Here is a 54,694-nt window from a genome sequence, read left to right as displayed (position 1 = left end):
AGCCTTAATGTTTTTTGCGATAGCATAGTAGCGCTACCCCTGCAAGGGCTGCTGGATTTTCGGGCCTTCCCTTTACACACAACCAGGCAACAAGGATTTTGCAGCTTTCTCACAGAATTAAGAATCAGTCAGGGGATTTTTGTTTTGATTTTGTTTATTTAGGGGTTAAACTTGGATGGGGAATGGGGAAGTAAGGGATGCCTGGAACTGTAAAACTTAAACTAAATCTTTGAGGATTTGCTAATCTCTCTGGCTGCTAGGTATTAATGTCATAAATGCTGTCCTCCCATAGGATTCATGGCCCAGCTAAACTGACAACAACAAGTTCCAACTGAAGAATGCAGGTGCTGCTCCTTAGAGAAATACTATTGCATCTGTCTGCTTTGAACCATAGCTAGAAGTGTATGAATGGCTTTGATGGATATGAACTAGCATTGAGTGGTCCTAGGCATGAAAAATATTTCACCTTGCTGACACCTTAGGAGTTCCCTTCACTGGAACTAAGGGGCCAAGCCCAACCCCTGAAAAACAACTCCACATCATAATATCTCCTCCACCAAATGATTTGGACCAGTGCACAAAGCAGGGTCCATAAAAACATTAATGAGCGAGTTTGGGGTGGAGTCCTGACCTCAACCCAATAGAACACCTTTGGGATAGATTAGAGCGTAGACTGCGAGCCAGGCCTTCTCACCCAACATCAGTGCCTGACCTCACAAATGTGCTTCAGGAACAATGGTCAAACATTCTTATAGACATGCTTCTAAACCTTGTGGACAGCCTTCCCAGAAGAGTTGAATCTGTTATACCCTGTAGCTACAAAGGGTGGGCCGACTCAATATTGAAGCCTATGGATGAAGACTAGGATGCCATTAATGTGCTTGTAAAGGCAGGTGTCCAAATACTTTTGGCAATATAGTGTACTTTTCAGTAAGCCAACATTTATGGATTAAAAATCCTTTTTTTATTGGTTTTATGTATTATTCTAATTTTCGGAGATACTGAATTTTGGGTTTTAACTAGCTGTAAGCCATAATCATCAAACACAAAAAAAAATATATATATATATATCGATCACTCTGTGTGTGTGTAAAGCATCTATACAAAATATGAGTTTCACTTTTTTTAATTGAATTACTGAAATATATTATCTTTTTCATGATATTCAATTTTTTTTAGATGCACGATGTATGAAATATTCATACTATACATATATATATATATATATATATATATATATATATTAGTACACGTTACAGATCTTATTAGGTGCAGTATCAAAATAACATATAGTATGTATTATACTTCAAGTTCAAATTAGGCATATTACAAATTTTTAATTGTTAAGATGGGTTGTACATTTTTAAGAGGGAAAAATACTTTAGAAATAAATAAGTACCATGTAAAAGACACAACCTGATAATCTTTAACCCCCCTGGCGGTATTCCCAAGTCTGACTCGGGGTGAGATTTTTATACCAAAAGCGGTAACCCCGAGTCAGACTCGGGCCTGCCTCGCTGCAGCCACAGACAAAGTTACTTACCTTGTCCCTGGATCCAGCGATGCCACCGCGCTGTGTGAGCGAGCGGGACCTCGCTCGATTCACACAGTGCCTCTGTGTGCCGCCGATCTCCGTTCCCTGCGACGTTACGACGCACGGGGGTGGAGATCGGTGCCAAATTCAAAAACTTAAACAAACACATTACATACAGTATACTGTTATCTTATAGATTACAGTACTGTATGTAAAAAATACACACCCCCCTCTGTCCCTAGTGGTCTGCCCAGTGCCCTACATGTACTTTTATATAATAAAAACTGTTCTTTCTGCCTGCAAACTGTAGATTGTCCATAGCAACCAAAAGTGGCCTTTTATGTCAAAAATGGTTTTAGAGCAGCTAGAAAACAGCGATAATAAATTATAATCACTTGCAGAATTGTGCGATAGCGATTTGTGGGGAAATTCGTCATAAAAAAATAAAAGTAATGACAGCGACAATTCTGCAACTGAGCTAATTTCAGTGATTTTGAGTTGATTACATTATTGAATAATTTTTATTATAATTATATTATTTGTTATAATTATTTATAATTATTTATTATATTATAATTTATAATTTTGTTTTAAAAAAAATGTCATACCCGGGATGCCTACTAGTCTCTTGTTTGGTCAGATTTAAGTGAGTTATTCCTAAAAATTACAGGCCTACAGTATAAAACGCCAAATTTCCTTGCAAATAATGGTACCGCTTTCAGCACCTTTTTTCTGAAATAATCATACCGCCAGGGAGGTTAATACTGAGCAATCTACGTGATTTGATAAGGCCTCCAGATCGAATATAAGTTTATTGTAGTCCTCAGTGAGGGTGAAAGGGTACAAGGATCTCCACAATTTATGAAAGTGAGATGTGGATTCTTATTTAATTGCAATGAGTTCTTCCATTTCATAGATTGAGAAGTTTCCAACTTCTGCTCCTAGGGTTCCTGGGTTCTTCAACAGACTACAGTGCCTGGACAACCCACAAAAAAAACTGAGTCCTATGTTTCTGCTATCTGATCTGACTAAAAACTGGAATCAGTAGTAGACAGTATCTCAGCAAGCACTAACAATGACTGAGCAAAAATAGTCCTGTTACTATTTATTTGTCCTCCCGTCACACCAGTGGGCTTACTGACCTCTATCAGTCTTGTGGTTAGAACAGAGTAGTCTGGCACTGATAGGATGCATTGCATGCCTCTACCGTAGCGTGAACCCCATGAGTTAATAGCCTTGCCGGTGTCTGAGGTGGCCCCAGTACGCTCTGCGATAGCAGCTGGAGCAGACTTGGTGGTAAAGGTAATGGATGGCAGGTTCAGCAACGGCCATGCTTACAGTCTTGTCACCTCTTAACACCTGCTCCAAGAACAGTTGGTGACAATTAGTCCTGAGCATTGGTTGCAAACTAGCCTGATGGTGTTGTAGCTTCCCATTGTGTACAAGTGCCCATCTTCCTTTTAGTTGCCCTGCACAGCTCAGCTGGTAATGATCCCTGGGCCAGAGATCTTCCAATCACTGGATGAGAAGGTCATAGTGTAGTGTGTAAATCCCGCCATATTTCTCTTTTATCCTAAGTATATTGATTCTACGTTGCTGACTTCTGCTTGTATCCTGACCATTCTCTGCCTGCTGTTTATGTCTGTATGTGACCGTCTGTTGCTGACCTGGCTCATAGTACCTTGCATCCAGTTATCAACCTGTCCTGCTCTGCATGCTACCTGGTCCCTGCTGGTCCTTCAGCTGCTGAGTGCTGCCACTTCCTCTGCACCTGCTACTTGCCAACTGCCTGTCAAGTACCTGCCTCTTGCTGTCTGCCCAATCCTGGGTCTGCTGTCTCTGCTGCCATCTGCTGTTTCAGCGATCTGACCCGTCTCTGGCGATGCACCTTCTACCGCTACCTGCCAATGCCGTGGGTCATGGAACATCTTACAGGCACTCATACCTCACTGTGCACTCTCGCAACCATTGTCGCAACATCAATGGTCTGAGAGGCCTCCCTCTACACGTCAGGCTCTGCCACAAAGTATGTAACAGGAGCTCTCAATTTAAAGTGGTAAAATGGCAGAGTATTAACCACTTGCTGCAAGTGGTTAATGACCCGTACGTCATTCTGCTTCAATCGATTGTACTGGGGTGATTCCTGCAGCTGAAGGAATCACCAGAGTACCATTATTTAGAGCCGACGATCAACTTTCTTGGGATAACAACTGATGCGGCTAAGCAGCCACTTAATCATTATCACAAGCAGCATGAGGTGACGTCCCCCCCTTCCGCCGCTCTGTCCGAGCTCTTCCATCCCACTGGGAGGTCTGTGTGAACAGCGGGCAAATCCGTCGGCTGGCCAGAGATCCGAACAAAGCCAGAATTGGCTTTGAACCGGTCTCAGATCTAGAAACACAACATCACTTCCGGTTTACTGAAGCCTTAAAGTGGAGGTCTGCCTAAAAATAATAATAAAAGCCAGCAGCTACAAATACTGCAGCTGCTGACTTTTAATAAATGGACACTTACCTGTCCAGGGTGCCCGCGATGTCGGCAGCCGAAGCCAAGCAATCGCTTGGCTCTTGGTTGCCCCCGCCGCCATCATCGGTGAGGGAATCAGGAAGTGAAGCGTTGTGGCTTCACTTCCCGGTTCCCTACTGCGCATGCGCGAGTCGCACTGCACATCTTTACTGGTCCCCACTGTCTCCTGGGACCAGTGTGTTTGCCAGAAGACAGCAGGGGGGGGGGTGTCTATGCCCAAAAGTGGGTGCAAATACCTGTATTATACAAGTATCTGCACCCCCCCTAAAGGTGCCAAATGTGACACTGGAGGGGGGGAGGGTTCCGAAAAGCGGAGGTTCACTTTTTGTGTGGACCTCCGCTTTAAAGGCGCCAGATTTTAAACCATTCAGTATTCAAAACAGCCAAACTTGGCATTTTGAATGCTTTTAAGTGCAAAGGAGGGATTTGTAATATTTTTTTTTTTTAAAGGGACAGTATAAAAAGAAAAAATAAGAGAAAAAAAAATGTTCTGTGCTCGTGGGCCAAAGTAAACGCATACAATAGTTGTGCCCGCAAATGTAAACAGTGTTCAAACCACACATGTGAGGTATGACTGTGATCGTTAGAGTTAGAACAATAATTCTAGCACAAGACCTCCTCTGTAACTCTAAACAGGTAACCGTTAAAAATATTTAAAATATCACCTATGGAGATTTTTAAGTACCGTAGTTTGTCGCCATTCCACAAGTGCGTCATTTCAAAGCATGGCATATTAGGTATCTATTTACTTGGTGTAACATCATCTTTTTACATTATACAAAAAGTTGGGCTAACTTTACTGTTTAGTTTTTTTAATTGACTGAAGTTTATTTTATTTTTTAAATTGCATATGAAAGATCGCTGCACAAATACAGTGTGAAATAAAATATTGCAACGACCGCCATTTTATTTTCTATGGTCTCTACAAAAAAAAAATGGTCATGAATATTACCTCAGGCCTCGTACACACGACCGAACTTGCTGTTTTTTTTTTTTTTGCAGAGTAAACCGGTCGTGTGTACACTTTTCGACGAGGAAACTGCCGAGGATCCCGTCGAGCCAAAAAGAGAGCATGTCTTCTTTTTCCTCGACGGGAATGGATAAATTTGGCTCGCCGAGATCCTCGGCAGCCTAACAAGGAACTCGACGAGCAAAACGATGTGTTTCGCCCGTTGAGTTTCTCGGTCGTGTGTACGAGGCCTCACTGTGATTTTTTTATTTCCATTGTTATTAGTAATGTTCCAATTTTTATTTTTACACCGCTGATCTGGATAGCAGTAAATTGCAGCCCTTGGCAGAGTTTGCTGTGTAAACTATTACCTGTGATTTCAGTGACTATTGGCAACAATTGTCCCATCAGCTGCATTACAATAGATGCAGATACCAGGAAATAACTTTGTGTTTGCCTCCATGACACTTTTAAACAGCTCCGTGTGTTCTTATGTGTCGTAGGCAGGATATACACACCAGACTGGACCAATGTAACTGTAAAAATTACCATACCTAGACTTCAGCTTTAAAACTTGCTGACTACTAAAAAGAAAAATGCCAACCCTATCACTTACAAGGCAAAGCATTTTTGTTGTCGCGTTTGTTAATCCTCCCCAGCTTATCCCTAATTGTGCCTTTCCTTTTTTTTTTGCTACTCGGCTCAGAAATCGGTGTGGGAGTCTTGTGATATATGATATAGCACATTGCTAAGTTAGCACTAGCCTAGCATTCACTAATTCTTTGAACCCAAGAAGAATGTTCGGTCACAGCTAACCACTTCCAAGTATGTGTCAAAGGATTTTGTTACCAGGGTAGTTTGTGTAAGGCTGTGTGCTAGTTGGTCATTAACAGAAACATTTTCTACATTGAAAGGATCCGTAACTATACTCCATTTTAAAGAAGGCTTAGGATATCAAACCTTTTTTTTTCACATTTATTATTGAAACGTTGATCCCCAATATTCACCCAATATTTATTGGTACATAAGCCCAGTGAGAAAAAGGGGATTAGTAGGTGGTGGCGCCTGCTGTGTAGATCATACCATAATTGTGCTAATGCTTATAAAGTGAAATATAAAGTGAAATATGTAAATACTTCTTAAAATTAAATTAAGTGAAATAAATAAAAAAATATATATTAATAAATAAATGTGTCACATATAGATCTGGTATTGCTCAATACATGCATAAAGTCCATATAATAATTACATAAAGTCCATATAGCAGTTAACGTGATGAATAATTAATTTTCTAAAGATGTATTGCTGTAATATAAAGTGCTGATTAATCCGTGCAAAAGGTGCTGCATGCCACTCTTAATAGGATTCTGGTGATTCACTCTGTGCACCCTTCCTCTGTGCTCAGGTATTTCCCGCACTCACCAGATTAAAATCCCCTCCTGGGGTAGCAGGCATCCACAGTGTACGCCCTGTGCTGCGCTCTGGCAAATGTCCAGACGACGTCATTACGACGAAACCGGTCGAGCGGACGCACGCTGTTACAACACTTCCACGGATATATACAAACGCCTGATTTGTTTGAATGAAATGTTAAGAAAAGGGGGAGACAGTTTTAATTCCCCCTTTTCTAATGGGAAGGCGGCAGGACAGGCAGTTTCTAGGCCCCCCTTCCCCTGTCTAGTTCTGCTGTGGCAGGCTGTCACGTGTCAGCTGAGGGGGAAAAACGTGACTTTCCCGGGCTTTACTTGAACACCTGGTGTTCACGTGGCCTGGGAGAGGGTTACACGTGATTTTCCCGGGCTTTTTAGGGAAAATCCAGTTTAAACCAGCCTGTTACTGCACTAATTAGGGTATAAAAGCAGGGGTTCCGTGAGTCCGATCAGCCGCTTCAGTGAGCAGGATCTGTGGTGTCCCCCGCCCCCCCTCCCTGTTTGTTATTTTTGTCGCGGCTGCATAATTATGTGGTAAGGTCACCTTGTTTAAAGGTGGACAAATTTGTTTTGAATATATTTATTGATGTCTGGGTGTTTGAATTTTGTAGCTATATACAGCCCGAGCCGTAGTGGTTGGGTTGGTTTTGTTTTAATAAAGAAATTCTGTATTGTTTGAATTATCTTATAAACCAATAATAAAGCAGCCCCGGCCTTATTTTATGCCACACAAGTTGTCTGTCATTTTAATTTTAGGTAATTTATTAATAAGTTTAAAAGGTCCTGCCTGCCTGCCTTCCCATGTGAATACCCAGTGATTTTATTTAATAAACATCGTTTTTTTTAAAACGGTATCACACTATTTGGGCATCCTTTCTTCCTTCTTTTGAGTGGCTTCTGGAATAAAAGGCCAGATACAGGGGAACAAGCAAACATTTGCCAGAGCGCAGCACAGGGCGTACACTGTGGATGCCTGCTACCCCAGGAGGGGATTTTAATCTGGTGAGTGTGGGAAATACCTGAGCACAGAGGAAGGGTGCACAGAGTGAATCACCAGAATATCCTATTAAGAGTGGCATGCAGCACCATTTGCACGGATTAATCAGCACTTTATATTACAGCAATACATCTTTAGAAAATAATTATTCAGCACGTTAACTACTATATGGACTTTATGTAATTATTATATGGACTTTATGCATGTATTGAGCAATACCAGATCTATATGTGACACATTTATTTATTAATATATATATTTTTATTTATTTCACTTAATTTAATTTTAAGAAGTATTTACATATTTCACTTTATATTTCACTTTATAAGCATTAGCACAATTATGGTATGATCTACACAGCAGGCGCCACCACCTACTAATCCCCTTTTTCTCATATTTATATTCCACCTCGGTGGGATACTTTTGTAGGGGCAGCCACTGTAACCGATATTCTTTTATATATATTTGCATTTATTTGCATTCATTCCATTGTCCTCCCTGCAAATCTATATACATATATTTTTTCCGTGGCGCGGATTCATATTACCTTTACATAAGCCCAGTGATCCATACACCTGGGGAACTAAACGCTGCCATAGCTCCTCAAAGCAACCAACCGTGTTTTGTCACTTATGTGACACAGAAACACATGTGATATCACAATAAAACTCATTATAATCTGGCAGATGAACCGCAGTGCCATTCTAAATAACGCCAGTCAACACATGGGTACTAAGTTGTTCCACAATGCATGGCTATTTATAAAGAAAGGTTTGCTCATTGTGTGCAATTGTTGTACATAGGGCAGCTATTTTAAATGAATCAGCTTCCCTAATCACAACACACCTAAATGCGCAAAAACATAGGCACACTGTCGCATAGGTGTGAATAGGGCTTGGATTCGATTCAAACTTTGCATTCTGAAAATGTCTGTGGACGTATTTTTTAATTGTGTAAGGGACAATACCTATATGGATGCAGTATGTTCCCCCTTTGTTTTTCTAGCAGCGCTGCCCACAAATATATTGGTTGGCCAAAGACTGCCTAACCAAATGGACCTAGAATGTGTGTAAAGCCTCATACACACGATCGGTTTCCCTGCCAGCAAAACTGCGGGGAGAGCTTTTGGCTGGGAAAACCGGCTGTGTGTATGCTTCCTCGCAGTTTTCCTGACAGGAAAACTGCCGGGAATCCCGGCGGGAAAATAGAGAACCTGCTCTCTATTTTCCCACTGGGATTCCTGGTGGTTTTAAACCCGGCAGTTTTCCTATGGGGAAACACTGTGAGGGAGCATATACACAGCCTGGATTCCCGGCCAAAGCTCTGCCCGCAGTTTTCCCGACGGGAAAACCTCTCGTGTGTACATGGGGAAAGTTACTGAGCAGGTTCTCGGTTTTCCCCTCGGGATTCCCAGCAGACTTTATCCCGGTTGTGTGTACAGGGCTTATGAGTGTAATCACCATACAGTGCAATAAAATTGCGCATTTACAAACGTTTCTCCTCATTTTCTGTTCTTGTCACAACTATCACATGAACAGATAAAAGAGTAAATTTTTCTAATGGAGTCATAAAAAAAGTGACAGATATTGTATTCTTTTCACTAAAAATGTACATCATTATTGCTGTGTTTGTACATGTTTGTCCCAATGCCCGCTCAAGGGAATAGGACGTAGAAATGTACCCAAAAGGTATACAGTGCATCAATCACTCAGGATATTTGTTAGAGCAGCAATCTCCAAACTCCAGCCCAGGGGCCAAATGCGACCCTTTGCTAGCTTTTATACGGCCCTTGGAGCACTATTTCATCCACTGATACCAATGGGGCATAATCCTCGCTCCTAGATTGTAAGCTCTAACGAGCAGGGCCCTCTGATTCCTCCTGTATTGAATTTTATTGTAACTGTACTGTCTGCCCTCATTTTGTAAAGTGCTGCGCAAACTGTTGGTGCTATATAAATCCTGTATAATAATAATAATTCCCTCCACTGACCCCAAGGAAGTGGCATAATTCTTCCCAATGACTCCAATGATAGGACACAATTTCTCTCAATGACAACACCAATGGCAACTAATGACACCAATGAAGGGCCAAAATTCCTCCCAATGACACAAATGATGAGGCACAACTACTCCCACTGAAACAAACGATGGGGCACTATTCCTCCCACTGGCGTCGGGACCTTTTCTACTCCCAATGAACACAATCCGCCCCCTCTAAAGTCTAAAGGACTGTAAAATTGCCATTTATTTACAAAGCTTGGAGACCCCTGTGTTAGACATTAGTGAACAAAGTCATCTTTATGTAAACTAACGTAAAGTGTTCAATAAAAGGCATAAGCACCCATTTGAAATACATATATATATATATATATATATATATATATATATATATATATATTTATATTTATAAGTATTTGTCATTAAAACGTTTAGAGTAACTATTTGTCCCTGTGGTTTTATTCAGTGCCTTTGTATTTTCACATGTTGGAGTGAATTAAATTAGGATGGTTTGTTTTAGTAACAGCCTCCAAGCCTGGTAACCAGGGACACAGTGTTTAGTGAATGGACTGGGATACAGAGACTGAGGTTTTGTCATACTTTGCTGAATAGGAGGCAGGCAGACCAGTCACCTAAAACACTGCTGATAACTTCTGAATGTGATTTCCACTAATATCCCTTTGCAGAAATCCTGCATTCTAGAGCTCAACTTTCATTTACCCCCTGACAGAACTCGTCCTGGGATTTACCGTGCTGCTATAAAAATCAGCCGCAGGAACTTTCATAAACCTTTAGGCCCGGGTTCACAAAGCACTTACGCCGACGTATCTCGAGATACGCCGCGTAAGTATAACTATGCGCCGTCGTATCTATGTGCCGTGCCCACAATCTGAAATACGCCTAAAAATAGGCTTCCTATGACCGACGTAACTTGCCTACGCCATCGTATCGTGGGCGCATTTTTACGCTGGGCGCATTTGCCGCTCCCATAGATTTTCTATGCACATATGCAAATGAGGGAGATACGCCGATTCACAAACGTACTTGCGCCCGGCGCATTATATACGCGGTTTGCGTAAGTCGTACGTCTGGCGTAAAGTTATTCCCCATATAGAAGGCGCAACCCATGCAAAGGTATGGACCAGGGAACACAGCCGTCGTATTTTACGTCGTTTACGTAGTACGTGAATATGATTAGGTGTAGGTTACGTTCACGTCGTAGGCAGTGATTCGACGTATCTTAGGCAGTTGTTTCTACGTGATTCTGAGCATGCGCACTGGGATGTGGCCACGGGACGGCGCATGCGCCGTTCATTTTAAGTACTTTTATTTTAAGTACTTCTATCACGCTTGGCCCATCATTTGCATGGGGTCACGCCTCATTAGCATGGCTCACGCCCACTTCCACTTACGCCGGCTTACGCCGAGGAAACCCAGCGTATCTTTAAGAGCGAGTGGGAGCAAGTGCTTTGTGAATCCAGTGCTTGCCTCTCTGCGCTGCGTCGGCGTAGCGTATATTAGATACGCTACGCCGGCATAAATAATGTAACGGCCTATGTGTATTTGTGGTTAGTGTAAGTTAATATTATATATTTTTATTATATTACCTTAAAATGACACTAAACTAAAGTGGTTTTAAAAAAAAATCATTTGAGTACCGATATGTATTCTTAACTCAAAAGAGTACTTTCTTTTGCTGTCAGCCTCCCCCAAATGTCCAAATTCGATATATTTTATTTTTTTATTTTTGCTGTTTTGATTTGTCTTCCTGTAAGAAGGTTAGAGGGTGGCTTATATTTGTCCCACTGTATGTAGGAATGTAGCCACCCTCTCTTCCTTCCTCCGGAGATGGACTATGAACTATGGGACTTTATTGCTCTCTGCCTCCTCCAAATCTCCATTTTTGCTGTGATCCAAATTTCGATCGTGTGTAAGCGGCATTAGAAACTATTTAAACAAATTGATTACTGGGCCATTAAATAGTGGACATGTATGGATTATTTCTGGAGAATAAGGATATTGTTTAGTGTCACTTTAAAGCCTGACACAGAAAAATACAAAATTTCAAAAGGTCTTTCTATATGTTTGACCCTACTCCACAGCGTTCCTTTCACTTACCTCTTTGTAGCCCATCCAACAGTGCATCCCATCTAAAGCCTAGTACACAAGGGCCGAATGTCAGATGGCATCAGCCGGTTTAATAGAAACCAGCTGACATCCGGCCCGCGTGTACTGCAGCCCGGTTAGACAGAAGCCAGACATTCGGCTGACTTCTGTTGAAGGGGCATGACCGAAAAATGTCTGCCGATTGGCTCCTGACCAAAATGTTCTGGAGGGCAGGCCGACCCCCTGTCAGAATACAATAGCACAGAGGCGGATATCACTGTACTAGTGAGCTGTCAGTTTTTTATTCAGCACTGCTGGATTGAACAAAATAAAATCTAATAGTGTGTATGAGGCAGTGTCACTCAATGAGGAATAGTGTTGAGCGGAATACGCCATATTCGATTTCGCGATATATCACGAATTTATAGCCGAATATTCGTGAAATATTCGCTAAAATCGAATATTCGTGATATTTTATCAAAAAAAATTTTTTCCGAAATTTCGCGAATGCGAAACTGATTGCGAAATTTCGCTAATGAGAATGCGAAATTGATTGCGAAATTTTGAACCATTCAATTTCACCTGCCCTTTGGAAAAAGTGTGGTTTTACGTAATGGACCCTGCAACTAACAAGGTATTAATAAAATAAATACATTATTATATAGATTTGAGGGTTTACTTTGACCAATTTGTATATTGATTAGTTTAATAAATATTGAATAACCATAGATTTGGAAAATACAAGTAAACCGTTTATGTTGACATCTCTTAAATGTCTTTATGTTAAACAGTTATTATTCTCATTAAAGAGGTGAAATGCAAATGATGACACGGGACAAAAGATGGAAAATTCTTTGAAGATGTGATACACTGAAAAAATGAAACACAGAAACACTCCACTCTCTCCTATGACAACTGTGGTAGGATAACTCTGATTGGCTCTGATGCAAAAGAAGGGCGGAGAAAGTATTTGCGAATATTCGGAAATCGAATATTCGCGATTGCGAATATTCGGCAACATAAAAGGATCGCCTCAGCTTAGCTACTCGGCCCAGGGTCTCTAATCATACCAGCAATGCTTTTAGACGCCGATGGAGATCACTAGGATGTGATCTGTTTTAAAAATAAAATTGAAAAAATATTGGCCGCGAAATTCGAGTTATTCGCGAATATTCGAATATGCCATATTTGTAACGAATATTCGCAATGCGAATATTCGTGAGCAACACTAATGAGGAATGGTAATTTTCTGCCTTAGGATTCAGCCGCTTCCCCAAGCTTGCTGACTCTGCTAGTACTGGTCCCCTCTCTGCTCCCATGTATCTGGAGTGATCCTGCCTCTTGCCAGTGCCTACCAGTAGGAGGTGGCCATGTCCTTCTGGCAGTGCATGGACACCTAAAGAAGGACCCTGCCAGAGAGGAAGAAACGGCTCAGGAGTCAGGACCTGAACATCACTGGCCTTCAGGTAAGTCAAAAGAGAATTTGTATCTTTTTTTATAGCGATCAGTCCGAGGAATGTGGGAGCGAGGGGTGGGATGGGGTTCTGTTTTGCCCAAAATTGCGCTTTAATTTAATATTCTATATGGCTTTCACATTTTGTAAAACTTGTTCTTCTATGTTTTAGTTATTGTATAAAATATTAAGATTTGTAGATAAGTCACTAGGTGAAGCTCACTGAATTTACTCTGGATATGGACAATAATGGTAAAATAATGTCTTTACCAGGGTGTGGGCTCTGGTGTATGAACAAAATGTGCTGGAGACATAAAAATATGGTAAGTCCCTTTGGTGGTAAGGAAACTGGCCTCAACTGTCACCTGACAACAACATGGGTAACACTTGCCATTCATAGAATAAACATATTAAATGTGCCTTTTATTCGCCTTAAAGGTAAGTTCACCTTTTCCAGAAAATAGTCTATGCAGTCAAGGGGCCCCAATAGATATTAAAAAATCTCTACAGCTCTGTAATAGGATCATTCATTTTATTGTTATACCTGTAGTCTGGGTCCCCTCAAAAGCTTGGTAAACAACCTCTAGTTAGCAACTCATGTCCTGCCTTGTTGCTAGGATGCAAAACTCAATAGTTTTCAGTCTTGCGATGCAGTAAGGCCCCTTTCACACCGGGACGGGAGGTGTGATGGCAGTATAGCGCTGCTATTTTTAGCGGCGCTATACTGTTGGAATTGGGGGTGTAATCGGCCGCGAGCGGTGTGGTTTTAATCCACGATATCGGGCGAAAAAGGGTTAATAGCTCTGCAGAAGCACATTGCCGGCGGTATAGCCGCGGTGTCCCATTGTTTTCACTGGGAAGGAGCGATAAACACACTGCTCCTCTCACCGCTCCAAAGATGCTGCTGGCAGGACTTTTGGAGCGGTCCCGCCAGCGCATCGCCTCAGTGTGAAAGCACTCAGGCTTTCACATTGAGACTGCAGGGCAGGAGTTTTTCAGGCGGTATGTAGGCTCTATTTTTAGCGCTTAACTGCCTGAAAAACTCCTCAGTGTGAAAGGGGTCTAAGGCCTCGTACAGACAGATGAACTGTCCGCTGAAAACGGTCAGCGGACATGTCCGCCTGGAGATTTCTGTCTGATGGTTGTACACACCATCAGACAGAAATCCACGCGTACACGATACGCGGTGACGTGGCCGCGACGTGGCCACGGCGCCGTGCGCGGCCCTGGAAGTTCAAAGCTTCCACGCATGCGTCGAATCACTTCGACGCATGCGAGGGATGGCGGCCGATCGGACATGTACGGTGAGTCTGTACAGACGACCGAACATGTCCGACGGACAGGCTTCCAGCGGACATGTTTCTTAGCATGCTAAGAAACATTTGTCCACTGGAAAACGGTCGGCTGGACAAATGTCCGCTGGAAACCTGTCCGGTCAGCCGTACACACGACCGAACATGTCTGCTGAAACTGGTCCGCGGACCAGTTTCAGCAGACATGTTCGGTCGTGTGTACGGGGCCTAAGGGTGCATCCAATGGTTTTCATGTACCAGCAGCAAGTCAGAAAGCGGGGGTTGCTATCTATTTTTTATTTTTTTTTAGCCAGGCTTCTGAGTAGACCTACATGGCCTACAGGTAAAACAATACAGTTAATGATCATTTTACAGACCTTTACAGATTTTTTATATTCACTAGGGACCCCCTGGTTCAGCAACTAAGGTGAACTTAGTCTTTAATAAGCCTATCAATTGAAAAAAAGCACATGTGCGGTCCTGTTCTGTGTATCTTGGAAGTATGTCCTGGGTAATGATGAGCTGACATAAGTGTATTAGGGTGTGCACCCTAAAGCTCAAGCACACATGTGTGTCTACATATATATGACGCAGGCAGGGAGATCAGTCTCCCTGCCAGCACAGTGAAAGAAAAGTGTGTAAGTACTTCTCTTATGGCAGAGCGGGTATCTTTCCCACCTTCCTGCTGAATGTGCATGGGCACACCCAGCGCACACACCTATGTGAGCTGAGCATACCTGGGTTCAGTTCGAGGTGGGTTCAGTGAACATTACTGAAGTTCAGGTGCTGAATCTGAACCCCATTGGGAGCCAAACGTTACAAAACAGTAGTAGACATTTTCTAGGTTGATAGGGAAGAGATTATCAAACAAATGGCACGGTGGACTGGACACTGCCCTGGGTAACATGACCCAAAGCAAAAAAAAATTATATTTCACAGGGAGCAGCAATTTTAGTAATGCTTAAAAGCAGAGCGACACCTAAAAGGGGAATTTGTCAAATTTTGGGGAGGTGGGGGTAGCTGTTAGTTGGTTTTAACAGGTACCCTCTCCCACTTCTGTAGTAAACTGAGTCGCCCCATTCACAAAGCACAGCACACTTTGCGCATGCGCAGAAGGGAGACGGCTGTGAAGGACACGACTGGATTCCTGGACAGGTAAGTGTCCTAATATAAAAAGTTAGTAGCTACAGTATTTTTTTTCTGAAGGAGCCTGGAGCTGCTCTATAAAAGGGAACATTAAAAATGCAAAATTCCTCTAAATTACTTTAAACAACATGTCTAGGAGATGCCCTGACTCTGCCTGTGAAATGGCACATCTGAGAGATGTAAACAACCTACTACAGCAGCATTGGCATTTACATAGATGCATAGATACATAGAAAAAAGTGTGCCTAAAAAGCCGGCAAAATGGTAGTTCCCAGCCACTATGCTGTTTGTAAACATTCATCCATACCAGACCCTTACCCTAGATTAGGGTCTAATATACCAAGCCCTTCAGGTCCCCCCAAAAAGTCTAAAGCAGACCCTTATCCAAGCATGCAGCATGGATAAGGGCATATATGGTCAGGAATATCACCCGGGAGACCCTACCCTTTTGTTTATATCAGCTGTCACCCACCATTCTTTTGTTGGGTCAGCGGGCGTGGGACATCATAATTGTCATAGATCTACATCACTGGACAGTGAAATCAACGGGGCTTTTTTTTTTATTTAAAGACTTTAAAAAAAATTGTGAAGGAGTAGGGGTACTTATTCACTCACATAGGGGAAAGACAGTATCTGGGGGCCATGTCCTCTATAAAGGAAAGTGTGTCAGGAAGTTTATATATATGTAAAAGTGTCACTTTCAGTCATCCTTTTGACATTTTTTACAGTTTCACCACCCTTTCATAAACGTAGATGCATATAGACCACATTCCACCTTTATCAAGGGATGGTGATGGATCAACCATCGACTGCTTCCACACCATGAGTACAAATAGATTTTGAGCTGCACATTGTGGCATCAAAAGGATTAAATGCACCATATGCTTCCTTTAAATGCTAAATTCACCTTTTCCAGAATATGGACTATGTAGTCAAGGAGCTCCAGTAGATATTAAAAAAAAAAAAACAGTGCAGCTTTGTAAAATATCCATTAATTTTATTGTCATGCCTGTAGGCTATTTGCCCCCCTAGATGCCTGGCCTAAAAACTCCCAGTTAGCAACCCCCATGCCTTGACTTGTTGCTAAGATGGGAAAACTGTTGGAAGCCCACAGCAAGCATAACCGATGCAACGACCAACAGTTTTCCTGTCCTAGCAGCAAGTCAGGGCATAGGGGGCATCCATTAGAGTCCCCTGACTGCATCGACTATTTTCTGGAAAAGGTAAGCTTAGCCTTTAATGGCCAGTTCACACCACATGCTGTCCAGTGCGTTTTTTTTCTGCATCAAAAATGCATGGAAAGTAGGTTATATGGTTTCCAATGGCATAGTTCACACCAATGTGGTCAGTTCTGAAGCTTTCCATTGGCAGAAAAAAGCAGAACATGCTGCATTTTTCTTGCACTGGACTGTAAAAAAACATCTGGAATGCATCCAGAAGCACATCAAAAACACACCAGAACGCACCAAAAATGCATTAAAAACGTGCATGCAGAAATGCATCCGGAACGGATCTGGAGTACGTTTTTGTGGTGTGAACCAGCCCTAGGTTTGCCCAGACTTCTGATCTGCATGGGCACATGTTAAATCAGGTTGGTTCTTTCTTATATCACTACATTGATTACTGTTTATAATTTTTTCCTTTTTTAGATTTGTATGTATTTCTGATATTGCCCTTTTTTTTAAATTTTATGTGGGGGATTGATGTCTGAATCTTATTGAGTCCTCTATTATGCCCATCTGACACAGCGGTGGTAGTTGTATTATTCAATGCTTGCTCTATATATGATTTGCTTTATTATGACATACTAATCTTATTTTCGGATATCATTTTTTATAGCAACCAACTTCAGTCTTTATCTTTTATTGATGTCCACTTGTTGGCCCTACATACTATAACAGGATTCGCTGTTTTTTGACAATCAGTGGTTAGGGACTGCACACCATGTTGGATTTATGGTGTGCACTTGGGGCCAGATTCACAAAGGAGATACGATGGAGTATCTCAGATACTCCGTTGTATCTCTTGTTCTATCTATGCGACTGATTCATAGAACCAGTTAGGCATAGATAGCCAGAAGATCCGACAGGTGTAATTGTTTTACACTGTCGGATCTTAGGATGCAGTACCGCTGCCGCCGCTGGGGAGAGTTTGTGTCGTAAACCAGCGTCGGGTATGCAAATTAGGAGTTACGGCGATCCACGAAGATTTTTCCCGTCGTTACGGCGTCGCTAGTGTTAGATTTCCGTCGCAAAGATAGGGCTGCTTTAACATGGTGTAAAAGTACTCCACCATGTTAAAGTATGCCCGTCTTTCCCGCGTCGCTTTTGAATTTTTTTTAAATCTTTTATTTTTCCCGGCGTAAATCTTTTTTCACATCGCGGGTCACAAAACGTCGGCGCGTCGTTATTTCGCGCAAAGCACGTCGGGAAATTTGCGACGAGAGCATGCGCAGTACGTCCGGCGCAGGAGCGCGCCTAATTTAAATGGTACCCGCCCCATTTGAATTGGGCCGCCTTGGGCCGGACCTGTTTACGATACACCGCCGCAAATTTCCAGGTAAGTGCTTTGTGGATCGGGCACTAAATATTAAAAATTGCGGCGGTGTAACGTAAACGGGTTACGTTACGCTGCGCCCGCTCTACGTGAATCTGGCCCTTGGTTACTATGACAGCAGTATTCTCCGGCTATTGTGGGCAGTGAGATGCCAGATTTCTTCTTCCTGTATTGCTGTGACATCACTTCTGGTTTGGCCGGTTGCTATGCCAATGGAGTTAACAATGGTGATGTGCATCAGACTGCTCTAATTGTTGGTGTTTTATTAGGGTGACCAGACATCCCCAGTCCCCTGATTGAGGACACTGTCCCCGGACCAAGTCTGTCCCTGGTTTTGTCCCCAGATTGGATTTAATAGGGGGCAGGGGCAATTTCAAAGACAGTCAGTGCAGAATTAAAATAAAATAAAATTACACACCCCCGCTCCGCCGTGCCTACTAGCATAGGGGGGTTATATTTTTCCCATTATCTGTGCCCCTCTCTGATGATCATGTGCTGGTCAGAGCGGAGGGAATATTTCTTCAGTTTCAGGCGCATGCCCATTAAGCTTTGCTTGCATGTTCTTCTGCCTTGGCTCAAATCCTGGCCAGCCTTCTGCCTATCTCCTTGCCTTCCCTGGCAGAGTGATCTTCCTCAGCTCCCCATCCAGTAGTAGCCAGGGCCCAAAGAGTAAGACTTGAGAGGCTGTGAAGCGGGCGGCGACGGGCAGAGAGTCGCTGATTGCCGCCATTACTAGTAAAGAAAAAATATGTCCCTGGATTTCATTTTAAAAATCTGGTCACCTAAGTTTTATACATCTGCTGATTTCTAATACACTTACTAATATACTGATGTCTGTTTGTACAGTATCATATGCAGTGATGTATTGAGTTGTTATGATCTGATATAATATCATTACAGATTATATTTTCTTTATTGCTTTATCAGGTTGCTGTATTGATGGTATTTCTAATATACCTACTGTGATTTATTATGCTCTAGAGCAGGGGTCTCCAAACTTTTTAAACAAGGGGCCAGTTTACTGTCCTTCAGACTTTAGGTGGGCCGGACTGTGGTCACTGGGAGTGGAAAAGGTCCGAAGGCAGTGGGGAAAAAATGCCCTATCGTTGGTGTCAGCAGGAGGAATTGTGTCATCATTGGTCCCCGTTGTTAATGGTATTGGGAGGAATTGTGCTCCATTATTGGCGTCATTGGGAGGAATTGTGCCCCTTCATTGGTTTCAGTGAGGGGGAATTAAACCCCATTGTTGGTATCAGTGGATGAAAGAGTGTCCCAAGGGCCTGATAAAAGCAAGCAAAGGGCCACATCTGGCCCCCGGGCCGCAGTTTGGAGACCCCTGCTCTAGAGTAACATTATTATTAGGACTGTTGCTATTGGTTACTGCTGTCTAAACTGAAATTGTAACTGCTTTAATGCATTAAAGCTGAACTAAACCCATTTAACTGTTTTTCAATACAGCTACATTCAAGGCATGCCGTGAGTGATAACTGTTGCAGCTGTGCTCTCAACCAAACTATCAAGCTATCAATCAGGTATCATACCTGATGTGCAGCACCATGGCAACTGCAGATCAAAAAGAGGCTAAGATGGCAGCTTCACTGGCTGTAAAGGATAGGGTGGTTTAGTTCCACTTTAGTGTTGGTGATGATATTAAATGACAGAAAAGTAACTGTAAACGCAAACACTTGTGTACATGCAGAGATATAGCAGGCAGTGTATGAACAATATCAGCTCTTAAGTCCATAAAAAGCAACAGTTCTCCAATGATGTTTAAAGAAAGGACCTGACCTAGTCTTATAAAAGTTACTAAGATAAAAATCCTGCAGGTACATGTGTTCAAATCAACCCTTGTAGTCTGCTTAGGAAGTATACAAGGCCTTAAAGCAGCAGTAAACCGCCATGCTTTTTTTTTTAAACCTGCAAGGTAAAGTTAGAATTCGCTAGTATGCATCGCTAGCATACTAGCACATTATGTGAAACAAGCTCTCCAGCGACTCGCTGTCACCGCTGACAGGGCTTCCATCTTCACCCGGTCTTCCTGGTTCACGTCCTCTAGCTGTCTAAGTGGCCGCGCCGCGATGACATCACTGCTATTCACGGCATAGGATTCTGAAGGAACGGCACGGACATGCCATTCCTTCAGAGCACATGCGCCGGTGATATCGCAGGCCCATTCACAAGTAAATATCTGCTAAGCGGTGCATGTTTAGAAGATATTTACTGTACCTATAGGTAAGCCTTATTACCTTTACTGCCTTTAAGACCTTTATTACCTTACATTACCATTACTAACTTTATTACCTTTACCTAGAGGTAAATATGAACAATGGGAGTTTACTCCCACTTTAACTACTATCATTTTGGGGTTAATGAGGGGAATACAGACTTAAAGGGTCACTAAAGGAATTTTTTTTTTTTAGCTAATTAGCATCCTTTACCTTACTGCAGTCCTGGTTTCATGTCCTCATTGTTCGTTTTTGCTCTGTTGTTGCTGTAATCCTTCTCTGTTCTGAACACTTCCTGGTTGTCTGTTTCCTGATGAAAAAAGTCATGGGAGCTTTCTCTCTGTGGTCACTAATCAAGGAGGTTTTTTTGTTTTTGTTTTTTTTTTAAATCAGAAAGATGTTTATTGTTTCATAAACAAGTACAGAAAAATAGAAACATTACCACTGCACAGACAGCAAAGTGATGATTCTTTCAAGGTGTACATCATATATAAGCAGACCCAAAATACAGGACCCCTACTTCACCCTCGGTCGCCATTCTTCCCCCTCCAGCAAAAATACATACTATCCCACCTTGCTACCAGTACTACACCATATACACCCTCAGAACACCTGATTAGCACCCATTTAGAGACACCTTAGAATCCTGGTCATGGCGAGTTCTCTAGGACTCAAACCCGGCGTGTCCAGCCATGACTCCCATATTCTTTCAAACCTGCCAGGGCACCCCCTATGCTGATAAATGTGTTTTTCCATCATCAGAGCTAGTCCCACGTGACTGACCCAGGAGGAGTGAGATGGTGGAGAGGTAGACTTCCACCCCATTAGGATTAATTTCCTAGCCTGGAACAATGTTCTGGAGATAGCCACCCTAGTCGTCTCCTCGGGAACCACATCCTCCAGCACCCCCAATAAGCAGCACATAGGATCAACCGGAACTTTGGTCTGGAAAACAGAATTAATTGTCCCCACCACCCCGGTCCAATATCTGTGCAGCTTCGGGCATCGCCACAGGAGATGTATAAGGTCCCCCTCGTGTTGCTGGCATCGGCAACACAACGGGACCGCCCGCCTACCCATCTTGTACAGTCTCACCGGAGTATAATGCACCCTCAGCAGTAAGTATAGTTGCGAAACCTTTTGCGCCACATTTAGGGAACAAGTAGTCAAGGATTGCAAGGCCTCCTCCCACTGGTCGTCCGTAACCCGGCCGAGGTCCCGCCGCCAGGCAGAGAGGGCCCCGCACGGGAACTCGTCCAGGTGCTTGGATAATAACATTTGATAGCATTGGGAAATAATTCCCTTGGTTTCAGAGGCAGACCGCAGCAGGTGGAATACTGGAGTGGGAGACAGTGTCCACTCCCACGCATCCCCCTGTGCCGCCACGGCATGCCGAAGCTGAAGGTAAGATAGCCACATAGAGGCCGGCAGGCCAAATCGAGCTTGCAGTTCAGAAAACGAGAGCAGCCTGCCATTATGAAATATCTGGGACAGCATACTTATCCCATGTGCCTTCCATCGGGGCCCCTGCTGCAGTTTAGCTAACTCGGTGTATGAGCAATTGTTCCATATTGGGCTGTACTCAGTGAACCCCCTCACCCCCTGAAGCTGTCGTCCCTTGTTCCAAATTTTCTGAGTTAGTGACATTGTCGGGGTCTGTTTATTGGACTTATGGAACATTTGCGCCTCCAGGCCCAGGGGGATGGTCTCCGCTCCAGAAGCAGCCAACATTAACCGTGCCGCCGATCCCACCGGGTCCCGAGCCATTGAGCCTATCAAATGCTGTAACTGGGCAGCGATGTAGTACAGCCAAGGGTTGGGGACCGCCAACCCTCCGCTGTCTTTAGAGCGCTGGAGCTGCTCCAGCCTTATCCTGGGGGTCCTCCCATTCCACAGCAACTTTCTGAAGAGGGTATTCACCACTCTGAAGACCTTTAAGTGGATAACCACTGGGGAATTATGTAGGAAATACAGCAACTGGGGCATCAAAATCATTTTGATCAGATTGGCTCTGCCTGCTAGGGACATCTTAAGGTTGTTCCACGTATTAATCTTATCTCTAAAGCGGGATAGCAAGGGGTATACGTTAAGCTTGCAATAATCTGAGATTTTGGGTGAGATTTGTACACCTAGGTACTTAAAGCTATCTACTATAGGGATGGGGCAGGAGGTCGGGAGGGTCACCTCCCTGTCCTCATCTAACATCAGGAGTGCAGATTTAAACCAATTAATGGTCAGGCCAGAAAAGTAACCAAACTTCTGTATGACAGACATGACCCCCGGAAGTGACAGGGTAAGGTCCTCCAGAAAGAGTAGCATGTCATCCGCGTATAACATAACCTTCTCATGAAGGCCTCCATACCGGAATCCAGCAATCGAGTCGCTTGTCCGTATCAATGCCGCCAGAGGCTCTATAGCAATCGCGAAGAGCAGGGGGGATAGCGGACATCCCTGCCTAGTCCCCCTGCCCAAAGCAAAAGCCGGCGACATTCTATCCGTCATCCTAATTGATGCCTGGGGGGCCGCGTATAGTAGTTTGGTCCAGGCCACAAAACGTTCTCCGAAGCCAAACTTAACCAGCACAGCCCATAGGTACCTCCAGCTGACACTGTCAAATGCCTTATTGGCATCCAGCGACAGCAGGGCCCTACGACCTCCATTATCTGCCTGCGCTTGCATGTTCAGGTATTGCCTACGCAAATTAGTGGCCGTGGATTTTTGTGGCATAAAGCCAGCCTGATCTTGGTGAATGATTGAAGAAACTATCCCATTTACTCGCCTCACCAGAACCTTAGCCATGATTTTCACGTCGCTCTGAAGCAGCGAGATAGGCCTGTAAGATCCCTGGTCTACCGGGTCCTTCCCTGGTTTCAATAAGAGGATCACATTAGCCCTGTTCATGGAAACAGGGAGCACCCCTTCCTCCAGCCAAGCATTGAAGACTTTTAACAGTTCCGGGAGCAGTAGCTCCCCATATTGGGTGAATACTTCCATGGGTAGACCATCCTCCCCCGGGGCCTTACAAGTGGGAAAAGAACAGGCCGCCATCTGGAGCTCCTCTAAAGTTATAGGGGCATCTAGTTGCTTGCGTGCCCCTGCGGACAGCCTAGGTAGAGCAATTTGGGACACATATGTGTCTAACTCGTCGTCCGCGTAGGCCTCTCTCGACTCATACAGGTCTTTATAGAAGGTGGCTAGCTCAGATATGATGTCATCAGGGGAGTTAACAAGTCTACCAGTAGATGTGCGAATAACACCAATAGCCGGTGACTGCTGTTGAGAGCGAGCAATTTTAGCAAGTAAGCGGCCCGTCTTCTCCCCTTCCTCAATAAATGCCAATTTAGTAAAAAAATCAAGGAGGTTTGATTACTGTGTGTCTAAAACCCCTCAACACCAATCAGTTTAGTTTTACAAACCATCACTGCCCTGTATTGGCTCTGAGTCTCTCTACATCACAGAAGCAGGAAACAGCATGCAAAAATGAAACTGAAACTGTAGGTACATTATATGATTGATTTTTATCTATTTTTAATAATTTTTAAAAGGAATCAGTTAACTAAACAGTCATTTCAGCAACAAAAAAAAATGTCCTTTACAACTCCTTTAAGAAGAGACTTCTGAGGAAGAAGAGCAGGATAAAGTAGGGTTGCCACCTTTTCACCAAGCCAAACCCGAACATTTTAGCATCCTGGGACACCTTTGGGTGCCCCAAGGAGAGTAGTAATGCTGTGTGCATAGCGTGCCGCAGCGAACAGTGGGTGTGGCCAAATTGCTCTTTCTGACGTCATCGCTCTGTCCCCCAGACAGTCTGCAGCTCCCGAACAGCAATAGATTTGTGTGTGACTATCTTGGTTACTTGGGGAGCCACAGTCCGATCTGAATAATGTGTCCGGGTTTCAGTCTGCCTGAAACCCGGACACATGATTCAAAACCCAGACTTTCCGGGTGAATCCCGAACAGGTGGCAACCCTAGGACAAAGGCCCTGGCATTTGACAGAAGACAGGGCTTAAACTGTATGTATAGCCATTTTTTTGCTGTTGCTGTATCATTGGGGACATTTTCTTTCTCTTTCTGTCCCAGAGAAGCAACAAGAAGTTCCATCAAATATACCAAAGTAATGGGAATTTCCCTCTTAGACAATTGTCCCCATAAAAGGTGTCTCCAGTGGAAGATTTCCTCTTACTTGCTCTGGTGACAAACTTGGCATTTCCCCTCACTTTCCTTTTCTGTAACAATAATCAACAGTACAAAGAGTTATGAATCTCCTTGGGGAGGGTACAGACAGCAGACAGAGAGTCTTTAATCCTTTCCCGCTCTATCCAAAAATAAAAAATAAAATAAAGAAAGCTGTGAAATAACACCTATGTGACACATCGGGGATGATTTACTAAAACTGGTGAGTGCAAAATCTGGTGCAGCTCTGCATAGAAACCAATCAGCTTCTAACTTCAGCTTGTTCAATTAATCTGGAAGCTGATTGGTTTGTATGCACAGCTGCACCAGATTTTGCACTCTCTAGTTTTAGTAAATCAACCCCACTGGCTGGTAATATATTCATAACACCTGCAATGCTAGCAGTAAGCATTTAGAGTGTAGATTATATAGATTGGCCCAGATTCTGAAAGGGCTTACGACGGCACAACGCCATGTGCGCCGTCGTAAGTCCTAATCTGGGCCGTCGTATCTATGCGACTGATTCTTAGAATCAGTTACGCATAGATAACCATTAGGCTCTTACGCTGTCGGATCTTAAATGCAATTTTTTTGTTCGGCGCTAGGTGTCGCCGACGTAGTTTTCCCGCTTCGAGTATGCAAATTAGTAAAATACGCGAATTCCTGAACGTACGCCCGACCGACGCTGTGAAGTTACGACGTTTACGTAAGATTTGCGACGCGTAAAGTCGCCCCTGGGTCTATGAGGCGCAGTTAATGTTAAGTATGGCCGTCGTTCCCGCGTCGAAATTAAAAAATTTACGTCGTTTGCGTCAGTCGTCCGTGAATGGCGCTGGACGCCATTTATGTTAACGTCGAAACCAATGACGTCCTTGCGACGTCATTTAGCACAATGCACGTCGGGAAATTTTAGGGACGGCGCTTGCGCAGTACGTTCGGCGCGGGAACGCGCCTAATTTAATTGATCCACGCCCCCTACCCGGATCATTTGAATTAGGCGGGCTTGCGCCGGAGGATTTACGCTACGCCGCTGCAACTTTACAGGCAACTGATTTGTGAATCAAGCACTTGCCCGTAAAACTTGCGGCGGCTTAACGTAAATGAGATACGTTACGCCGCCACATTTTTAAGCCATTCTACGAGAATCTGGCCCATTGTGTTTTAGGTGCTATATTCATGATCATCAACTGCTTCAGTAGCTACAAAGCTTGTAACTAATATGTAGTTACTTTAATTCAATGTAACAACATATTTCACGTATCAGTTGCTGCCACTGATGTGTGACAGATCTTGGATTAAGAAACAATTGTAACTTGCTCCAAGGCCCCTTTCACACAGGAATCTCTATTTCATCTCAGCAGATGTCACAAATGTGACATTCATGTCCATTCTGTTCAGTTTTTCCTCCATATTGTAATGGAGGAAAAATAGATCAATGTAATGCCTACGGGCATCCAGATGTAAATGGATGTCTGCTGGTTTTTATCTGTTTAACCACTTAAGCCCCGGACCAAAATGCAGGTAAAGGACCAGGCCCCTTTTTGCGATTCAGCACTGCGTTGCTTTAACTGACAATTGCACGGTCGTGCGACGTGGCTCCCAAACAAAATTGGCGTCCTTTTTTCTCACAAATAGAGCTTTCTTTTGGTTTTATTTGATCACCTCTGCGGTTTTTATTTTTTGCGCTATAAACAAAAAAAGAGCGACAATTTTGAAAAAGATTAAATATTTTTGACTTTTTGCTATAATAAATATCCCCCAAAAATATATAAAAAAAAATCTTTTTCCTCAGTTTAGGCCGATACGTATTCTTCTACATATTTTTGGTAAAAAAAATCGCAATAAGCATTTATCGGTTAGTTTGCGCAAAATTTATAGCGTTTACAAAATAGGGGATAGTTTTATTGCATTTTTATAAAAAAAAAATGTTTTACTACTAATGGCGGCGATCAGCGTTTTTTTTCGTGACTGCGACATTATGGCGGACACTTTGGACAATTTTGACACATTTTTGGGACCATTGTCATTTTCACAGCAAAAAATGCATTTTGAATGCATTGTTTATTGTGGAAATGACAGTTGCAGTTTGGGAGTTAAACACAGGGGGCGCTGTAGGAGTTATGTTTCACCTAGTGTGTGTTTACAACTGTAGGGGGGTGTGGCTGTAGGTGTGACGTCATCGATTGTGTCTCCCTATAAAGGGGATGACACGATCGATGCAGCCGCCACAGTGAAGCACAGGGAAGCCGTGTTTACACGCGGCTCTCCCCGTTCTTCAGCTCCGAGGACCGATCACGGGACCCCAGTGGCAATCGGGTCCGCCGGTCCCGGAGCTTCGGACCGGGTCACGGGCACGTGCCCGCGACCCACCGATGGGTAGATGTACAGGACGTATGTGCAAAAGTACAAAAAAGCTGGCGCAACAGGACGTACCGGTACGTACATCTAACCAGCCGTGCCATTCTGCTGACATATATTTACATGAGGCGGTCCTTAAGTGGTTATATCCATTCACATCAGGTCAGCAAAATTATTTTATTCATTTCGACAAACCCAAACAGACCTGTATGTAAATAGATGCATATACGTTTATATCCACCCATCCATAGGGATACATTACAGTCCATTTTTTGATCCATCTAATCATAGGACAAAAAATGAACTGACAGAATGCTCATTTTAAAAGGGGTGTTCGGCCCCTTTCACACGGGAGAAACCGTTCAGGTCAGTTTTTTAGACGTCCTGAATGGATGCTCCATGCAGGTCTATGGCACAATGGATGTCCTCTGACAACCGATCCGCTGAATCCAGATGGATGGAAATCCTATTTTCCATCTGCCTGGTGGATCAGATCGGATGAAAACGGACAAGTGGTCAATTTTCATCCAATCCGCCATAGAGAAGAGCGGAACTTTGACAGGTCCGTCCCTGCACAGTGAACAGAGACTGACCTGACATCCGCCGGCTCTGTGGGGATCAAGGGAGCAATCCCCGCTGAGCAAGCGGAGTCCGAACACGGACAGCCCCGTATGAAAGGGGCCTTAGTGTGAACATGTTCATATGAGTAATCAGTCTTGATTATTACAAGAAGACATAGGCGTGCGCACAGGGTGTGCCGGATGTGCCTGGGCACACCCTAATCACCCCTTATGAATTAGCACTATCCAGAAGCGGAAGCCAGGTGGGTGGTTGGGGGTGCCAGTGGCCAGCGTAAATGCCCCCATTATATTAAAGGCTAGGCTTCAACTTTAGGAACATGTTACACCCGTAATCAGAGGAACAGTTGTAAAATTATTTTAATGGATAAGTATTTCCTTTTGTACTGAAAGATTTTTGGCCATGCTCTACAAATTTGCAGGTCTTGAAAAGTGCTTCCCGGCATTGGTACATACCCACTATGGGCATCAGAATAGGTACTGAAGATGAGTCTGTGGTGGGTTTGATTTTGCTGGCGATTTTGTTCTTACGGTTTGGGGCCCTGCGATATGTAACTCTTGGATGTGGAGGAAGGATGGTTTTTAAGTGTGGGTCCTGCTTTAGGATGCCAGTGATTGGACAGTATTTTCTACATCTTTTTATATTTGGAGTGAAATGTGGTTATGAACCTACTAGAGCAATCTTTTGGAGGTAGATTGGGTTTGGGAGGTTTTCCATGAAGATATAGTTTGCATGCTTCTTCCACCAGGCTCTCGGGATATTGTTTCTCTAGAAATTTGTTTTTCAGGTTAACACTAAGTTTGACGTAATCGGTATCTCTGGTGCAGTTCTGTATGAGGCGACATAATTGGCCCTTTGGAATGTTTTGGACCCATTTTGGGTAGTTTCAACTCTTAAAATGTAGGTACGAGTTACCAGCCATGGCTTTTGTATAGTTCTTAGCATAGATTGTCTGTCTATCGTGTCCTAACTCCAGGTCCAAAAAAGGTCCAAAAAAGCTAGTGAGGTCAGATTACTTTCATATGTAAATGACGACCCGTATGTGTTGTCATTACAATGTTTGACGAAGGAGGTGATGAGATCAGGGGTGCCATCCCAAATAATGATGAAATCATCAATGTACCTCCCAAAGAAACAGGATATTGTCTGAAAAGGGATTATTGTTATGGATATAGTGGTTTTCCCAAAAAGCCATGGCCAGATTGGCATAGGAGGGAGCGAAGGTGGCTCCCATGGCGGTGCCTTGTTGTTGTCAGTAGAAATCTCCATTGAAAGTAAAATAGTTGTGTGTCAGACAGAACTTTGTAGCTTCCACAATAAAGGTTGCTTGATGGGAGTTGATGAGAGGGTCCATGGCCAGGAATCGTTCTAGGGCCATTATGCCAAACGTGTGGGGGATAGAGGTGTACAGGGAGCTAATGTCGAGCAACAACCAGACATACGTTGGCTCCCATTTATGGGGGACAAAAGTTCCAATAATTGTGTTCCATCATGAATATCGGACTGTAAATGGAAGACTATGGGTTGTAGAAATTGCAAACGCAGCATGCAGGGCCTGCACAGATGTGAACTTATTGTCAGTAAGAAATAGGTATTTGAACTGTGCAAACAGTCACACTTTGCCAGGAATACAGACACACAAGTCTGTAAACCAATTGCAGAGACTTCCCTTATGCCGCGTACGCACGATCGGAAATTCCATCAAGAAAAGTTTGATGTGAGCTTTTGGTCGGAAATTCCGACCGTGTGTAGACCCCTATCTGACTTTTTCTGTCGGAAATTCTGACAGCAAAATTTTGAGAGCTGGTTCTCAAATTTTTCGACGGGAAATTCTGATTGTTTGTATGCAATTCCGACACGCAAAAAAACACGCATGCTCGGAATCAATTTCCGCTCTGAATGATTGAACTTAATTTTTCTCGGCTCGTTATAGTGTTGTACGTCACCGCGTTCTTGACGGTCGGAATTTTGTGTGACCGTGTGTATGCAACGCAAGTTTGAGCCAAAATTCCGTCGGAAAAAAATCCACGTTTTTCTTGTCAGAATTTCCGATCGTGTGTACGCGGCATTAGGGAGATACAACCTGGATTTTCAGCTTATCGTCAAACTAAGTTGCTTGTTAAATGTCCTCCAAAGAATTAGAATTTTTCTGTAAATCATATGTATCTGTCCACTATAGTATGGTTTATGAATAAATATTCTTTTCTTTCACTTTAGTCATACGTCTTTGTGCATGGTTTCTGACATCCCGCATATCAGCTCACTATGACGTCTGAAGCTTATATTGGAACCTGGAGGCCCCACAGACCCATAGGGCCAATTTCAGCTCTTTACACCAGCCCAGGACCTAAATATGCATTGCCAGGGACCACAGGTAAATGGTAAAGCTTTACAGGCTTAATCAGACCTTGTTAGTTTTAAAATTTATATCTGTCCTTTATACGTTATACTGTGTACCATTTTTTTTCAATTGCCTGCACTGACTAGGATAGACATATATGAATCATTAACCACTTCAATACAGGGCACTTATACACCTTCCTGCCCAGACCAATTTTCAGCTTTTAGTGCTGTTGCACTTGAATGACAATTGCGCAGTCATGCTACACTGTACCCAAACAAATTTTTTATAATTTTGTTCCCACAAATAGAGCTTTCTTTTGGTGGTATTTGATCACCTCTGGGATTTTTATTTTCTGCAAAAAAAAAAAAAAAAAGACCAAAAATTTTGAAAAACTAATTCTTTTTTGTTTCAGTTACAAAACGTTGTAAATAAGTAAGTTTTCTCCTTCACTGATGGGCACTGATGGGGCTGCACTGACAGGCACTGATAAGGTGGCACTGATGGGCACCGATGAGATGGCATTGATGATGGGCACTGATAGGTGGCACTGATGTGCAGCACGGATGGGCACTGATAGGCGCTACCGATGGGTAAAGATAGGCGGCATGGATGGGCACGGATAGGCGACACGGATGGTCACTGATAGGTGGCATGGATCGGCACGGATGGGCATGGATGGACACTGATAGGTGGCATGGATGGGCACTGATAGGTGGCACGGATGTACTGTAATAAATTGTACTGATAGATGCCAATCAGTGCCAAACAATAATGCCTGCCAATCAGTGATGCCCATTGTAGGCACTGATTGGCATCCATTGTGGGTACTGATTGGCATCCCTGGTGGTCTAGGGTGGCATACCTGGTGGTGCGCATCCCTGGTGGTCTGGTGGCATCCCTGGTGGTCTAGTGTGGGCATTCTCTGGGGGGGGGGCTGCGCTGATAATCGATCAGCACAAACCCCCCTGTCAGAGGAGCAGCCGATCGACTCTCCTCTACTCGTGTCTGACAGACGCGAGTGAGGAAAAGCCGATCACCGGCTCTTCTTGTTTACATGGTGATCAGCCGTGATTGGACACGGCTGATCACGTGGTAAAGAGTCTCTTTACCTAGATCGGTGTTGCGGGGTATCAGACTGACACACCGCAACAACGATCGCCGCGATGCACGCCCCCGGGGGCGCGCAGCGGCTCAATATCCTGAAGACGTCATATGACGTTGGGTCAGGATATTGAAACCACTTTGCTGCCGTCATTTTGTAATAGGGCGGGTGGCAAGTGGTTACACCTGTTGCAAACTGAAAATACAAACTCTCAAGGCACATATAAAAAAAGCATATAAACAATAGGCCAGAGTTTCTTTTAATTACACAACGGTATACAGATAAAGCAGTTCACCTTAAAATATGGTATATACAATGCATCATACAGAATCACAAATATAAATATAGAAAGGCATCACTAAATTGCAATAATAAAAACCAATCATAAAAATCTAATTCAGGTATATGCAGTGTCGTGAAAAAGTATTCATACCCCTTAAAAATTTTCCACATTTTGTCATGTATTTTATTGGGATTTTATGTGATAGACCAACACAAAGTGGCACATAATTGTGTAGTGGAAGGAAAATGATAAATGGTTTTCAGAATTTTTTACAAATAAATATCTGAAAAGTGTGGCGTGCATTTATATTCAGCCTCTTTGAGTCAATACTTTGTAGAACCACCTTTCGCTGCAATTTAGTCTCTACCAGCTTTGCACAACTAGAGAGTACATTTTTTGCCCATTCTTCTTTGCAAAATAGCTCAAGCACTGTCAGATTGGATGGAGAGTGTCTGTGAACAGCAATTTTAAGTCTTACAACAGATTCTCAAATGGATTAAGGTTTGGACTTTGACTGGGCTATTCTAACACATGAATATGCTTGATCTAAACCAGGGGTCTCCAAACTTTACAAACAAAGGGCCACTTTATTGCCCTTCAGACTTTAGGAGGGCCGGATTGGGGCCAGCAAGAGAAGAAAAAGTCACGGGCCCGGCATCAGTGAGAACATATATGGCCTCAGGGTTGGTGGTCAATAGGAAGAGGAGTATTCCCCCTATTAGTAGGAGGAATAGTATCCCATCATTGGTATCAGTGGATAATATAGTGCCCCATTGTTGGTGTCAATGGGAGGAATAGTGCCTCATATCATTGGAAGAAATTGTGCCCCAAGGGCCGGATAAAGGCTAGCAAAGGGCCACATCTGGCCCTCGGGCCGCAGTTTGGATACCTCTGATCTAAACCATTCCATTTTAGCTCTGACTGTATGTTTAGAGTCGTTGTCCTGCTGGAAGGTGAACCTCAGCCCCAGTCTCAAGTCTTTTGCAGACTAATGAGAAAAGTGAAAATCTTGCGCCAAAATTAAATAACAATACCAATAATATTAACTAGTGTTAAAAGCTGCACCCCAAAGTTGTCAGTGATAGACTAGAAATGTTATTAAATATGAGGGTGGGGGCGCTAAAAATTTGTGAAAAATGAATGTGAAAGTCATGTGATAATCACAAAAAAAAACAACCAGCCTACCTAGTCAATATGGTGCAAACTGTGAAACCCAAATGCCTCCTAGAAAATGTGTGTGATAGGGTAAATTACCCCACTTAAGCAAATAAAGCTTGTGACTCAATAATACAATAATTGACTCAATAAACAATGTTAGTGATAACAATACATGATATATAACTGTTACATGAGAATGACTGCTGTGAAAGAAATATCCTTAAATAAAAGTGCTTCATGCAAAATAAAATAAAAGTCCTTCAAAATTCACTCTGTTCTTCCTATAAGCCAAAATCCAATTAGGACTGTAAAGATCCACCTTCACCCACCGTGATATAACACCCAAAGTGCTCAAGATATGGATGGCAGCTTACCACATAGTGTTGACCCTTTTAATCAAAAAAGAGGTCAAATGCACTTGGTGCAGGGTACACCTGCTATATGGGTCAATCAATTTGACTAAATGCCCTTGTTGTCAGATGACTCCAATTGGGATATGCAAAAATGAAAAGATGTGCCGCAATAGTGTAATCTTGTTTATTTATAAAAATTGTTTACATAAAAAAGGCCAAATGGCTCCTTACTTGAAAGAGTGCCCCGAACCTGGCACTGAGGCTGTATGGCGTTTCATGTATGGATGGACGTCCCGATGTTGTGCATGCTGGCGTGCGTTCCACCTCTCACAATCGCCGAGCCAGCGGGACCGGAAGTTGCGTTTGTGCGTGAGCAAGTACCGACTCGACGTACGTTTCGTTACTACGACTTCTGCGGTCAAAAATCCATGCATGCTCAGAATCAAGTCTACGCATGCTCAGAAGCATTGAACTTCATTTTTCTCAGCACGTCGTAGTGCTTTACGTCACCGCGTTGGACACGATCGGATTTTTAACCGATGGTGTGTAAGCAAGACTGATGAAAGTCTGCTTCATCAGATATCCAGTGAAAAAATCCATCTGATTGGATACCATCAGATATCCGATCGTGTGTACAGGGCTTTACAGGTTTGTCCTGTAGTTGGCTCCATCTAACTTTCCATCCCCAAAAAAGCATCCCCACAACATGATGCTGCCACCACCATGTTTCACGGTAGGGATAGAGTGTGCAGAGTTTTCCGTCACATATAGCTTTTTGCTTTTAGGCAAAAAAATTCAATTTTGGTTTCATCTGATCAGAGCTCCTTTTTCCACATGTTTGCTGTGTCCACATGGCTTCTCGCATACTGCAAACGGGACTTCTTATGGCTTTCTTTAAACAATGGCTTTCTTTTCCATTAAGGCCAGATTTGTGGAGTGCACAACGAATAGTTGTCCTGTGGACAGATTCTCCCACCTGAGCTGTGGATCCCTGCAGCTCCTCCAGAGTTACTTCTTCTCTGATTATGTGGTCCTTGCCCAGCCTGTCAGTTTAGGTGGACGGCCATGTCTTGGTAGGTTTGCAGTTGTGCCATACTCTTTCCGTTTTCTGATTATGGATTGAACAGTGCTCCGTGAGATGTTCAAAACTGTTATGTTTTTTATAACATTTTTTTTTTTTTTTTTTTTTCTGCCTGCCCCTATGAGGGCTTGTTGTTGTTTTTTATAACATAACCCTGCTTTAAAATTCTCCACATCTTTATCCCTAAACTGTCTGGTGTGTTCCTTGGCCTTCATTATGCTGTTTGTTAACTAAGGTTCTCTAACAAACCTATGAGGGCTTAACAGAACAACTGTATTTATACAGTGAGTGAGTTAAGCCCTGTGCACACGATCGGTTTGTCTGATGAAAACAGACCGATGGACCGTTTTCATCGGACAAACCGATCGTGTGTGGGCCCCATCGGTTTGTTTTCCATCGGTGAAAAAAAATAGAACATGTTTTAAAATGTTCCTATGGATAAAAAACTGATAGAAAAAAAACGATCGTCTGTGTGGAAGTCCATCGGTCAAAAATCCATGCATGCTCAGAATCAAGTCGACGCATGCTCGGAAGCATTGAACTTAATTTTTCTTAGCACGTCGTAGTGTTTTACGTCACCGCGTTGGACACGGTCGGATTTTTGACTGATGGTGTGTAGGCAAGACTGATGAAAGGCAGCTTTATCGGATATCCAGCGAAAAAATCCATCGGATTAGATTCCATCAGATATCCGATCGTGTGTACAGGGCTTAACTTATATAGCGCTACAAATGCAAACTAAATCGCCTCAAGGCTGAGATTAAATTACACACAGGTTACTAATTACACACAGGTTACTAATTAGGTGACTTCTGATGGCAATTGGTTCCACTAGATTTTAGTTAGGGATATCAGAGTAATATATCAGAACGAAGCAGTCCTCTATTGTGACCACACACAAATAACAGTCCAAAAGTGTAAAAAAAACTGCAAGGTTGAAATGAAGAGTCCCACATGGATGTGACCCTCTCTGTGAAATGATAGAGACACCACCACCAATGTAAGGGGGAGGCTTACCAGATGGTATTGACTTGATGAGGTTTATACCACCCAAGTCAAAACAGGCTTATATAATCCGTCAGCAAGATGTATCCAGCTGGTCCTGAATCCACATATCAGTTGGCACCGCAAATTCCAGTAAACATCAGGAAGTGTAAATACATGTAGTCTTGTTGGCGCCAGAGATACGGTAACCACATAACATGCGTAATGGAAAAAAAAACACACACAGTGTGATACTGTACAAGGTAGTATTTATTAACCACTTGAGATCCGCGCTATAGACAAAATACGTCCGCAGCGCGGCTCTCAAGTGCCAAGTGGCCGTTTAAACACGGCCTTTTATGTGCATTACCCGCGCGCGCCACTGGGTGGCACGCGGCGGGTAAAAACTGTCCCGGCGCATCGCCGAAGACCCGATGCGTGTACCTGGCGGCCGCGATGTCCGCCGGGTACACGCGATCGTCGGTGACACGGCAGGTGACAGCAGGGACGTGGAGCTCTGTGTGTAAACACAGAGCTCCACGTCCTGTCAGGGAGAGAGGAGACCGATCTGTGTCTCTTGTACATAGAGACACAGCATCGGTCACCTCCCCCAGTCACCCCCCTCCCCCCACACAGTTATAACACACCCAGGCTACACAGTTAACCCCTTCCTCACCCCCTAGTGTTAACCCCTTCACTGCCAGTCACATTTATACAGTAATTCGTGCATTTTTATAGCACTGATCGCTGTATAAATGTGAATGGCGCCAAATTTGTGTCAAAAGTGTCCGATACTTCCGCCGCAATATCCCAGTCCCAATAAAAAATCGCAGATCGCCGCCATTACTAGTAAAAAAAAAAATAATAAAAAAAATCATAATTCTGTTCCCCATTTTGTCGCTTATTGCGATTTTTTTTTTTTTTTTACAAAAATACGTCGAAAAATACGTATCGGCCTCAACTGAGAAAAAAAAGATTTTTTTTAAAAAAAAATTGGGATATTTATTATAGCAACAAGTAAAAAAAAATATATTTTTTTTTAAAATTGTCGCTCTTTTTTTGTTTATAGCGCAAAAAATAAAAACCGCAGAGGTGATCAAATACCACCAAAAGAAAGCTCTATTTGTGGGGAAAAAAGGACGCCAATTTTGTTTGGGAGCCACGTCGCACGACCGCGCAATTGTCAGTTAAAGCGACGCAGTGCCGGACGCTGAGATTTCGCCTGGGAACGAAGGGGGTTTATGTGCCCAGTAAGCAAGTGGTTAAAAAGATTAAAAAATGAACACTCACATATGAAAGAACATCATAGGCATATCACAAAGTGCAAGAGCGATGTGTGTGAATAGGTCCACCAAATGTGAGTGTTCATTTTTTAATCTTTTTAATAAATACTACCTTATACCTTTATCCAGGGGCACACCGAAAGGCTATACTTACCCGATCCTTCAATCCTGCAGAAAGCAGCGCTCCCCCATGTCTAGCGGTGGACTGTTCCTGCAGTCCTCACGTCCAGAGCTGGTCTAAGGGCGTGATGATGTCAGGAACAGTCCATGGACAAGACCGCTAGCGTGCAGCATCTTGTGATCGGAGGATCATCGGATTAGGTAAGTATATCTCCGCTCTCCTCACCTCGAGCAGTTACCACGTGCAGTATGGGCACAGCCCCGATGCATAGAAAAAAACTTTTTTTTTTTATTGGATTTCTTCAACAGGGTTCATCAGTCTGCACAAAAAGGTGAACGGGTATCTCTATCACAATTTAAACCATGTGGCTTACCAGATATAAACACTTCTTAATCACAGGTCATCAGATCATGCTGAATATACATAGGAAAATGGATCACCAGTAAAGGTACAGAGACAGCTGTGCACCTAAAACATGGCGTTATAATCATCCACGTGTATAGGGTGATCAGTCCCAGTACCAAATGCAATTGTGGCCGCTCGCCTTATAAGCATGACCCCTGACTTAACAGGACAGTCATATCTCACTTTTCCCATTAAGGATAACATTTCAGATAGTAACTCCACTGGTCCAGGCTGGTCAATCCTCAGATGTATACAGTCATGGCCAAAATTGTTGGCATCCCATAAATTTTTCCAGAAAATCAAGTATTTCTCACAGAAAAGTATTGCAGTAAGACATGATTTGCTATACACATGTTTATTCCCTTTGCGTGTATTGGAACTAAACAAAAAATTGGAGGAAAAAAAGGAAATTGGACGTAATGTCACACAAAACTCCAAAAATGGGCTGGTCAAAATTCTTGGCACCCTTAACTTAATATTTGATTGCACACCATTTGGAAAAAATAACTGAAATCAGTCGCTTTCAATAACCATCAATAAGCTTCTTGCACCTCTCACCCGGAATTTTGGACCACTCTTCCTTTGCAAACTGCTCCAGGTCTCTCTTATTGGAAGGGGGCCTTTCCCAACAGCAATTTTAAGATCTCTCCACAGGTGTTCAATGGGATTTAGATCTGGACTTATTGCTGGCCACTTTAGAACTCTCCAGCACTTTGTTGCCATCCATGTCTGGGTGCTTTTTGACATATGTTTGGGGTCCTTGTCCTGCTGGAAGACCCAAGATCTCAGACGCAAACCCAGCTTTCTGACACTGGGCTCTACAGTGCGACCCAAAATCCTTTGGTAATCCTCAGATTTCATGATGCCTTGCACACATTCAAGGCACCCAGTGCCAGAGGCAGCAAAACCCCAAAACATCATTGAACCTCCACCATATTTCTTGTTCTTTTCTTTGTAGGCCTCATTCCGGTAAACGGTAGAATGATGTGCTTTACCAAAAAGCTCTATCTTGGTCTCATCTGTCCACAAGTCGTTTTCCCAGGAGGATTTTGGCTTACTCAAGTACATTTTGGCAAACTGTAGTCTTGCTTTTTTATGTCTCTGTGTCAGCAGTGGGGTCCTCCTGGGTCTCCTGCCATAGCGTTTCATTTCATTTAAATGTCGACGGATAGTTTACGCTGACACTGAGGCCCCGTACAGACGAGGGGACATGTCCGATGAAAACGGTCTGCGGACCGTTTTCATCGGACATGTCCGCTCGGAGATTTCGGTCTGATGGCTGTACACACCATCAAACCGAAATCCCTGCGGACAGAGAACGCGGTGACTTATACGACACCGACGTTCTCTGACACGGAAGGTCAAAGCTTCCACGCATGGGTTGAATCAATTCGACGTCATGTGCGGGTTCTCGGGCCAGCGGACATGTCCGATGAGTCATACTGACCATCGGACATGTCCGGCGGACATGGTTCCAGCGGACGTGTTTCTTAGCATGCTAAGAAACAGTTGTCCGCTGGAAACCTGTCCGATCTGCCGGAAAATTGTCCGGTCGGCCCTACACGCGACCGAACATGTCCGCGGGAACTGGTCCGGCAGACCAGTTTCAGCAGACATGTTCGGTCGTGTGTACGAGGCCTGATGCTCCCTGAGCCTGCAGCATAGCTTGAATTTCTTTGGAACTGGTTTGGGGCTGCTTATCCACCATCCGGACTATCCTGCATTGCAACCTTTCATAATTTTTTCTCTTCCGTCCACGCGCAGAGAGATTAGCTACAGTGCCATGGGTTGCAAACTTCTTGATAATTTGCGCACTGTGGACAAAGGCAAATCTAGATCTCTAGAGATGGACTTGTAACCTTGAGATTGTTGATATTTTTCCACAATTTTGGTTCTCAAGTCCTCAGACAGTTCTCTTCTCCTCTTTCTGTTGTCCATGCTTAGTGTGGCACATACGGACACACAATGCAAAGACTAAGTGAACTTCTCTTCTTTTTATCTGCTTTAAGGTGTGATTTTTATATTGCCCACACCTGTTACTTGCCCCATGTGAGTTTAAAGGAGCATCACATGCTTAAACAAGGGTGCCAAGAATTTTGACCAGCCCATTTTTGGAGTTTTGTGTGACATTATGTCCAATTTGCTTTTTTTCCACCCCGTTTTTGTTTTGTTCCAATACACACAAAGGGAATAAACATGTGTGTAGCAAAACAAGTGTTACTGCAATACTTTTCTGTGAGAAATACTTGATTTTCTGGAAAAATTTCTGGGGTGCCAACAATTTCGGCCATGACTTTAAGCTATGCTGGCAACAGTCTAGAGCAGACCTGGGCAAACTACGGCCCGCGGGCCGTATACGGCCCGGCAGACCTTTTAATCCGGCCCACCCCCGCCGCCGAAATCGCCGCCGCTGCCACGTTAATCACCGCGGCGGGGAACATTAGACAGCGTTCGTTTGAACAGCCGTTTTCCCCGCCGCGCATAGACACTCCCCCTTGGACGGATCTGTCCAATCGCGAGCAAGGGGGAGTCACATAGACACTCCCCCTTGCTCGCGATTGGACAGATCCGTCCAAGGGGGAGTGTCTATGCGCAGCGGGAAAAACAGCTGTTCAAACGAACGCTGTCTGTAATGTTCCCCGCCGCGGTGATAACAGTAGGCAGGGCCGGGAGGGGTCACTTCCCATCACACGCAGCCACTTGTGCCAACACATGCAGCCACTTGTGCCAACACATGCAGCCACTTGTGCCAACACACTAAGCCACTTGTGCCACCATAAATTGTCGCCACTGTGCCAATCACACGCAGCCACTATGCCAATCACACGCAGCCACTGTGCCAATCACACGCAGCCACTGTGCCAATCACACGCAGCCACTGTGCCAATCACACGCAGCCACTGTGCCAATCAATTGTTGCCACTGTTCCCAAACACAGCCACTGTGCCAATCACACGCAGCCACTGTGCCAATCACACGCAGCCACTGTGCCCATCAAACGCAGCCACTGTGCCCATCAAACGCAGCCACTGTGCCAATCACACGCAGCCACTCTGCCCATCAAACGCAGCCACTCTGCCAATCACACGCAGCCACTGTGCCCATCAAACGCAGCCACTGTGCCATCACATGCAGCCACTGTGCCAACACACGCAGTCACTGTGCCATCAATTGTTGCCACTGTGCCCATCACACACAGCCACTGTGCCATCAATTGTCGCCACTGTGCCCATCAAACGCAACCACTGTGCCATCACACGCAGCCACTGTGCCATCACATGCAGCCACTGTTTAATCAATTGTTATTGATTAAACAGTGGCTGCCTGTCCCCAGCGTCTGTCCCCCTCCTGTGTCATGTCCCCAGCGTCTGTCCCCCTCCTGTGTCATGTCCCCAGCGTCTGTCCCCCTCCTGTGTCATGTCCCCAGCCTCTGTCCCCCTCCTGTGTCATGTCCCCAGCCTCTGTCCCCCTCCTGTGTCATGTCCCCAGCCTCTGTCCCCCTCCTGTGCCATGTCCCCAGCCTCTGTCCCCCTCCTGTGCCATGTCCCCAGCCTCTGTCCCCCTCCTGTGCCATGTCCCCAGCCTCTGTCCCCCTCCTGTGCCATGTCCCCAGCCTCTGTCCCCCTCCTGTGTCATGTCTCCAGCCTCTGTCCCCCTCCTGTGTCATGTCCCCAGCGTCTGTCCCCCTCCTGTGTCATGTCCCCAGCGTCTGTCCCCCTCCTGTGTCATGTCCCCAGCCTCTGTCCCCCTCCTGTGCCATGTCCCCAGCCTCTGTCCCCCTCCTGTGCCATGTCCCCAGCCTCTGTCCCCCTCCTGTGTCATGTCTCCAGCCTCTGTCCCCCTCCTGTGTCATGTCCCCAGCCTCTGTCCCCCTCCTGTGCCATGTCTATAACAAGTACTCGTACCAGTTTTCCAACAATGATATTTACTGCTTTTTATAAAGAAATACAATTGATTTTATGCAGTATTGAGTTTAGCCTTTTGGCCCGGCCCTCCAAAATATTTTTAGTTTCTCATGTGGCCCCATCGAAAAAATAATTGCCCACCCCTGGTCTAGAGGCCTCTGCTCAATGCATTTTGGTAGTGGGCCATAATTAAGGTGCATCGACAAAAAGAAGCTCTGAAGCAAACAAACTGACAACACTGGTCCAAATGCAGTTAGGTTTTTATTTAAAGATCCCTAAAGTATCTAAACTTAAAAACAAAATGTAATATTATATACTGTCATTTTAGCATAGTATGCTATATTTTATGTATAAAATGTGTGATTGCAAGGAGAACTTGTGGGCATAGCTTTGTGCTTTAAAAAAAAATGATGTTCCTCATGATTATGTAGCCCTAAAATGGCTTTCAGTTACAGAATGGATCTCTTTGCAGGTTACAACCAGCACGATCCTAGTAAATACAGAGCACCTGCATATAGCGCTGGTATTCGCCGTTTAATTTTTGACGATAACTGCTCCCCAGGACCAAAGTATCTAGTGCCAGCTAATATCACCATCAGGGGCAAAGTTGGCACACCAGCATATTCACTCTATGGAAGACCCAAGGATCTAAACGCTTTCAGCACTCCTGGACCAGGTGATATTATAAGAATTTCTGTGCATGAAAATCAGGTTGCGATATAGAGCTTTTATACATTTCCAAATTAACCCTTGTGTGTGTGTCTTTTAACAGGTAGTTACGTTATTGAGAGTGCTGAGAAATATGCTTATCGGTCAGCTCCAAAATATTCGCTAGGTTCAAGAACAAGGACATTTAGCAATGACCAAACACCAGGTAAGTTCTAAATGTATGACATTTAATAGCCCAAAATGTCAGATAAATGTCCTTGTGGTTCTCAACCCTGTCCTCACGTACCCCCACCATGTTTGGAGGTTTTCCTTTATCTTGCAAAGGTGCTTTAAATTCAGAGTCAATGACTTGGTATTTTGGACAGATATTTTATCTAAGAGAAATTCCCCCAAATATGGCCTGTTGGGGGGTACTTGAGGACAGGGTTGAGAACCACTGCTTTAACCACTTCCATACCAGGTACTTACGCAGCTTCCCGCCCAAGCCAATTTTCAGCTTTCAGCACTGTCGCACTTTGAATGGCAATTGCGCGGTCATGCTACACTGTACCCAAACAAAATTGGCGTCCTTTTTTCCCCACAAATAGAGCTTTCTTTTGGTGGTATTTGATCACCTCTGCGATTTTTTTTTTTTGCGCAACAACTAAAAAAAGGCTGAAAATTTGGAAAAAAAATTACGTTTTTATTTTTTTCTGTTAATTTTTTTGTAAATAAGTTTTCTCTTTCAATTACGGGCACTGATATGGCGGCACTAATGGGCACCGATGAGATGGCACTGATGGACATCGATGAGGTAGTACTGACGGGCACAGATGAGGTGGCACTGATTGGCGGCGCTGGTATGCGACACTGATGGGCACACATAGGCGGCACTGATGGGCACACATAGGCGGCACTGATGGGCACACATAGGCGGCACTGATGGGCACACGTAGGCGGCACTGATGGGCACACATAGGCGGCACTGATGGGCACTCATGGGCGGCACTGGGCACTCATAGGCGGCACAGATGGGCACTCATGGGCGGCACTGATGGATACTTATGGGTGGCACAGATGGGCACTGCTAGGTGGGCACTGGGCATGGATGGGCACTGTGGGGTGGCACTGATGGACACTGGGGTGGCGCTGATGGACACTGGGGTGGCGCTGATGGACACTGGGGTGGCAGCACTGATTGTTGCCAGTCAGTGCCCATTTGTGGGCACTGACTGGCATCTTTTTTCTTTATGTTTTTTTTTTTATTTATTTTTTAGACTTTTTTTTTTTTGGCTTTTTTTTTTTTTTTGCCCACCCTGGTGCTCCAGGGTGGGCATCCCTGGTGGTCCAGTGTGGCGATCCGAGGGGGGGCTGCGCTGATAAACAATCAGCGCTAACCCCCCCTGTCAGGAGAGCCGCCGATCGGCTATCCTCTACTCGCGTCTGTCAGACGCGAGTGAGGAAGAGCCATCGGCGGCTCTTCCTGTTTACATCGTGATCAGCCGTGGTTGGACACGGCTGATCACGTGGTAAAGAGTCTCCGCCGGAGGCTCTTTACCGAGATCGGAGATGCAGGGTGTCAGACTGACACCCCGCATCACCGATCGCCGCGATGCGCGCCCCCACGGGCGCGCGCGGCATGAAATCCTGCAGGACGTTCTAGAACGTCCTGTCAGGATTTCATAACCACTTCCCGTAAGTAAATCGGCCATAGGCCGGGCGGGAAGTGGTTAACAAAGGTCTTCCTGTAGAGCACAGGTGTCAAACAAAAGGCCCGCAGGCCGAATCTGGCCCTCCAGGCCATTTCATGTGGCCCTCGCACCTCTCCTGCAGCTGCAGGAGAGCTCCAGCCCTCCTCTGGTCCTCCTCAAGTCAAGACCCTCACTTTCTGCTTTTAAGCAATGCATCCAGCTTCTTCCCAGCAGCAGCATAGGGAAAGGGGGGTGCACTGTGATGTAAGGGAGAGTGGGGGACTCAACTTCTGATGGTGGGTTGGCTATTAACATCTAATGTAAGGGGAGGGGATGCGCTGGACATCTAATCTTACGGATACAACTGGCCCTTTTGAGGGCAATCATAATGCTGATGCGGCCCACGATTAAATTGAGTTTGACACCCCTGCTGTAGAGGGATCAGGAGTAACAAAATATCTGAAACATTTAATAAAGAAAACCATTGCTAACTATGAGGAAAACACGATTTGAACAAGGAGATGAATGGCCATTTAAAAAAACATCTGTCCCAGGGTCACAATAGGACATGCACTCTCAAAGTATGGCAAAATCTTATCTTTAACTATTCACTAAAATAGGAGTGTTTTTTGGGAGATGACAAATCCACTACTGTTTAAGTGACAACTGTAAAATGTTTGATATTTTCTTCACTTTCTGTTCCAAAGACAACACTCAAGACAACAACCAGGACGGAAAGTTGGAGTGAATCCCTTTCCTGGGATACATGCAGCAACAAAAACACTCTGGCCCAGATTCAGGTACATTTGCGCAATATTTTCGGGGGAGCAGGGCAACGATTTTGCCCTGCGCCCCCGCAAATATTTTGCGCTGCCCTCGATTCACGGAGCAGTAGCTCCGTGAACTGCGAGGGCGCGCCGGCAAATTTGCCCGGCGTAAGCGCGCGCAAGTTAAATGATCCCACGGGGGCGGGAATCATTTAAATTAGGCGCGCTCCCGCGCCGAGCGTACAGCGCATGCTCCGTCGGGAAACTTTCCCGACGTGCATTGCGGCAAATGACGTCGCAAGGACGTCATTTGCTTCAAAGTGAAAGTGAATGGCATCCAGCGCCATTCACGAATCACTTACGCAAAATACGTAAAAATCGAACGTCGCGACGCGGGAACGTCGGGTATACTTTAGCATTGGCTGCCCCTGCTATTAGAAGGGGCAGCCTTACGCTAAACACGCCGTACGGAAACGACGTAAATTGCGTACGCAGGGCTCGCGCAACATTGTGAATCGGTGTTAGTATGCAATTTGCATACTATACACTGAGCACAATGGGAGCACCCCCTAGCTGCCATCGCAAGAATGCAGCCTAAGATATGCGTGGCATAAGAGCCTAATGCCACGCAGATTTTAGGCTGCAGTTGGCGTTACGATGTTCCTGAATCAGGAGCATTCGTAACGCCAGGTCAAGTAAGCAATTGCGCTGTGTAACCTATGGTTACGCAGGCGCAATTGCTTCTTGAATCCGGGCCTCTACATTTAGCTGCAGGTCCACATTAAAGCATGTAACTGCACACCTCCCAACTGTCCCAGATTCCAGAAGACTGTCCCAGTGCTTCAACAAGTTCCTGGTGTCCCACGGTGCTGGGCTGTGTCCTGCATCCCAGTGCCAAAACACTTGTTAACCCACTCAGCTCCACCAACATGCATTTCAGGGCTGTGCAAGATCATCCTCTCCAGCCCCCCCCATCTTGCTCTCAACCGACAGCAATGAGGTCCCTATGGTGGAGGGGGGCATGGTTGACATGTATACATTGAGAAAGCGAGATGGAAGGGATGGAAGTGAGCGCAGGCAAGTGGCCATGAGATTGCAGCAGAAACAGAGAGGGGGGGCAGTGTGTGTAGGGGAAAAAGGGGGGGCAGTGTGTGTAGGGGAAAAGGGGGGGCAGTGTGTACACTTGGTGAATTTAATTTGCTATTTCCTAGGTTGTGTTTAGTATTTTCTAATCAGTAACTTACTGAGCCCTACAAAAAATATTCAGCGTAATGTGACCACACCCACTTTTTTGCCACGGAGCGTTAAGCTCGCTGCAGGTCCATATCACCCTAATTTGTCACAGATTCTTGAGTTTTAAAGTTAGGAGGTATGTAATTGACAGATGGGAACAGTCAAAATGTATTCTTTTTCAGATTCAGCAATTGAAAACTTTAAACTGAACTCCATGATATGATGTTGTAGCGCATCCCCTAAGGAGCCACAGTTAAACTGGGATCCCCCACCCTGCATAGCCAGGCACACCAAATTTTACAGGCTTTTCAGAGACCGGACTTTGTTTTTGTTATTTATTGAGGGTAAAAAATTAAATAGGGATGGGAGGTTATGGGATGCCCACTTGACTTTGGGCAGAACTTCAGGGACATTTTTCCTATATGCAATCTCAATATACAGCTCTACTTCCTCCTCCAGCACACACTTGCTTGCAGAACCCAGTGGGATCACTGTGTGAATATCTGACAATCACTCAGATTAAAGGCAGTGGCCCATTACTGGCAGGAACCTGAGGCCCCTTGGATGTGTAGCAAAATAATTATAGTGTCCTGCTTTTACTCTTCCTCCTGGGTCCACTGATCCCAGAACCACCTTTTCAGGCACTGCCAGCCCACCTGGCTGCAGCTGCCCCTTTACTAGCCCTACAGGCTAACTTCTCCACCACAGTCCTCCAGACTGACACTCACCAGCCTACCCGGCTGACCCTCAGGAGATCTCCCAGTAGTGCTGACCTGCTCCTCCTGTCCTCTCTCCTTGCTCCCGTGCCTCCAGGAAGGGTTTCCTCTGTGCGTTGTGGCAGGCTCCTTCCAGCACCCGACCCCCAGCCAAAAGTCACCCCCCAGACTAGGGTCACCCCTGAGGGCCACCGACAGCCTCCTCAGCACTCAATCTCCATCTTCCACTGACTGCCCCTGCTGGCATGACTCATGCCTATTTATAAGGTGTCCTGCCCCCTGCCAGCCCTTGCTTGGGATTGGCTGAGGCCCTCATAACTATGCCTAGCAGCTTCTAACCTCCACCCACATGTCCAGAACATTCTCCAGTGTCCCAGAAAACAGGGGAAGGCACCAGAAAGGCTGCGCCTGCTAGGATGAGTTATCCAGCCCTGAGTCACTGAACCCTGACCCAGGTTCCCAGCTCAGACCTGACCCTGAGCCAAACTAAATTTACCTACAGTCTACTAACTTCTAGCACACACTAGAGGGTGCTACAATGTTAATTGCATAGCTTGGAACAATGAAAGTATGCATATTTCATACCTGCTGGACTACAGTGACTGCTGCTATCTTACAGGTGGTGTGCCAAGTGGCTGCTCCACTTGAATTTTTTCAATAAATACAATATTTTCTCTGATTGAACAAGGTGGAGAGATGGGTTGGTGATGTCACAGTTGTGGAGATTGTGGTCAGTATGCAGTGGGGCAACTGTGGTAAGTTTGCAGTGGGACAGCTACTTGGTACAGGACCTGGAAAATAGAGGCGGTCACTGTAGTAGCACCAAATGCTACAGTGATTTTCAACTTCCACAGCAATCCATCAGGTATGAAATATGCCTACTTACATTAGTCCAGTGTTTCTCAACTCCAGTCCTCAAGGAGCCCCAACGGGTCATGTTTTCAGGATTTCCCTCAGATGAAACAGCTGTGGTAATTACTAAGGCAGTGAAACTGATCACATCACCTGTGCAAAATAATAGAAAGCCTGAAAACATGACCTGTTGGGGCGCCTTGAGGACTGGAATTGAGAAACACTGCATTAGTCCAAGCTGGACCAATGTAACTATACAATTAAAGGGGTTGTAAAGGTAAAACAAAATTCCCCTAAATAGCTTCCTTTACCTCATCCTTCGATTTTGCATTTAAATGTCCTTATTTCTTCTGAAAAATTCTCACTTCCTGTTCTTCTGTCTGTACCTCCACACAGTAATGCAAGGCTTTCTCCCTGGTGTGGAGTGTCGTGCTCGCCCCCTCCCTTGATGGGGGAGTGGGCAAGCAGGAGAGTCAGGACGCTCTCTACATTGCAGATAGAGAAAGGAGCTGTGTGTTAGTGGGCGTCCTGACTCTCCTTTATTTCTTTTTAATTCTGCCCCACGATGGGTATGTGGGCTGCTGCCCCCCCTGGTAATCCTCCCTAGGGAGGAATAAAATGGTAGGTTGTATATAAGAAGGGGTGGTGGCGCTGCCTAAGAGGTGTTTGTAACTCCCAGTGCGTGTTCCAATGAATCCTGTGTCAAATATGTGATAGGTAAATAAGTAAATGTAGAATACCTCTAGGGGGTGAACTCACAAGCAGGGAGAGTCCCCTCTTTTGGCCAGAGGTTATTCCTATTTAATGATCCTTGGACACTTAAAATTCCATAGGTTGTTATAAAGATGTGTTACCTTATTCCGTGTACCTGTGCAAGCTCTTATTATTAGCCACAATTTAATTTGTCCTAACGTGAATCTATAATTGATTATATTGAAAGACTAATATATTGGTGACAAAAAATATAAAAAACAATATATATAAAAAAATATAATAATATATATAAACTGGGGTGTGTTGAGAGTGTCTGATACTCCAGTGATTAACCGTGACTGTGTGTGCCCTGTATTGGGCTGACATCAGTTAAATAGGTATAACTGAGTTAATGCACAAAAGCATGTAAGTGCCAACAAAAAATATATATAAATATAAAAAATAAAAAACTGCTTCTTAGCAGATAATGTTGGACCGGTCAGTGCATTCAATGTGATACTTGCACTCTCCATATGTTCAGCCCTTGGAGGGTAATTTATTTATTTTTAAATAAAAAACAGATGATCTTCGGTGCTTATAGCCTAGCACAATGGCATAAGGACTGGTATTCCTAAGGCAAGTTGGCATTGTACATGCAGTCCAAGCCATGCTGATACCAGTCTACATGCCTTCAGCACTAAGGTCATAATAGGAAAAGTCCCCAGTATGGGATATACCAACCAAAGCAATGATGTCTAGTACTGAGTAGCAGTGGGCTTACGTGCAACCTATCTGCCCTGCATAAATAGTTTTTAGGTCCTTTGGGACCCTAACCCACCAAACAGTGCATGTGGGTATGAAATATAAAAAAAAAAATATAAAAATATTGCAATAAAAAAAAATGCAAAAAAAATTACTTGCAGGTCATCCATTAACATCTCAATTAGTCTTGCATTGGTTCCCTTTAACACCTCTGATGCCAACACAAATTCGTATACCACAAAATATGTTACAAGTAGAGTTGAGCGAACCCGAACTGTAACGTTCGGGTTCAGTACGGACTTTGGGTTTTTCCCGAACCCGAATAATTGGAAAAAGTTTGGGTCTGGGTTCGGAGTTCGGGGGGAAAAAAAAATGCGCGGAGGTCCCCGCAAATTCAATAACCAGACCCTTTAGGTCTGGTATGGATATTAAAGGGAACCCCGCCGTCAATTTAAAAAAAAAATTACGTGCGGTTCCCCCTAAATATCCATAACCAGACCCTTCAGGTCCGGTATGGATATTAAGGGGAACCCCGGCGTCAATTTAAAAAAAAAATGATGTGCGGTTCCCCCTAAATATCCATAACCAGACCCGTTATCCGAGCACGTTGACCTGGCCGGCCGCAGAAAAGAGGGGGGGACAGAGTGCGCCCCCCCCTCTCCTGAACCGCACCAGGCCACATACCCTCAACATTGGGAGGGTGCTTTTTGGGGTGCCCCCCAAAGCACCTTGTCCCCATGTTGATGGGGACAAGGGTCTCATCCCCACAACCCTTGCCCGGTGGTTGTGGGGGTATGCGGGCGGGAGGCTTATCAGAATCTGGAAGACCCTTTTAACAAAGGGGACCCCCAGATTCTGACCCCCCCTGTGTGAAATGGTAATGGGGTACACTGGCCAAGGTTGTCTTCCTCTGAAGCCCTTTTTATCAGACCAGAAGCCACAGCCCAGACCACAAGTACCTGCCATCTTAGACATCTTAGACCTTACGCTGTGTTTTCTGGGGCTGTTTGTCAGCAAGGTTCTACCTTATCTATTATAGGTCCAGCAGCATATACGCTTCCACCTGTGCTTGGGCCAGAAATTGTTAGCAAATCATCGGCACCAAACTTCTCTATGATTGGACGAAGCAAGATAGGAAGCTTCCATGAAGATCTTCAGAAAGTAAGTGGTCAAATAGTTTCTGTCTGTAGTAATACCTATATTTTTATTGCCTTCTATATAGTATAAATATCTATGTAATTTCTCCAATCTCAGACACCAGGACCTGGAACCTACCGCACTGTTGAGCCATCAACATATAAATATAAACCTCCAAAGTACAGTATGACCGCCAGAAACTCCCTGCCTGGAGACACCACACAAAAACCAGGACCAGGAGCCCATAGTCCAGAAAAGGTAAGATTCTTAATGAAATTGAGATTAACCAAAATTCTACAATGGAATCATATTCTTGTATCAGCTGCACATTTTAGGGAAAAAAATGCAAATTTAAAGGGGTCGTAAAGGTTTGTTTTTTATTTTCTAAATATGTTCCTTTAAGCTAGTGCATTGTTGGTTCACTTACCTTTTCCTTCGATTTCCCTTCTAAATGTTTTTTTTCTTTGTTTCTTTGTCTGAATTTCTCACTTCCTGTTCCTCCTAAAGCCCCATACACACCATCAGATTATCTGCAGATTTTTGTCTTCAGATTTACCAAAACCATGTAGTACAAGGACCTGCCTGATTGCATACAAATTGAAACTCTTAGGCCTTGTACACACGAGGAGACATGTCAGCTGAAAACGGTCCGCGGACCGTTTTCATCGGACATGTCTGCTGGGAGCCTTTGATCTGATGTGTGTACACACCATCAGACCAAAATCCCAGCGGACAGAGAACGCAGTGACGTAGAAGACACCGACGTTCTCTAACACGGAAGTTCAATGCTTCCATGCATGCGTCAAATCAATTCGACGCATGCGTGGGATTTCGGGCCGCTGGTTATACGTCATAACCAGTGGACATGTCCGATGAGTTGTACTAACCATGCGTAACTAAGCATGCTAAGAAACTTTTGTCCGCTGGAAACCTGTCCGCTAGGCCGGAAAACTGTCTGCTAGGCCCTACACACGACCGAACATGTCCGATGAAACTGGTCCGCGGACCAGTTTCAGCGGACATTTTCGGTCATGTGTATGGGGCCTCAAGGTTTGACCTCATATTATATGGTTTTGGTAAATCTGAAGACAAAAATCTGCAGATAATCTGATGGTGTGTATGGGGCTTTAGTAAGCTGTTCTGGCTGACTAACCCCCAGCCAGAATGGCTCGGATGATGGTGGAAAGCTTACTGAGGAGAAACAGGAAGTGAGAAATTCAGACAAAGAAAAAAACATTTAGAAGGGAATTCGAAGGAAAAGGTAAGTGAACCAACAATGCACTAGCTTAAAGGAACCTATTTAGAAAATAAAAAACAAACCTTTACAACCCCTTTAACCCCCCTGGCGGTATTCCCGAGTCTGACTCGGGGTTACATTTTTTTGCTGCGATCGGTAACCCTGAGTCAGACTCGGGCTCGCCTCGCAGCATCCATAGGCAGTGTTTACTTACCTTGTCCCTGGATCCAGCGATGCCACCGCGCTGTGTAAACGAGCGGGTGCTCGCTCGATTCACACAGTGCCTCTGTGTGCCGCCGATCTCCGTTCCCTGCGACGTTACAACGCACGGGGGGTGGAGAACGGCGCCAAATTTAAAAAGGTAAACAAACACATTACATACAGTATACTGTAATCTTATAGATTACAGTACTGTATGTAAAAAATACACACCCCCCTTGTCCCTAGTGGTCTGCCCAGTGCCCTGCATGTTCTTTTATATAATAAAAACTGCTCTTTCTCCCTGCAAACTGATTGTCCATAGCAACCAAAAGTGTCCCTTTATGTCAAAAATGGTTTTAGAGCAGCTAGAAAACAGCGATTATAAATTATAATCATTTGCAGAATTGTGCGATAGCGATTTGTGGGGGAAATTCGTCATAAAAAAATAAAAATAATGACAGCGACAATTCTGCAACTGAGCAAATTTCAGTGATTTTGAGTTGATTACATTATTGAATTATTTTTATTATAATTATATTATTATTTATAATTATTTATTATATTATAATTTATAATTTTGTTTTTTAAAAAAATTCATACCCGGGATGTCTACTAGACTCTTGTTTGGTCAGATTTAAGTGAGTTATTCCTAAGAATTACAGGCCTACAGTACAAATCACCAAATTTCCTTGCAAATAATGGTACTGCTTTCAGCACCTAAAATCGGAAATAATCATACCGCCAGGGAGGTTAAGATTGTTCTTAGTATGAGTAATGCTGTGAAAGTGTAAATAGAAATGTAATGTACTTTAGTGAAGGAGAGGCTTTGGTGTATATCGAATGCTGTAGCTCAGTGCCTTGCTCTGTTCTGTTTAACCGCTTGCCGCACGCAGATATACATCTGCAGCATGGCACAGGCAGGTAAAGGGACGTACCTGTACGTCCCCTTTAAGAAGCAGTTGTTGCAGGCGAGCGCGCCCACGGGTCCCGCGGACTCGATCGCCGCGGGCTTACCAGCGATCATCTCACGGAGACATAGAACGGGGAGATGTTAGTGACATTGTCACTGATCGTGTTCCCTGTCATCGGGAACACGATCAGTGATGCGTCACAGCAAGCCACGCCCCCCTACAGTAAGAATCACGCCTTAGGGACCTACCGCACCACCTAGTGGTTAAGCCATTCACTGTCAGTGTAATTTTCACAGTAACCAGTGCATTTTTATAGCACTGATCGCTGTAAAAATGACAATGGTCCCAAAAATGTTCAAAAGTGTTCGCAGTCACGATAAAAATTGCAGATCACCGACATTACTAGTAAAGTAAGGTTTTGTAGCCACCAACTTGGTTAAAACCCCCAAAACATTATATATATTCTTTAAGCAGAGACCATGGAGAAAGGAGAATAAAATGGTGGTAGCTCCAATTGTTTGTCACATAATATTAGCAAAATGGTGTATCAAACTCAAATTTTCTGTAAAAAATACACTATAGTTTATTTTAGGGCACACAAATGTAATATATTTCCTATTCTTTAAAAAAAAAAAAAACATTAGGTTTCACCGAGTGAATAGCTATCAAACATGTCAAGCATTAAAACTGCGTGTGCTCATAAAACATGTAAGAACTTTGGTGCCCAAAGATTTAAAAGCCTCCTAGGTGTCAACCAGTTTAGTGTTAATTGTGACAGCCCTGTCATTATTTCTCTCGCTCCAGCATGCGTCTGTGTACATGTGCACAGGCTCAAAATGTTTGTGTTGTTTTTTCTTTCCCCTTTTATTTTTATTACATAGTCCCTTACAAAAAGTAGGGGACAACAAATGTCCCCTATGTAATAGCTTTTTGTTTTGGAAAGTTATCTTTAACCACTTAAGACCCGGACCATTATGCAGGTAAAGGACCTGGCCAGTTTTTGCGATTCGGCACTGCGTCGCTTTGACTGACAATTGCGCGGTCATGCGATGTGGCTCCCAAACAAAATTGGCGTCCTTTTTTCCCCACAAATAGAGCTTTCTTTTGGTGGTATTTGATCACCTCTGCGGTTTTTATTTTTTGCGCTCAGTTTAGGCCGATACGTATTCTTCTACCTATTTTTGGTAAAAAAATCGCAATGAGCGTTTATCAATTGGTTTGCGCAAAATTTATAGCGTTTACAAAATAGGGGATAGTTTTATTGCATTTTTATTAATAATTTTTTTTTTACTACTAATGGCGGCGATCAGCGTTTTTTTTCGTGACCGCGACATTATGGCGGACACATCGGACAACATTTTTGGGACCATTGTCATTTTCACAGCAAAAATTGCTATAAAAATGCATTGTTTACTGTGAAAATGACAATTGCAGTTTGGGAGTTAATCACTATATCAGCGTGAAGGGGTCCTTAAGTGGTTAAAAATACATCAGGGATCTGATGTCTCACCTTCTTTCCACTAAAGTTAATGGAGCGCACATTGAAGCATGGCAGGGGGGAACACTACCAGGGGTCTGTGAAAGCGATCAGGCAGCTGTACCGAGTTTCCCAGAAAATAAGCCCGGGGCTTATATTAAATTTGGCAACATAAGACACAGTAGGGCTTATTTTCAGGGTAGGTCTTACCATGTAATGTGCTGTCTTCTCTCCCCTTCTCTCTCCCTGCCTGTCAAGAATCCCCAGTGTGAATTGAGTTAAAATGCTTGTAAAATCCTATAATCCACTCTATTACAGTAGTATATAATGTACAATGTGTGTGTTTCTGTAATATAATTGTGCCAAATACCTTCGTTATAGGGCCGCACTGCGCTTCTGTGACCCGCCGGAGCTCTCTTCCCCACAATTATATTACAGAAAGACACACATTGTACATTATATACTACTGCAATAGAGTGGATTATAGGATTTTGCAAGTATTCTAAACTAGGGCTTATTTTCGGGGTAGGGCTTATATTGCAGCCCTCCTGGAAAATAATGCTAGGTCTTATTTTTGGGGTAGGTCTTACTTTTGGGGAAACACGGTACCATCAGGGTTTCTAGCAATATATGTTTTGTCTGGTATATTTTTAGTGGAATATAAAATATACAAAAGGTGACAACAGTGTGCAAGATAGTGAAACACAACTTTAGCTATGCACTGCAGATAGGACTAAAGGAGGTGTCATATTCAGCATCACATATACAGTATGAGTTTGTTGCTGGATTGTAACAGTAGATGGTAAGTGTGCTTCACATTTTTCCTTCTCCTCAGGTGCACTTGTCTCAACGTCAAGCCCCCCGGTTCTCCTTCGGAATGCGACACTCTGAGTATGTTACTCCATTGATTGTGGATGTAAAAGACTAAACAGCAGTCTACGAGTATGGACCTACTGTCAGAAGAAGAACAAAAAAGCAAAGCTATGCTTTGCTATTAAGAATTAAAATTGTACAACTAAAATACACAGATTCATTTTGGTAAAACAATTGTTTTTTTAATGGGGGGGGGGGATATTAATTTCCTGATAACACAGTCTATGGAGTCAGGCTACATATGCTCAGTTTGGTGTGTGTATTGCTAGAGAGGTGTTTATTTATTTTTTTCTTGGGAAAGTGCATGTGATCACCAAAGGGCCAATCAGCACTGTCCAGACAGAGGTTCAGAGGTCTTACAGTCTCAGAAAACTCCTCCTACAAGCTTTAACCAGTGTTTGGCTGGACACTGATGGAAGTCACGAGACTGCAATATACTGCTGATGACAAAGGTATTTACCAGTTTATATTTACTAAAATTGTATTTCTGTTTTTTGTCCTGTGGGAAACCAGACATTGTAAATGCAGGGTCCTGTGTTTAGTAACACTTTAAGAATCTCTGGTAACATATATAACCAACAGTGCAGTATACCGTTGTGCTCATAAGTTTACATACCCTGGCAGAATTTATGATTTCTTGGCCCTTTTTCAGAGAATATGAATAATAACACAAAAACATTTCTTTCACTCATGGTTAGTGTTTGGCTGAAGCCATTTATTATCAATCCGCTGTGTTTACTCTTTTTTAAATCACAATGACGACAGAAAACTACCCAAATGACCCTGATCAAAAGTTTACATACCCTGGTACTTTTGGCCTGATAACATGCACACAAGTTGACACAAAGTGGTTTGAATGGCTATTAAAGGTAACCGTCCTCACCCGTGATCTGTTTGCTTGTAATTAGTGTGTGTGTATAAAAGGTCAATGAGTTTCTGGACTCCTGACAGACCCTTGCATCTTTCATCCAGTGCTGCACTGATGTTTCTGGATTCTGAGTCATGGGGAAAGCAAAATAATTGTCAAAAGATCTGCGGGAAATGGTAGATGAACTGTATAAAACAGGAAAGGGATATAAAAAGATATCCAAGGAATTGAGAATGCCAATCAGCGGCGTTTAAACTCTAATCAAGAAGTGGAAAATGAGGGGTTC

General features: G+C 44.0%; 1 protein-coding gene across 2 annotated transcripts; it reads left to right on the top strand.

Moving 5' to 3' along the window:
• The first annotated feature begins 12,903 nt into the window (after positions 1-12,903).
• LOC120931584 (outer dense fiber protein 3-like) lies at positions 12,904-53,688 on the top strand. 2 transcript variants are annotated; one of them, XM_040343167.1, is made up of 7 exons: positions 12,904-13,006; positions 29,541-29,697; positions 40,815-41,018; positions 41,115-41,216; positions 48,744-48,865; positions 48,959-49,099; positions 53,503-53,688. In XM_040343167.1, the coding sequence occupies exons 2-7, from the start codon at positions 29,589-29,591 to the stop codon at positions 53,593-53,595; spliced, it is 771 nt and encodes a 256-aa protein (XP_040199101.1). In that variant the 5' UTR covers positions 12,904-13,006; positions 29,541-29,588; the 3' UTR covers positions 53,596-53,688. The 2 variants fall into 2 exon arrangements, with proteins under 2 accessions (XP_040199101.1, XP_040199103.1); XM_040343169.1 differs by lacking the exon at positions 12,904-13,006 and adding an exon at positions 16,586-16,654.
• The last annotated feature ends 1,006 nt before the right edge of the window (positions 53,689-54,694 follow it).

Source organism: Rana temporaria, chromosome 3 (genome assembly GCF_905171775.1).
Source record: "Rana temporaria chromosome 3, aRanTem1.1, whole genome shotgun sequence".
Taxonomy (NCBI): Eukaryota; Metazoa; Chordata; class Amphibia; order Anura; family Ranidae; genus Rana; species Rana temporaria.
This window is presented reverse-complemented; position numbering and strand designations above follow the sequence as displayed.

Coding starts and splice junctions, on each gene's coding strand:
- LOC120931584 (XM_040343167.1), top strand. CDS start 29,589: ATGACGTCTGAAGCTTATATTGGAACCTGGAGGCCCCACAGACCCATA. Junction 29,698..40,814: donor TGCATTGCCAGGGACCACAG/GTAAATGGTAAA, acceptor ATCTCTTTGCAG/GTTACAACCAGCACGATCCT. Junction 49,100..53,502: donor GAGCCCATAGTCCAGAAAAG/GTAAGATTCTTA, acceptor CCTTCTCCTCAG/GTGCACTTGTCTCAACGTCA.